Source organism: Meriones unguiculatus, chromosome 10 (assembly GCF_030254825.1).
Source record: "Meriones unguiculatus strain TT.TT164.6M chromosome 10, Bangor_MerUng_6.1, whole genome shotgun sequence".
NCBI lineage: Eukaryota > Metazoa > Chordata > Mammalia > Rodentia > Muridae > Meriones > Meriones unguiculatus.
Genome location: NC_083358.1, coordinates 4,949,250 through 5,009,503, shown reverse-complemented (window position 1 = coordinate 5,009,503; position 60,254 = coordinate 4,949,250). Strand labels below are relative to the sequence as shown.

Here is a 60,254-nt window from a genome sequence, read left to right as displayed (position 1 = left end):
GGTATAATGCGTAGGGAAATTTCCCGATATTTCTTTGTCTTCATTTGGGTGCGATGGACTGTTCACACATGCACACTTGGGGTTTAGGTTCCAGGAATTATTCCATGTGTCTCGCTGTTACACATATACTCGGCAGAGAATGCTCTGTAATGGGAGCTATGAACCAGCCAGCTGCAGGAAAAGTGCCATTGCTGCAGTCTGAGGCCGCTACCTCTGCCTTTGACTCGTGGTTTTCAATGTGCTGGCCTCCCTCGGAAGAGGTACAAGCACTCTTCCAGCAAGTCCCAGCATGGCGGGCCACCCCAGAAGTCCTAACACTTCAGAGGCAGGGAAGGGAATACTCGGAGTCAGAGGTCAGCTTGGGGCACATGGTGGGATAATGTCTTACGATCACCCCCCGAGACACCCTCAAACAATTCCAGTCGGAATAGGCGAATGTGCTGTCATTCTATGCTGGAGAGAAGCCAGACGCCCCACAACCTGGGGTTATTTCTCTCCTGTTGGCATACCCACAGCACAGAAGACTCGGGTGAGGTGCTCAGGCCTCCATTGTAGTTGGGGCGCCGCAGCTGCACTTTGGATGCCCTCCATCTAGGAATGTACTGCTTTTCTGTCAGGTTTCAAGTGTTTGTTTTGTTTCAATACCTGTATTTTAAAATAGGCAAAACTTCCTATTCGTCCATTTTCTGGATTCCCTAAATGTTAACATGTTGCCTGATTGTTTTTTTTTTAATTTATTCTTTATTTTTTTTTCTCTGAGTGTATGTGCATGCATGTATGTTATTAATTTTCTGACACTTCTCCTTCTAAATTCACATTTATATTCTTCTAGAATATTTCTTTCAGAGGCTGGAGAATTGACTCATCAGTTAAGAGCACTTGTTGCTCTTGCAGAGGACCTAGGTTCAATTCCCAGCGCCCAAATAGCAGCTCAAACCCATTTTTAATTCCAGTCCCATTGGATCTATGCCCTCTTCTGATTTCCATAAGCAGGCACAAATGTGGTGCACATTCATACTTGCAGGCAAAATATTCATACACCTAAAATAATAAAATACATGAATTTAAAAATATTTCTTTCAGCCAGGCATGATGGTGCACACCCTTAGTCCCAATACTCAGGCCTAGCACTTGTGAGGGAGAGGCTGGCTTGGTCTACAGAGCAAGTGCCAGGTCAGAGCTACACAGAGAAACTATGTTCTGGAAAAAAAAAAAAAAGATAAATAAATATTTCTTCAACTATCAAAGGAAGCTAACATTGACATTAAGATCTTATTCACCGGGCATGGTGGTGCAAGACTTTTATCCCAGCATTCAGGAGGCAGAGGCAGGAGGATCTCTGAGTATGAAGGCCAGCCTGGTCTGCATAGTGAGTTCCAGGACAGCCAGGGTGGTGTATAGACAAGGTGCATCAAAAAACCCAACCCAACCCAACCCAAACAGGTCTCTTCACTCTGCTAAAGAGCGAGCTTGTCTACTGTTCATGAGGCCTTGGGTTTGGTCTCTAGCACTGCCTTTTCCCAGGCATTTGTACCTTTGAAACATAGTCATAGTGCGGGGAACAAGCCGAAGAAACTTATTCGAAGTATTACCATTCCTTTTCAGACTCCATTTAATCATAGGGAGAAACTAAGTTCAAGGTCCCAGGTCCTAGGGGAGGGGCCGGGGACTTCCCTAAAGCGGAATCGGTTCTGTTGTAAGGACAATGCTGCAGCTTCTGCTCCGCCGCACTTATGGTTTCATCCTTTAACTATGCTGTACAATGTCCCTTCAGCGTCACAGTTCAGCTCTGATCGACTACTAGCAGCTGGATCACAATAAAATCTTGCCATCTGCATTGACCTGGTGTTTGAGGACCCCACAACATTAGCAGCCTCCGAGCTTTCAGAATGTTGTGGTTACACCGGGCTACCGTTGCAGAACTCGGGTACACGCAGATGCCCACGAAGGAGCACAACAGGTCTTGTGTAGCCCCACTGTCCAGAAACTGGTTCGTTCTGCACTCCCAGGCAGGCCTGATGCGCCTCTCTAGTGCCCAAATCTCTGGTCAGGACAGCCGCAGGCAAATCAAAACTGACGTAGACTCCATATATCAACCAGCTAACCAATAAACAATAAACAAAGGTCTACGAGGGGCAACAATGAGGTAAGACGTGTACCGAACAGTTTTGTTTTTGATTGTTTGTGTTTTGGCTCAAGAGAGCTGTCGGAGCACGTCTAGACTGGATGCGAAATACCGAGAACCCCTCTAACGGGTGGTCCACGCACTGAGGGGAGAAGTAGGGCTCTAGGGGTTGAGGTCCGAGAGCCGCTTCACGCCGAAGACCCACCCAAACCATTAGTGTCGTTGACAATGCCAAACTTAAAATACGTCTAAACGCCCTTATGGCCTAGGTCAAGTTGGCTGTGGGCCACTTGTCAACAGCCATCAGGCAGCTCAAGGCGACGCTCTTGGTCTGGATCGTAAACAGTGCGGCCACTAGGAGCGAGGGGGGGGAAAAGAGGGTCCCAGGCAATGCTGGGGCCTGCCGCGCATGCGCGCGCCCAGGGGCGTGGCGCACCTTGACCGGTCGGCTGCGCGTGCGCGCGCCCAGGAGGCGCGAGGTTAGGGCGGGGGAATGTTACTCCGGCTGGTGGGGGCAGCGGGCAGTCGGGCCCTGGCCTGGCCTTTCTCCAAACTGTGGCAATGTGGCGGGCGCGCAGGAGGCGGCGGGACGGTGTGGAGCAGCGCGAGGCCCCGTGGCACCGCTGGGCAGGTGAGCAGGGAGGCGCTGTGTCCAGGTTCCTTGCGCCGTGGTGGGGGCTGCGCTGGGCGTCTCCGTGACGTCATCAGTCTGCGGCTAGGTCGAGCCGCGCAGCCGCTTTCTGGTTTCCTCAGACTCCAGCAGGGTCTACCTACCGCTGGTCCTAATACTTTGGCGGGTGGAGAGTGCGATGTAGCCTTTATTTGGCTACTTGTATGTATGTGTATGGATAGACTTTATTCACTAAGGAGGCGTAGGTCTCCATCCTAAGCAGAGAAAGATGGCTACCAGGGGTTCCCGCCATTGATGCTTCCTTCTTAGGTAGTTTGGCCTTATTACATATTTTACCACCCCCCCACGGAGTGTGCGTCTGCCGTTACAGTAAGGAGGCTCACCATTGAGAAAGATAGGTATGCTGGAACTAACCGTGCTGAGTCTCCATCTTCAAATAGATCTGTGTTATTACTCATCACGGGGCCATAGAGCTGTTCAGACTCAGCTCGGTTTTGGTCCTGTTGTTCCCTATTAATATGATAATAGTGTTGTGTAACTTCCCGTGAGCAAATGTCTATTTACCCTAGACAGGACGCTCATTGATGAGTCAAAGAAATTATTAAATTCCTCCAGCTCTGTGAACCAGTGAGCTTATTGGAATTAACTCCGGGAGCACTGGGGGAAGGGTTATCTACAGGAGTGACTCAAAAGTAGTTTCATCATTAAAAGGCCCACGCGTAGGTGACAACCCAAGGAAAAACTGCATCCCTGGAGCTCCCTGATAAACCTGCTGTCGGTGCCACTGGAGAGCCAGTCACACCTACACACCAGCAGTTGTTTAGCTGCCTGTGTAGTTTTGGGATGGACCTTGTGGATTTTTTAAGTTCCTGAGCATAAGGTTTATGAGCTTCTTGAGTTTGAAGAGCCGCCCTCCTCTCTCCAGGAGGGAATCTTTGCATTCGGTTTTAGCACTGTCATTTGCAGAGTCGTGTCCAGTGTGGAAGATCCTGTTCTGGGAGTTGACCTAGTGACCTAGTGAAGATCAGCCGTATAGTGAACCTTACAGATTGTTTCAGCTCAGGCAGTTCGGAGTCAGTGAGCTGCTGTGGACTGATATCTTCGTGAAAGAAGTATGTTGAGTGGTCTCTGAGTTGGTCATGAGACTTTTCCTGGTGAGACATGACTCAGACAGGTCATCAGAGCTCACCCAAGCACGGGAGACAAGCAGCACACAAAACTGGAAACCGGAGCCACCCTTCACAGCTTCCCGGTTCAGCAGGCTGGAGAGTGACCTTTCCTGGTGGCTCATTTGGTCTGAGCCTCTTCTCCTCTTCTGCCAGGCAACAGGGCTTTTCTGAGAGTCTGCCTTCATTGTGGTCTGTTTTGTCTGAGAGCGACTCAGTCTTTTTGTATATATTTTTGAGAGGGAAAGACCTAATGAATCTGGTCAGTTTCAGGGGTTTTCTGGGCTGTGTGCTTATCTTTTGGAGTGTCCCTGCAGAAGTAAATGCTTCAATCCCAGAGGAAAGTGGTATATAACAAACATTTCCAACCAAATTTAGTTTAGTGAATCACTGAGTTTATTGGGGCTGCTTAAAGGAACATGGGGGATTCAAAGGCAGCTGTGTCACAAAAAAAAAAAAAAAACCCACCCTAGTGTGGCCTTCACTGGCGTCTCCTCTCTAAGCAGTTGGTACGGCTTTTAAAACTTTGCTAGTGTCATTGTGGATCTTGTAACTTTGAGCTTCCCGAGACTGTCACTAGGGAAATTCCATATATGACAGAATTCTCAGGCTGACTCATTTTACTTTCTCTATCAGAAAAAAAAAAAAAAAAACCACAAACGTATTGTTGATATTTTATTGGCGAGGGAATATGGTGTCAGGCAAAGACTGCTCTAGCATCAGCTCTCCTTTGAAGATGTTATGATTTGTGGGCTGAGGGGTTCCCTTAAAACCTGGAAGATAGTAGCACTCTGCTTTCTAGATTTTAAGCTAGATTTGAACACTGTTGTTAGTTCTTTCATGTGATTTTATTTTGAGACAGATCTTACTCCATGACCATGGCTGACCTGGAACAGGCTGTACAGACCATGTTGGCTAGGAATTCACAGATCTACCTGTCTTTTGTCAGTCGATTACTGGGGTTAAAGGCACATGCCTCATGCCCATCCTCCAAGTGATCATTTTTATCCTATAATCTGTCTATAACACAGTCTTTGTAGGGCTGGAGAGATGCCTCAGTGGTTAAGAGGTCCTGAGTTCAGTTCCCAGCACCCACATGGCGACTCACAACCATGATGTCCTCTTCTGGGATCTGATGTCCTCTTCTGGCGTGCAAGTAAACATGCAGATAGAGCACTCACACATTTTGAAAAAAGAGGCGAAAAGGAGATCTAGCACATTGTTTGCAGAAAAGGAGATCTAGCACATTGTTTGCAGAAAAGGAGATCTAGCACATTGTTTGCAGAAAAGGAGATCTAGAACATTGTTTGCAGAAAAGGAGATCTAGAACATTGTTTGCAGAGGGCACATTGGCATGTGTGTACGGGTGAAAGTGAGCAAGTGTATGGCGTGTGTGGAGGTGATATGACGTGAGGAGAAGAGGGCAAAATAGCAGTTAAGTGCTTTGTAACTGATCATCTGGACCCTGCAGGAATAGAGGTAGAGGCAGCCTTGCCCAGGCATGTAGAATAGCAACATTGCCTTGGGGTAGGTGCAGCTGGTATGTTCTGTGTTACAGGAATGAAGAAGGGCTTTCTGAAGAAGCCAGGCCAGAAGATGTTTTATAAGAGCTGCTTGTGTCAGCTGTATGTGTTGATGGGACACAGCTAGGGAGGGTTCTGCAGTGTGGTCTGAGAGAAAGAGCCATTGATGTGCCACATCCATAGCTTGGCTTTGTACCTAACAGAGCAGGGTAACAAAGCTTCTCTGCCAGGAAGGGAACACAGGTCTGTGTACAATGTTTCCATCTGCAGTGAGAGTGGTATCTGACTTGATGCTCTCAAGTAAGGAGAAAAGGACCAACCATCTGTCTCAGTTACTTTTCTGTTGCTGTGATAAACACTGTGACCAAAACAACTTACACCAGAAAGCTTAAGGTTTCAGAGGGTCCGGAGTTCCTGAGGGCAGGAAGGCATGGCAGCAGGTAGCTGGGAAAGCACTGAGAGCTCACATCTCACAGGCAGGTGGCAGATGTATTTATTACTTGCATATTTAGTAGGTAAAGTAATAGCTCACACCTCGGTGTGGTGTGAATCTGTCCCTTTCATCCCGTCCTGGCCAGTCTGAGAGGATGCAGTGTGTACCCTCATCTTTTCTTCTGTTTCAGTGTCCTCCAGGGAGATGCTCCAAGCAGCTGGCTCTGCAGGGAAGACTGACTTCATTTTCTCCAAGGCTGTATTCAAAACCTCCCAGAGGTACGGAACTCCTTCTTCCATCCACCTTCACCAGTGCTGCAGGGTTGGCAGGGCTGGTGCAACCTGCTCAGAGTCCGCCACAGTGACTGAGCAGGTGACAAGGGGCCATGACAGCTGGGATCTTCCTAGTCTTTCTCTGCTGGTTTTCCTGTTGAGCTTTTCCCTCTTGATAGTCATTGACGCTGGCAAAAGTGGAACTTCCAGATGGTGTGTCTGTGTGAACCTTTCGGGAGGTGTGGGAATGTGTTTGTGTTTTTGTGTAGTTGACTCTGCGGTCCCAGCCTCAGGTTTAGAAAGTAAACAGGTGTTAGTTATGTAGACTAGTTACCTAGAGCACAGCAGTCTCCTGGGAGCCCTTCAGAGCAAGCCATGGGCTGGGCTTAGTGTGCTGAGCAATGGGATCATGCACACAGGTCTCCAGAGAGTGGAAGAAAATATTCCCTTGCCCACATGTCTGTGCGAACCTGGGCTGCATGGTGCCTTGACCGTGTAAGAAATGAGGCAGGAAGGAGAGCTAACTTTCTTCTTGCTTTCTCAGCCGTTTCTCAGTATTGTTGCTTTTCTGAGTGTGTGTGTTTTTGTTTTGTTTTTTTCTTTTAAAAATGCTAGAACTTCTCCATTTTGTTCCTAAGGGTTTAAGAAATTTTTTTAAGAATAAAAACAGAAGAAACACAAACCCAATTCAGTAGCTTCAGAAAAAGGTAAAAAGGCCAGTTTGATAAGTCAGACAGTCGTGTTTTACAGTTCAGTGTTTTTAGTATTTTTTATTTTTATTTTATATGCATAAGTGTTTTGCCTGCATGTATGTTTGTGTACCATGTACATGCCTGGTGCCCAGAGAGGCCAGAAAAGGCCATCAGGCCCCATGGAACTGGAGCTACGAATAGCTGAAGTGTGTGTTGTGGTGGGTGGGAGAGGCTTGCAAGCTTCAGGCTAGCCTGGGCTACATAATGGAGCCCCATCTCAAAAAAACAAAACAAAACTGCTTATGTTTGAAGCTCACAAAGTAAAATTTAAGGGATTTTATATGTATCTAAAGCTGCTTTCCAACAATATCTCTCAGCTTGTTCCTTTTTTCTGTTAATTTGTTATTCATTTGTTTTGGTATGCCTATTTGTGCATGTATTCTGCATATATGTACATGTGTTTGTATGCTAGAGGTCAATACTGACTGTCTTAATCACCCTCCAATGTATTTTTAATTTTCTTAACTACGTTATTTATTTGTGTTCGTGTGAGAGAGAGAGAGAAGTGGAAGGCAGAGGTTGTGCCAGAGTTGGTTCTCTCCTTCTGTCACTTGTGTTCCAGGGCTAGAATAAGGTTGTCGTCCTTGGTGGCAAGTGATTTGATGAACCGTCTCACCATGCCTCCACCTTATTTTTTAGACCAAGGTCTGTTATTGAACCTGGAACTTGCTGGGAAGGCTGGACTGGCTTCACCAGTACGCCTTGGGGATGCTTTTTGTCTCTGCTGCTGTAGCACTGAGTCCCACAAGCCCCTTGCACCTGGTTCTTCACGCAGGTGCTGGGACCTGAACTCAGGTCCTTATGTTTGCAGAGCAGGCACAACACAGGCTGCCTCCCTAGGCCTTCCTCTTTTTCCTTTGAATTTTCTTCCTTGGGAAATTATATATACCTCTTTTCTGTTGTAATGCAAGACTTCTTCTCTCTGTCTTTCTTTTTTTAATCTTCCAAACTGTAGAACCAAATAATGCTGGATCTGGAGGAAATGGAGGCAAGAGAGGAGGGAAGCAAGATGACTTTGCCTGGTGGAAACGGATGCAAAAGGTTTGTGTATCTGAAGAGCAGGGCCAGACATTCACTTCCCTAGAGGGTGTGGGCCATGCAGAGCTCCTGCTTTAAGTGTCTTTGTCTTATTTTGTTCCTGCTGTTGGACAAAATTATTTCTTGTTTGTTTGGGTATTTTTGAGACATGGTCTCCTTATGTAACCCTGGCTGAACTAGAATCTACTGTGTTGCTTAGGCTCATGGAGAACCTCCTATCCCTGCCTCCGAGTACTGGAATTACAGATACACACCACCATGCCCTGCTTAGATTTCATACTTCGTAAATACTGTACATTTATTCAAAATTAAAGAGGCTAGAAAGTGCAAGCTAGGAAGGCTGATGTGTCGGAGGCTTTGCTCTGTTTTCAAGGCTCCATTCATGGCGTCTTATATGTTGTGTCATCTATAGAGGAGCAGTACTTTATCCTTATATAGCAAGAAGACACAAAATGTGTCCTTTAAGACCCTCTGCCTCTCTGAATCCTGGGATTACAGATTTGCGACACTGTGTCTGGCTAAGGTCCGGCTTCTTAATGCTTTCACCGTTGGTGCTGATTTCCAGTGTGGATGTTTGAGGGACATAAACAGTTCAAAGAATCTAATAAATGTATTAAAATGTGTCAAGACTTCTGTCTGAGTTAACAGAGTCCCGATAAGAGAAAACCTTCTGCAAGGCCTCGTGGCGCATGCCTTTAATTCTAACACTTGAGGGGCGGAGATAGACAGAGCTCTGTGAGCTTCAGGCTGCACAGTGAGTTCCATGCCCACCAGGGCTCCACACTGAAAACAGGAATTGTCACTTTCATAAAGTAACTGTCCTGAGGCTGGGAGTGTGGCTCAGTCGCAAAGCTCTCAGCCAGATTATGGGAGTCTCTGCATTCACTCTCCAGTGGATGAGCATGTGCTCAGTGGCGAGGAGCTCAGGCTCTGTGGGAGGACCCTGATCCTCACATCAGGCAGCCTATAACTGCCTGGAGCTCCGGTTCCGTGGAACCAAACTCCCTCTTCTGGCCTCCATGGGCACCCCCTTCCCAGGCACACACACATACATATAAGTAAAAAAAAATAAGCAAAAACTAATCCCCCTCACTTGTCATTTAACTAGACAGCGTGTTATCTTTTCTTCTTAGGGGGAGTTTCCTTGGGACGACAAGGATTTCCGGAGCCTGGCTGTCCTGGGGGCCAGTGTGGCCGTGGGCTTTTCCTACCTCTACTTCCGGGACCCCGGGAAGGAGATCACCTGGAAGCACTTCGTGCAGTATTACCTGGCCAGAGGTCTGGTGAGGAGATTTACCGACTGTGCTGGGCACAAGGGCTGTGCAGGAGGCCTGCGGTACTGGAGCTGCTCGGGAGGGGCTGAGAGTCCAGAGCAGCCACCTTGGGGCACACCCAGATGATCTTTCGCAAGAATGGTGCTGAGCAGTGCCAGGCCCGCTTCCTGGCTGGGTGGAAGCTGCCTTAACATCACATTCTGCTTTTTGTCTTCTTTGGCTGGTTTTCTGAATTTTGGCTCTAGCTGTTTGTCTTTGAGATTCAGTCTCGCATGATTCACAGCTTTTCTTTCCCTCCCTGTGCCTCTGGCCCCTGTCGGCCAGCCCTGGACCTGTGAGACCCTATCTTGTGAGAAGTGCTTGGTAGCTTCCCTAGTAGTAGTGAGGACACAGCTCTTCCCTGGCCACAACCTGCTGTCTGTGGGCGTCCTGTGAGGACAACGAGAGTGTGTTTGGGAGGCTCTTTACAAAAGATTGGGCTTGCCTTGTCATTCATTTATACCCTAGTGGTCTGAAGCTGTTTGATGAATGGTGGTGGTAGCACAACCTTTAATTCCAGAACTCAGGAGGCAGAGGCAGGTGGATCTCTGGGTTCAAGGCCACCCTGGTCTATAGAGTTTCAGGACAGCCAGGGCTACACAGAGAAACCCTGTCTTCAGACTGTCCCCTTGCCCCCTGAAAAAAAAATTGGCAATGGCTGAGAAGATGGAAGAGTTGCTCTTCAGAGAAGCTTAGCTCCCATGTCAGGCAGCTCAGCAGTCTGGAACCCTGAGCTCGGGTTATCGCGTGTCTTCTGGCCTGTATGGGCACCTGTACACAGGTGGTAGACACACAGACATGTAAACAAAACAAACCCTAAGCGAGAAGGACAGCACTGTGTCGTCACATTTACAAAATGGGTTGTATCCCGCTGTGGTTTTTTGCTTTGTTTTTTTGTGTTTTGTTTTTGTGGTTGTTGTTTTTGAGGTACGATTGTTCTCTGTATGTAGCTTAATCTGGCCTAGAACTTTGACTAATCCTCCTGCCTCCTGAGTACTATAATTACATATGTGCCTATTTTCTTTTCTCCTTTTCCGTTTCTCAAAGGTACATGTCAGTCTGTTGTACAGCTGCTAGCAGCTCATGAGCCTCTGGAACTGCTTATGACAGTGTGTGTGTGTGTGTGTCTGTGTGTGTGTGTTGGATAAAGTATTTCTGAATCAGGATCAGGTCTATACTCAGGATTTTACTGAACTGGATAGGGAAGATGGCTCAATGTAGAAGCTTGCTGTGCAGGCATGAGGATCTGAGTTAAAATCCCCAGAACCCACATAGAAGCTGGACTCACAGCAAAGTGGCCTGTGGTCCCTGTACCTATGGGGAGATCAGAATCCCAGGAGAATTCCTGGGAACTTTGGGCCAGGTAGTCTGGAAGATGCATTGGGAAAACAGAGATGTCTAGAATCTATGGAGGATTTCAACCTGTGGGTCTCCCCCCCTTGGGGGATGAATGAGCTTTAGACAGGGGTCACCAAGACACACAGATATTGGATTATGATTCATGACAGTTGCAGTTATGAAATAGCAGTGAAAATAATTCTGTGGTTGGGGTCACTACAACATGAGGAACTATTAAAGGGTCACAGTGTTCGGACGTTTGGGAACCATTGGTCTAGAACAAGGTAGGGGGTGAGGACCGGCCCCTGAAGTTCTCCTTTCATGCCCACATGTATGGTGGCGTGTGCACCCACGTTCATACATTGTATAAAGAGATTTTACTCTCTTGTCAGCAGAAGACCAACGTATTCTGCTTAGGGTTTTAAAGTTTGGAATGGAGCTCAGATGTACAAATCGGAGCGTCTTCTTGAATCCTTGTTTATTAATGTGACAAGAGATTTATGTCCCAAGCTTACAGATCCAAGAGAGCAAGAAACTAAAATGTAGACCGGGCTGCTAAGGGCATGGGATGATGCGCTGTCTTTAGGGGGCAGGTGTGCCCATGGCTACAGTGCTCCTGGTTGGCTTGAGCCCTGCTTCCTGCCTCGGCTGTTACAACTGCTTTTCTCTTTTCCAAGGTGGATCGGCTGGAGGTCGTGAACAAGCAGTTTGTGCGTGTAGTTCCTGTTCCTGGGACGATACCCGAGGTGAGAGGTGAATTTAAGGCCAGAGTCCCAGGTTGATTTGTTTGGTGAGACAGAATCTCACTGGGTATTGGGGGTTGGAACTGTGTTGACCAGGCTGGCATTACACTCATTATTTTTATTTTTGTTAGTTCTGTGTCTGCGGGCATATGCATGTGAGTCCAGGTGCTTGCCTTGCTAAGGACACAGGTGTTAGAGCTGGAGTGACAGATGGTTGTGAGCCTCCTGATTTGGGTGCTGGGAACCAAACTTTGGCCCTCTGCAAGAGCAGCGCACGCTCTGAGTTGCTGAGTCATCTCTCCAGCTCCTCGATACATTATTTTAAAAAAGTGTGAAGTAGACTTGTCCATTCAGTGAAATACCTTTTTAGTTGTCCAGCAGTCCAGGTTGTAGGTGGTTTGTGCCGGAGGGATGGCTCGGCTGTAACTATATGTCCAGCACCCAGGTGGCGCCTCACAAGGATTTGTCACTTCAGTTCCAGGGGATCTGTTGCCCTCTTCTGGCTTCCACAGGTACCAGGCATGTACATAGTGCACAGATATTTAGCATGAAAAATACCCATACACAAAAAATTTTAACAGAAAATTTAAAATTATTATGGTTTATCTTACTTTCTTAAATTGATAATGCTTAATAAGGAAGCCTTTAAGTCTACTATAATTAATTTTTGTCAAGTAATAAAACTACTTGCCAAAAAATATGACTAAAGAAAACAAAGACAAAGACCTTGGCTATTGTAGCATTTTATATTTTGTCCAGAACTTAAAGCCTTGAAGTTCTGTGTGCCCAGAGCTGGCGAGCTGCTGTTTGCGCTTGGCGCTGGAGCTGGCTTCAGGAAGGGATTAGTCTGTCTCTAATGGTCAGAGAGCGAGGAAAGAGGCTTTTCTAGCTGAGGAGTCAGGGATTTGAGAACACAAGTGTGGATGCACATGACGGAGCCATTCTGTGCAGGACACAGTGGCGTAGACTAAACTCTCTTTTGGTCTCTGCAGAAGTTCGTGTGGTTTAACATTGGTAGTGTCGACACCTTTGAGCGGAACCTGGAGTCTGCGCAGTGGGAGCTGGGGATTGAGCCCACCAACCAGGCTGCAGTGGTTTACACCACTGAGAGCGATGGGTAAGTCCTAGCCTCGAGGAGGCCAGGGAGGCTCCAGTGTGGGGCGTCTGTTGCTGAACACAAAACATCCAGCATTTAACCAGTTTTGCAGCATGTTTATTTTTTTTAACATGTTATAGCATCTGCTAATATCTACAGTATCAATGCTAAAAAAGTTTTTTGAGGCAGGGTTTCTCTGTGTAGCCTTGACTGTCCTGGACTCACTCTGCAGACCAGGCTGGCCTCGAACTCACAGAGATCTGCCTGCCTCTGCCTCCCAAGTGCTGGGATTACAAGTGTGCAATACCACTGCCCCACATTATGGTCTATTTTTATGTTTAAAAATTATTTTAAGATGTAGTCTCACTCTTTTAGCCATTCAAGTCTCAACTTGTGGGTTTAACGATTCTCCTGCCTCAGTCTCCCAAGTATACACCATGGCACTGGTGTATGTCTGTTTATTGCAAAGAGAATGCCAAACAGCCTTTAAAAAGTATTACACAGGAAAAATAAACATATTAGCTATTGTTATCTTTGCTGGGTCAGAGTCTCTTGAGAAAAGCATATGGTTAAGGCTCTGTCAGACCTACATGGTCAAAGGCTAAGGCTGTAGCCTCCTGCCCTACCAATCCTTTTGTTGGGTGGGTCAGGGCAGGGCAGTGCTTTTAGGACCAGACAGGCCAGATCTGCAGGCAGACCTGGGGACATTTTAGAAACTGTCCCTTTTGTGCACTGAAAGTTTTAGAGTTGCTTATTTTTCTGGAAAACAATGGAACTTCTAACATAGTGAGAATTTTGGTTTCTTTAAGAAACACAGAAATATTATAGGAACATGTTTTCGTTTTAATCCCAGGTATGGAGATAGGAAGTTGGTTTGTAGCAGCTGACTATGATTTGCTTCATACTCTAGCAAAGGTGTGATTTTGCCAGCTGCAGATAGTTTCTGCAAGAGTGTGACATTTGGAATTGTGGGAACTTTTGAGAGGGTATATAGAGCCCCAATAGGCTGGTGTTTGTCGGTTGCTGTTTGGTAAATAGTTGTGTGCAAAGAAACAAGAAGAAATTAGATACCCTGAGAGGAAAGGCCAAACTTTCCTCAAGGAACTTGACACCCTTATTCAGCAGGAAGCAGCCTAATGATAACACTGACCACATTACTTTTTTCTCCGATCTAGTGTTAGGAGGTTCAAAGGGCGGAGAAGGGTAGAAGGAAATGGAGGCCACAAAGTGCCAAACACCCTGCACTGACCTGTCTCCTAAATGAATGTAAACAGATGGTTTCCTGGATTTTGCAGCTCTTTTCTCAGAAGCCTGGTGCCCACCCTGGTCCTGGTTGGCATCCTCCTCTATGCTATGAAGAGGAGTCCAATGGGGACTGGTCGTGGTGGGCGAAGAGTCGGCCTGTTCAGTGTTGGTGAGACGACAGCCAAGATCTTAAAGAACAACATTGATGTGCGATTCGCAGATGTGGCTGGCTGTGAAGAAGCCAAATTGGAAATTATGGAATTTGTGAATTTCCTGAAGAACCCAAAGCAATATGAGGACTTAGGAGCTAAAATTCCAAAGGTATTGATTTTAGGAAACCATGATACAATCCAAGTTCAACTATAGATTGCTGCGATTTAGAATAGACAAATATTTAACAAGATTTTTTTTCCCTAAGTTTGTATTTCCGTCAATCACAATAGAAGGTGGAAATAGTGCCTTTATTATAAACATTAAAAGTTCTCATGTTTGATAAGATGGCCCATGCCTATAGTTCTAGTACTTGGGAGGTGAAGGCAGGAGGACTAGCAAGAGTTCAAGGCTAACTTAGGCTACATAGTGAGTCAGCCTGTGCTGTAGAACAGAAGATACTGTCTCAAAAAAACAAAACAAGAAACCTCACATTTGTTTGTTTGTTAATGTTACGCTCCCATCTATAATGGCCCAGTGGTAATCTGGCACTCTGAACTCTAGTTACAAGCCTTGCTGTGTTTTGGATAGGGTCTTGCTATGTAGACCATGTAGACCAGGCTGCTTCCTCACAGGGCTGCCTGCCTGTCTCCCGAGTGCTGGATTAAAAGCGTGTGCCACCATGTCCAAGAGAAACGGGATCTTAGATCTTTTTTAAAAAGGGCCCTTTTATTTCAAGGGGCACCTACCAGCAAGCCCAATGAACCAAGTTTGATACCTGGGTCCCATATGACAGATGGAAAGAGAACTACCTTCTCTGAGTTGACCTCTGACCTCCACATGTGTGTGGTGGTGTGTATGTGTCCACATTTGCATATTAACAGATAAATACATTAAGCTGGGTATGTGGCTTTGTGAAGGAAGTTTGTCACCAAAGTTGACAGTCTTGAGTTCTTTTTTCTTTCACTTTTTTTTTTTTCTTTTTCCTCAAGACAGGGTTTCTCTGTGTAGCTCTGGCTGTCCTTGAACTCACTTTATAGACTAGGCTGGCCTCAAACTCTCACAGAGATCTCCTGCCTTTGCCTCCATAGTGCTGGGATTGAAGGTGTGTGCCACCACTGCCCAGCTGGGGAGTGTCTTAGCAAGGGTTTCTGTTGCTGTAAAGAGACACCATGACCAAAGCATCTCTTATAATGGAAAACATTTAACTGGGGCTGGTTTATAGTTCAGAGGTTTAGTCCATTATCATCATGGTAGGCGGCGTGTAGGCAGACACAGTGCTGGAGATGGAGCTGAGAATTTACATCTAGATTGGCAAACAGTAGGAAAAGAGAGTGACGCTGAGCCTGGTTTGAACATGTGAAACCTCAAAGCCCATCCTGGGTGACTGACACATTTCCTCGAACAAGGCCACAGCTACTCGAATAAGGCCACAGCTCCTAATCAGCCTGTGGGGCCTATTGCCATTCAAACCACAGGAGAAAGGAGTCTGTTTCATCTTGTACTTCTGAGTTCATGAAGGATGTCAGTGCAGAGCTCAAGCAGGCAGGAACCTGAGGCGGAGGCCATGGAGGTGGGCTGCTTGCTGGCTTGCTCCCTGTGACTTACTCAGCTTGCTCTTTCATATAACCTAGGGCCACTTACAGATTGTACTACCCCCCGGTGGGTTAGGCCCTCCCGCACCAGTCATCACTCAGGAAAACACCCCACAAACTGTCAGCAGGCCAGGCTGATGGAAACGTTTTCTTAAACGAGGTTCCCTCCTTTTTGGTGACTCTGCTGTATGTAATATTGACAGAAAACCAGCTGGCACAGTACGCCTCAGCCCATGTGTGAAGGTCGGAGGACAACGCACTTTCCATCTTGTTTGAGACAGTCTCTTGTTGTTTGCTCCTGTGTGCCGGGCTACAGTTTCTGTGGATTTTCCTGTCTGCCTCCTATCTTATGTACCAGCACTGCTCTTGTGCCCAGCTTTATGTGGGTTCTGGGGGTTTACACTCAGATTCTCAGATGTCTGGCCTGAACAATGGATAGACCCCTGGAAATGAGGTGTGTCCACCCTTCAAGTCAGAAAGGCTATGGAGCTAGACAAGATTCCCAGGCTGGCTTTCAACAGGCAATTGTGTTTCACTCCTGGGTGGCAGTGCAAATTGGTCTGCTGTTTTAGAAGAGAGCAGTTAGGCTGTAATCACTAAGGAAAGCATTCTGGTTCTAAACCACTTCTAGGCCTATTCTTGCAAAAGCCATCTTCTCCGAGTGAGGAGCATTTTGATGCTGTGTCTGTATAAACTGTGCACTGATTATATGCCTGCATGTGCGTATTCATGTGTGCACATGTAGGTGTGTGTACTTTTACATGGGAAGGGGGTAGGCCAGAGGACACCTTTGGATGTCATTTCTCAGGAGCCTTCTGTTTTGGCCTGTAGCTTATGAGTTAGGCAAGGCTGGGCCTGTGGGAATCAACCTGTTTCTGCCTTCTAACGCTGTGATTACAAGTGTGATCATCTCTGTGCCTGCCTTCTTTACATTGGTTGTAGAAATTGAACTCAGATCTCTGTGCTTGTGGGTCCTTACCTCTCCTGAGCCATTTCTTCAATCATGTGCATTCATCTTTTAAAGGGAAAAGATTTTCTGAAAATCTTAGGCTCTAAAAGTGATGTGTTTGATGAGATTCTTGTTGGTTCTATAACTTGCCTGTGTGTGTTAGGAAACATTCCTTTTTAGATCTGAGTAGAAACTGGGACTGTTCCCAGCATGCTGTCTGTCCCTCTGCAGAACTATGTGTCCCTCTTCTCTTGCAGGGAGCAATGCTCACTGGTCCACCTGGTACTGGCAAAACTCTTCTTGCAAAAGCAACTGCTGGGGAGGCCAATGTGCCCTTTATCACTGTGAATGGCTCAGAGTTCCTGGAAATGTTTGTTGGTGTTGGGCCAGCGCGGGTAGGTGGTGAGCTATAGAACATGCCAGCACACTTCTTGCCCATGGTCAGTCATCTGGTATAGCGGTAGGCTTTAGTGGGACAAGCCCCGAGTGCACCCCATCCGGGAGGTCCTAATGCATCAAAAGGAGGACCAAGGGTGCGCTATTCTGTGTGATGGGAATGTAAATAACAAAAGTGGGTCTGGATTCCCTTTACAGGTCCGCGACATGTTTGCAATGGCCAGAAAAAATGCTCCTTGTATTCTATTCATTGATGAGATTGATGCAATCGGCCGGAAACGAGGCCGAGGCCACCTGGGAGGCCAGAGTGAGCAGGAGAACACTCTAAACCAGATGCTCGTGGAGATGGACGGTGAGTGGATCCTGCGGCAGGTTGGTAGGTGCTCACCCTCCACAGGGTGTGTGTTCACTCTTCTATCTAACTGTCTGGCCTGACTTGGAGCTCTGATTCTTCCTGCCTCCATCTCCTGGGTGCCAGGATTACAGGCATGTGCCACTGCGTCTGAATGACACATTCTGATTTTAAGGAAGAATGCTCTCAAGCAAATGTGTGAGAAATCAGTGTTTGGGCCTCACTGCACAGTGAGAAATCTGTGCTCCTCACTACACAGTGGGAATTCCTTCACGGGGGCAGGAAATTAGCCGGGATGAGGGCCCCTGCTTCCCTGGGGAGGTAGTCCAGGCATGTGAGTGTGAATGTCCCTTTTGGTGCACACAGGACAGCCATACTCCTTTCATGGGCCTTGTTCTGCTGATCTCAGAGTTGTTCTAGCCAGGGCATACCTCCATGGGATCTGTATACCTCCATGGGATCTCTCTGCATTTGAGTTTGGAAAGGTCTCACTGGATCTTTGGCACGTTCTGTCTTCATCCTAGCTTTAGGGTCATGTGAGGTCCCTAAGCCCTCCTGGGTTCAGTGTTTTGCCAGCGAGTCATAGACGCAGTTGTATTTAGGTGTGATCCAGCACAAAGAAAGGACACAACAAAAGTAGCCGAAGGGGGCCAGAGGGAATGGCTTCTGGGATCAGATGCACCCTCTCCAGTCTTGACCAGGAGCAAGCTGTGATGACATGTGGGGGTTGCCTTGATCAGGAGGCTTGGGGGGCCTTAGTTCCTGATGTTTTCTCTGGGCATTGGTCAGGTGCCCTCTGCTTGCTAGGTAACAAGATTCTAGACTTTTGGGAAGAAGGTAGGTATTGTATAAATATCCCATTATCTGCACTGGTAGTTTGGTCCCAGGGAGCCGTTGTCAGAGAAAGGTAGGCGAGGGCAATGACCCCTGTGGTCCTGAAGACAGCCAGAGCACTTGTGTGCACTTCTGTGCATAGCAGCTTGTTTTTATTCTCCACGATTAAATCTTCAGTACCTAAGCCAAGTGAAGTATGTCGTTACTGTGCGCCCCTCTGAGGGGGCCAAGTGGAGATAGGACAGGACAGGAGACGCATTTGCACATCCTGACGCCATCTTCACGGGCTTTCCTTGGATGGGTGTTCCTTGCTTGCCATTACTTGGCTGCGCTCCATGAATCCTCCACAAGGACTTGGTTAGCAAGAACTGACAAGACAGTATCAGACTGGCAGGAGCCAGGGTACAGAGGCGCCTCCCCGCGCTGAGCTTTATCTCTCAGCCTATCTCAACTCATAGGTTCCCTGTTCACCGAGAAAAGGTCTGCTTTCCACCAGTAGATGTGTACCTCACTCAGCAGGAGGTGATGGTCTGAGTCCCTAGGGCGACTGAACAGGGTACCCACAGGAGGGTGGGGCAAGCAGAAGGGGAGGGAGCTGCCTGAGGGGGCTTGGAACGGCCCTTTCCTCACATTAACCAGCCTTGCTTATGTTTAGGGTTCAACTCTACCACTAATGTGGTAGTGTTAGCTGGCACCAATCGCCCCGATATCCTTGACCCAGCCCTGACACGGCCTGGCCGGTTTGACCGCCAGATCTACATTGGTGAGTGAGTGCAGGTCATGTTTTGGGTTTGGATCTCAGCCCCTTAGTGCGTGAGGTTAGAGGCATGGGGATCTCCTTTTCTCCTTTTCTCCTTTGGAGGTGTTCATGCTGGGACTCATCTGGCATTTGGGGAATAAGAGGTGTGGTTTGGGCTGTCCAGATGTCCTTGTGAATGGCTAGAGCAGTGTAACAGATTTCTGTTCTCCAGACTTGATTTTCATACAGTTTTATAAAACCTTGATACTTTAGAAAACAAGAGTTTATCCCTTGTCCTTCCGCTGATGGTCACCGATGTCAGCCTGCCCCTCACATTTCCCAAGTGGAACACATTACCTGTGTTCAGGACAGTTCAGGGCCGTGTGGCCTTGGGGAGTGGATTTAATATTTAGAAGGTAGAGGGGTTTCTGTGTGTGTGTGAGTGCCTGTGTGTGTGACAGTGCCTATGTATGTGAATGTGTATGTGTTTGTGTGTGAGAATATGAGTGTGTATATCTGAGTTTGTGGTGTGGTGTGTGTGAAAGACTGTATGAGAGAGAGAGAGAGAGAGAGAGAGAGAGAGAGAGAGAGAGAGAGAGTTGTGTGTTTTACTGGTGATTGACCCCAGGGGCTTGTTCATGGTACATCTGCCAATGAGCTACATACCTAGGTCAAGAAGGTGTTTTGATTGTGGCTTTGCCCAGTTCAAGTACACTTGGGATTTTTGACCATTCCAACCTTGCTGCAGTCAGGTGATGGTGGAGGGAGCTCTCTGTCTGTACTTGAAGTTCTTTGGCGTAGCCGTGGGGAGACCCATCCCAAAAACTCTGAGAACATGCTTTTGTGTGTCTCACGTTCTTCTTTAGGTCCCCCTGATATCAAAGGCAGGTCGTCCATCTTCAAGGTCCACCTGCGTCCACTCAAGCTGGACGGAAGCCTCACCAGAGACACCCTTTCAAGGAAGCTGGCAGCTCTCACTCCAGGCTTCACTGGTGAGTGTGACTGGCAGCTCCTGCGCGTCTTTGCAGGGGTCGTTATGTGCTTCTCAGTGCTCTGTAGCCACAGGCGCACACCGTATTTGGTCCTGGTCACTGCTCACCCTGTGGACCACTGAGCCTCCTGAGACCTTTCAAAGGCTTCAGCTCTTCAGCCTTCTTCCTGAAGGCTGTAGGTGCCCGTTTGAGTTGGTGAGTTTCTGTGTAGACTGGAGTCTCTACTGCAGAGGTGACAGTGTCGGAGGGCCGTTCCCTGAGGAGAGAGTCACAACACACTTTGCTGCTCTTGGCTTGACTCTTATCTGCAGTGATTGTTTGGCTTCTCAAAACCTAGTCACAGGTGCTAGGATTCTTGTGTCTCTACCAGAGTGCTTTGAACCCCAGAAATGGGTGGGAGCCTATCAAAGGGGTTTTCTGTCCTGTTTGCCTCTCCAGAGCAACCCTCTGAAGACCACCGTGGCCCCGTGGTCATTGTAGAAGCTCTGACCCACAGCTCTCTCCTTCTGTTTCATTTGGCGGTAGAACATCCTCCCTCTAGTTCCCTCTAGTGTCCTGCTCAGCACTGGACCAGGCATGCGCACACACATTGTGCGCTTGTTTGTGCTGTAGTGGTGAGAAGCTCTTGCCAGGCTAACATGGAAAGGGCCTCCTTGGTATTCTGTGTCAGTGTCCTTCTGGCCCCATTTTCTGGCCCCTTGCAGAGTTCAGGTGTCTACTTCATGTGCAGCTGAGGAATAGAGTGAGTTACCCAGACGTTAGGTTTCCCGGCTGGGCCCCTGGCGGTTTTCAGCTTGGGGGTGCCACTACATTAGAGGGCCCAGCAGCTGAGATTGTTTGCTGCTCCTCCAAAGGACTACGCCAGGTACCCACACCTGTGGTGGGTGGGTCACAGCTGCCAGCACCTCTTGCTCCAGGAGCTTGATGCTCTCTTATGTGGTGAGAATTATGAAAATTTGGTTTCTTAAAAAAAAAAAAACCTCAAAATATTGTGACTATGTTTCCATTTTAATCCCAGGTGTGGGATATGGGGTTGCTTCACAGCAGCTAACTATGATTTGCCTCCTGCTCTAGCAGAGGGCGTGGTTTTGCCAGCTGCAGATAATTTCTGCAAGTGTGTGATATTTGTATTTCTCAGGATTTATAAATGCTAGCACCCTAGAGGCAGGGTTGGTGGTTGTTGGTCATTTGGGGTGGGTGGGTGGGGTGGGTTGTGGTTTATTAGTCGTGCTGAAAGGAGAAACAAGAAGAAACTAGATTGAAGGATTTCTATCTCTCTTTCTCTCCTCTATCCTTCTTTCTCTCCTATCTAGTGATAGGGGGTGAAACCGGGTGGATAAAGGGTGAAAAAGAAGAACCCACAAAGTAGCAAAATCCAGCTACACTTCTGGCCACCAAGGTCACCTACACACATACACATAAGTAAGTAATAAAATAAATTTAAAAAAAAAACAAAAATTACCTTTCCTCCTCAAGACCCCTTGTCCCTAATGGGAGCAGCATGTAGTCTCTGTGATTATAAAGACACTGAGGACAGAGCTCTGTCATTGTTTCTGACAGCATGGGCCATGTCGAATCCCATGTTAAAAGAACTGTTGGCATGGTTACAGAGTCATGGAAATCGCAGCTTACTGTGGCACTCCATTGGCTCTTCCTGTTGAAGGCTGCTGCTTCCTCTGTGTAATTTTGGATTGACCCCTGCGTAGGAGGCACAACTGTTTCAATCCTGGATATTTCCCCAGAAAGCGGGTAGCTTACATGTCTCTTTCATGTTTTTTGTTGTTGTTGTTTTCTGGTTTTGAGACAGTGTTTTTCTGTGTAGCCTTGACTGTCCTGAACTCCCTTGAACTCACAGAGATCCACCTGCCTCTGCCTCCCTGGGTGCTGGGATTATAGCTGTGTGCCACTGTGACAGGCCTCTACATAGTTTTTGCACTGCAAAACTATGTATCAAGAAAAATAAAAGCAAGTACTGAAATTTTTTGGTTGAGGATTTAACAGAAAACTGTAAAGTCTTCAAACTGGCAGGTGTTGTGTGCTCACAGAGGAAGGAAAAGTTAAAATCTTTCCCCAAGGAAATACAACATTAAGCATAATAAGGACTTTGTTTTGAGACAGGGTTTCTCTATGTAGTCCTGGCTGTCCTAGAACTCTCTCTAGACCAGGATGGCCTCAAACTCACAGAGATCCCCCTACTTCCACGCACACACACACACACACACACACACACACACCGTGTCACCTTTGCCTGGCTTCCGGTTTTTAGACTGGGCAAGTGAGAGTGTTCAAGGGATCCCCGTGAACCAAAGAGTGGAAAGCTTCCACAGTTTGTCCTTTGGTGACCACACTGCTCTCACACATATACATATAAACAAATGAAATTTTAAAAGTTCTTCCAATTAAGTGTCTTCAATATTCTCAAAGATCTAAAAGAAAACATGGACAAAGGACTAAAATAAATCAGCGAAACTGTCCGGTAAGCAGAGTGGTAGTGAAGAGATGGAAATATAAAAGGATCCAAGTGTAAATCTGGAGCTGAGCCAGGTGTGGTGGTGCACGCCTTTAATCCCAGCACTCGGGAGGCACAGGCAGGCACATCTCTCTGAGTTTGAGGCCAGCCTGGTCTACAAAGCGATTTCCAGAACAGCCAGGGCTACAGAGAGAAACCCTGTCTCAAAAATCCAAATAAACAGTTAAATACACCGGGAACTGAAAAGTACTGGAGGTAGAATGTAGAGGGACAGAGCAGGTGTAAGCAGGCAGAAGAGAACCAGAATACGTGGGATGGGTCACAGCAAATGTCGTGTCTGTGGGTGAGAGAGAGGAGAAGATGGAGGAAAGGAAGAGGCAGAGGGGCCTGCGGCAGTCCAGCACCACCTATTGGATTGGGGGAAGGACAGGACAGAATAAATGCAGAAGGGATATTTGAAGATATCATGACACGAAACTTCTCAAACTGGATAAAAGGGGTGAATGCATACACATATCCAAGAAACTCAGTGACTCAAAAGTAAAAATAAACTCAGGCCCATGGTAAGACTTACATATCAAGTGTGAAAACCCAAAGGTATGAGAGGCTGTTGAAAGTGTCAGAGCAGCCCAGTCCTCAATGATGGACACCCAGCTTTTTTTAAAGTCCAGAAGCCACGGATGGGGTGCTGAGGAAACTCAGCTGAGCATTGCGACTGCCAGCACTATCCTTAGAGAGTGAAGGGAAAACTGCAGATTGTGAAAAGGCAGAAGGAGCTTTTCTGTAGATCTGCCTTGCAGGAAAGGAAGGAACTCTTCAGGCTGAAGCAAAAGGGAGATAGATAGGAACTTGAGGCCATAAGGAAAGACACATTTTCAGAGGCGACTGTGTAGGTAAATATTTTGTTTGGGTTTATAACTTTTTTCTGTAAAAACAAGTACTTAACACCAATTATAGATCTGTGTTAAAGAGCATATGTTTTCATGTCTACAGATTCCTACTAGGAGGAGAAAGGAGGTAAAAAAAGAGCAGAATGTATTTATTATTATTATTATTATTATTATTATAGGGTTTCTCTGTTCGGCCTTGGCTATCCTGGACTTGCTTTGTAGACCAGGCTGGCCTTGAACTTGCAGAGATCCACTTGCTTCTGCCTCCTTTAGTGCTGAGATTATAGGCATGTGTCATCAGAGTGTATTCTTATGAAAGCTAGAAATGGAAATACTGACACTGATTTTTAAAATTAAAAGTGGATGTGGTCTACACCTTTAATCCCAGCACTTAGGAGGTAAAGGCAGGTGGATCTGAGTTTGAAGCCAGTCTGGTCTACAGAGCGAGTTACAGGACAGCCAGGGCTATACAGAGAAACCCTGTATCGAAAAACCAAAATTTAAAAAAAAGTATTTCAGATTTGAACATACATATTCATAGCCCCATTGTTTGTAATAATGTGGAACTGTCAGATTTATAACCGTGGATGAGTAGATCAATATATGGTACATACTCTATAGAACAATTTTCAGCTGTAAAAAGGAAGGAAGTACTGGGGGCTAGAAAGGGGCTCCGAGATCGAGTGCTTGGACTTGCAGAAGACCCTGGTTTGGTTCCCAGAACTCACACGCTCACTCAGAGCCACTACTCCAGTCTGCTGCCCCTGGGCACCAAGTACACATGTGATGCCTAGACACATATGGAGCCACAGACTCATGATATTAAAGTAAAAGAAGTTTAATAGAAAGGAATGAGGTGCTCATACACACCATAACATAGATAAGTCTAAAAAATAATGCTCAAAGAAAGAAACCAGACATAACAAGCCTTGTCTTATGAGAATCCCTTTCATGTAAGGGTTTGGGTTTCAGTAGAGATCCAGAAAACCCAAGTGCAGTAATTGATTGGAGTGGGGATAGGAATTAAGTGTCTTAGAGCAGGATCGAGGCTTTAGTTGAAAGCTCTGCTGTCAGTTCTTCCTGTCGCTGTGATAAAACACTCTGATAGAAGTAACTCAAGGGAGAAAGGGCTCCATGGCTCAGCATTCCAGGTTATAGCCCATCGTGGTGGGGGATCAAGGTGGCAGGGGCCTGAGGGAGCTGTCCCTGTCCTGTCTAGTCACAGAGCAATCAGCACTTGACTCGTCTCCACACACACAGCCCAAATCCTTCCCACAGTTAAGATGGAAAGTTGGGGGCTGGAGAGATGGCTCAGAGGTTGAGAGCACTGTCTGCTCTTCCAGAGGTCCTGAGTTCAATTCCCAGCAACCACATGGTGGCTCACAACCATCTATAATGTGAAAGCATACATGCAGATATTGTACACATAATAAATAAATAATTTTAAAAAAACAAAAGATGGAAAGTTGATGTCATCAAGACAGTCTCACTTCCAGCTGCTGTGATAGAACACCATGACCAGGGCAACTTCCAAAACGAAGCATCTCAGTGGGCTGAAGGTTCGAGAGGGTTTGAGTCTGCAGGTGGAGCAGCTGCGTGACAGCAGGAGAGAGCTAAGAGCTCACATTTGAAACCTCAAGTAGGAAGCAGGAAGAATTAACTGGGGGTGCTGTGGGCTCCACTGAAACCTCAAATCCAAATCCCCCATGACACACCTACTCCAGGAAAGCCACACCCCCTAGTCCTTCCCAAACAGTTCTACCAACTGGGGACCACGTATTCAAATAGACAAGCCTGTGGCGGCCATTCCATAAAATTGTGTAGCTAGCCAGAAGCCTTGGCAAAAGTAACAGTGACTGGTGAAGCAATTTCTACTACCTTCACTTTCTGGGGAAGTTTAGCCTGGTTTCTCCTTGAGATTTTGTTTTAATAAAGTTGATCTTGGTGGAACACCAACAGCCAGAAACACTGACTTTGCTTTCTTTTTCTGATTAAGGTGCTGATATTTCAAATGTGTGCAACGAAGCAGCTCTGATTGCTGCCCGCTATCTTAGCCCTTCTGTCCAGGAGCGGCACTTTGAGCAAGCCATCGAGAGGGTCATTGGAGGTGAGTCCATATCCTCTGGGAAGGGATTTTTTTGGATAGCCCAGCCTCACTTCAGCATATAGAAAACAGTTCAGTTTTCTGAACCAACAAAGAAGGAAGGAAAGAAGGTAGGAAGAGAGGAAGGGAGGAAGGAGAAAGAAAGAAGGAAGGAAGGAAGAAAAGAAAAGAAAGAAAGAAAGAAAGAAAGAAAGAAAGAAAGAAAGAAAGAAAAAGAAGAAAGAGAAAAAGAAAAGAAAGTAAAAGAACTAGGGCTCTCCCAGCGGCTTTCACTCCCCTCTGAATTGTATGCAGGCCACATGCAGGCCCTGGGAAACCAGAGCTAGAATTGGTTGTAGAAGGCAGGGAACATTGACTTGGAGGGAGAGCGGAGCTTGGATGAATGATAGGAAAAGTGTGCTAGGCAGGGTCCATCCCAGGGTTCCTACTGCCTGAGCTCTCTTGGGACAGCACTGTTGAAAGCATGAATGTTAGTGTGTTTCTTCATCTTGGTCTGTCTCCACCCAGCACACTGGAAACCAGGAGCAGGCCCCCATCTGTGCTGGCCAGGCAGGCTCTGGAGTCAGGTGGATTAAGGGTCTCTCAGGACTCGGAGACTGAGAGGTGCAAATGCTGCTCTTGGCTGGTCTGGTGTGGTTCCTGGAGAGGGGACCTGGCAGGTGGCAGTGCAGATGAAGCCTGCCGGCTGGCAGTCACCCTTGAGCTTCATCCCCGAGGTCCTGCTCTGCTTGAAAGCCTAATAGTATGGAGGAGTGCAGACACTAGTGAGGGCTATTCCAGCGGCTCTAGGAGCTAGTTACCCAGTCCGTGTAGTGTCGGTCTCAGCAGCTAAGCGCATGGCATTACCTGCTTCTCTCTGTCCTGCACCTGCTCGAAGCGGGCTGACTGCACACTCAGAACATTCCCCTCTATATCGCTGTGTGTGGATGTTGCTTTTGACATCCAGAAAGTGATGTCTTTTGACATAACAGAAAGTGATCTGTACTTTTGACTGCTGACAGTGGCTTGCTTCAAAAAAAATTTTTTTACATTTATTTTTATTTTTTATGTGTAAATCTGTGTACTACATGTGTGCAATGCCCACCGAGTCAGTAGAGGGCGTCAGCTCCCTTTGGAACTGGAGTCTTACATGTTTGTGAGCTGCCATGTGGGTTCTGCTTCCAGAAGCGCTAAGCCATTGCTCCAGCCCTGAGAATGGCCTTCTAAAGCAGGATGACTCGGGCTGGTCAGAGCGGACGAGTGAGTGCTCTCCAGTGCTGGGAGATGGACTTCACCCCAGAGTAGAGGAGCTGGTGCTCAGGGAACACTGTGATCTAGAGGGGGCCGTTCCTCACTAGGCCTTGGGACGGGGATATGGCTGTCAGTCCAGACTGTTGGGTGCCTTTGGGGGCTTGGGGCTGGACATTCTTCCCGTTTCTCACTCCTTGGAATGTGGTTTGTAGGCCTTGAGAAGAAGACCCAGGTCCTACAACCCAATGAAAAGACAACTGTGGCCTACCACGAGGCTGGGCACGCAGTGGTGGGCTGGTTCTTGGAGCATGCAGACCCTCTGCTGAAGGTCAGTTGCTCAAGCTGTGTTTATCAGCTGATGGCCTGGGCGGCCTCTGGGCCCACGTGCCCTCTCTGGCTTCCTAGGTGTCAGCCCACCTGGGTGACGCACACTCACAGGTGTGGCTCTTTTACTCCCCTTTCTCTGTTTTTAAGTATGCATGCATATGTGTGTGTCCGTCTGTGTGCACGTATGGTCAGGTGAGAGCCAGTTTTCTCCTACCATAAAGGTTCTGGTCATAAAGCTTGGTGTTAACAGCCTTTACCATCTGAGCTATGTCACCAGCCCCCTTTCAGTTTTCACGGAATATGTTGGTCTATGATTTGTCAGATTCCTTTTGGGGTAGGGAATCAGAACAGGAGGTTTTGGCTTGGGGTGGGGCCTGGCTTAAGTCTTCAGCTTTGGATCTATTGTCCACATAATTGTGCATTCAGTTCCTGCAGAGCCTCTGTAGTCAGACCTGAGGCTGTGCAGGCGGGCGCTCCCCTCAGGCCACTTCCACTGGTCTCTAGGGGGTCCAGCTCAGGGCAGTTATCCCTCCATCCTTAGTCATGAAGGGCCAGTGCAGTGCCTGATGGAACAGTGTTTGAGGCCCACACACATTAGCCGTGGAATTTTTTTAAGATTAGTGTGAATTTTTTAAGATTTTATGTGTATGAGTATGTTGCCTGCATGTTTGTATGTACACCTCAGCAAAAGAATGTCAGATTCCCTGGAACTCAGGATTTGTTAGTTGGTTGTGAGCATTAGGTGGGTAGTGGGAACTGAACCTGGGTCCTTTGGCTACAAGAGCAGCAAATGCTCTTACTTGTTGAGCCATCTCTCCAGCCTCCTTATTGAGTGCGTGTGTTTGTAGGTGGGTGTAGGTTTGTACACGAGTGCAGCCCTCACAGAGTCCTGACAGGGCCATCTGTTGTGGGGGTACTGGAGTTACAGATGTTTGTAAGCCATCCGATGTGAGTACTGGGAACTCAACTTGGGTTTTCCCCAAGAGCACAAAAACAATGATTCAGCTCCAAGCTCTTATTTTTCAGGTGTCCATCATACCTCGGGGCAAGGGCCTTGGCTATGCCCAGTACCTTCCCCGGGAGCAGTACCTGTACACGCGGGAGCAGCTCTTCGACCGCATGTGCATGATGCTGGGGGGTAGGGTGGCCGAGCAGCTCTTCTTTGGTCGGATCACCACAGGGGCCCAGGATGACCTCAAGAGGGTCACCCAGAGTGCCTATGCCCAGGTGAGCAGCCCTGTCCCACCGTGTGGCCCTGGTAGTTGCCCTGGGCATGACCTACCCTGAGCTCTTCCTGTTCTTCAGATTGTGCAGTTTGGAATGAGTGAGAAGCTGGGCCAGGTATCCTTTGACCTCCCCAGACAAGGTGAAACCATGGTGGAGAAGCCGTACAGCGAGGCTACGGCCCAGCTCATTGATGAGGAGGTCCGGTGCCTTGTGAGGTCTGCCTATGACCGGACCCTCCAGCTGCTCACACAGTGCCGGGAGCAGGTTGAGAAGGTGAGTGGCCCGCTCAGACAGAGCCAGGTCGTGGGGCCCAGGTCGGGCTGTGATCCATCTTCAGGGGCCTGCTTGGGATAGGTTCTGTTCTGTATCAGGACCAATAATATGCTCGTGACCCAGCATCCTGATGGGTGTCCATCCTTTTCAGGTGAGCAGGCGACTCCTGGAGAAAGAAGTGCTGGAGAAGGCCGACATGGTGGAACTCTTGGGCCCTCGGCCCTTTGCAGAGAAGTCCACCTATGAGGAGTTTGTAGAGGGCACCGGCAGCCTAGAGGAGGACACATCCCTTCCTGAGGGGCTGAAAGACTGGAATCAGGGCCGGGAGGAAGGAAGCACTGAGCAGTGCTTGCAGGAGAGCCCTGCGTAACCCGTGGCCTGTGCTGGGAGGCAGCTGTCAGTAACCGGGAAACAGATTAAAACAACTGCAAACAGACGTGTTAGAATCCATTCCATTTAGAATCCACAGAAAAGGGAGCTAGGACTTGGTGCCATCTAGCCAAGGAGATAGGTGAGGCCTGAGACCCTGGGCCTGACCTAGAGGTGGTCAGTTCAGATGGGAGAGAAAGTTGGGCTCTGGCTTCCTTGAAGCCATGAGTGTTGTCTCCTGTGGGATCCCAGGTGTAGGGCCAGCGGGAGCAACATCATGCTTTCAGTAGACAGCTGACCAGTTTCCAGGCATGCCTTTTACAGCTTGCCTGACCCAACACAGTTTGAGTTCAGTGAAGTAGTCAGGAAAATGTAAGCCAGTTAACAAACGAAGCCGACCAGTCAGTCCTGAGGAAAGGAAGCCAGCACACCAGTCAGTCTGTGCCTAAGGGCAGAAGCACGGCCTTCCCTGACCTGTGGCAGCATCAGAAATTTTATTTTCTCAGTCAGCCCTGGCATCTAGCCTGGGCATTTGTCTGTTTCACTGATGGAGTGTCACATTTAATTCCATTTTACAGCAGTCCTTTCCCCAGAGCCCCTGCCTTTTTTTTTTTTTTTTTTTTCTGGAATCACAAAAAGGCTTGTTTTGGGTGGAGCTCTCCAGCTCTGGTGCAGATCTGTCAGCCCTCTTGTTGCAGTAAAGGAAGGGCTTTGTGAACTCCAAGCCTCCACGGGCTGAAAGAGGCATATTCTTCTGCTGATCCTGGGGTGTGGTAAGGCCTGCTCTGTGAGACCTTTTAATGCTTGGAGTCCTGGGAGAGTGTTCTTGTGTACTTCCTCCAGAACACCCTGGGATCACAGAGCTCAGGGTTGCACCTCGGCTGCCTCAGCCATCCCCTCAGGCCTGCTCATGGCCCTGGGGAGGATCCCTTTGCTCCCTCGACTTTTTAAAAGCTTTTTGTCTGTCTACAGGTGTTCATGTGTGCATACGATCATGCAGAGGCCAAAGGTTAACATAGTACATCTTCCTCAATTGCTGTCTTACTTAGTTGATTTTTTCCGTTTATTTATTTGTCTTGTCTGCGTGTGCATGTCCACACACACATGCACCATGGTGCACATGTGTAGGACAGAGGACGACTTTTGAGAGTGAGTTCTCTACTATGTGGGTTCTAAGATCATCGGGTGTGGCAGAACCTGCCTTTTCCTACAGAACCATCTTGCCAGCCAATCTACCTTGCTTTTTGAGGGGGAGTGTGTCTCTTCTTTAATCTGGCTAGATTTGTGGGCCAGCCGCTCCGGGGATCCTCCTGTTCCTGCCTTCCCAGGGCTGGGATTACAGGCGTGACTTTATGCCCGGCGTTATGTGGATGGTGGGGAACTGTATGTTCATGCTTAAGCAGCAAGTACCTTGCAGACCGCGCTCCCTCCAGCCCTTGAATTGATGCTGATGAGCTTCCTGGTGCCTAGCCAGGAGGTAGAGATCTGTCCTCTGCCCCTTGAACCTTTGTCCTTCTCTTTGGGACCTGGCTAAGGACCAGAGTGGCTGTAAGACTATACTGGTGTATATGGTATTGTACATTTTTTAGGTTGTTACTTAGAGCCTCAGAAGCAGACATTTCATCAGGGGACAGAGACTTTCAGCTTTCACTGTTTGTAAAATGTACATTGTGGAATTAAAAAAATTTTTCATTTCTAATTTATGTGTTTGGGGTTTTGCCTGTATGTATGTATACATGCATATATGCATGTATGCATGCATGCATTCAGTAGCTATAGAGGCTAGAAGAGGGTGTCACATCCACTGGAGCTGGAGTTACAGTTGTGAGCCGCCGTGTGGGCACTAGGAATTGACCCTGGGTCCTCAGGAAGAGCAGCCAGTGCTCTTAACTGCTGAGCCATCTCTCCAGCCTCACATTATTGAATTTTTTTAAATCTCCAGGGCTCAACCTTTACCGTTATTCACTGATGTACTTAGGGTCCTGGGCGCCTTGTTTTTCCTCTGATGAGGTGGGGGGATCCCTTGGCCCTGAAAGTCCTGTGATACTGTAGACTCTGTGGTAGGGGCTTTAGGGCCAGCCTTGTCTCGGTGTCTCGGGGTTATTTGAAGTTGCTACTTTGGCACATCTGTGGGATCTCCTCTTCTATGATAACCAAGCAGTGTGTGGGTGGATAGGTGACTGGGTCGGCCCTGCCTCCTCTGGGCTGCTCCTGAGGCAGGTCAAATGTCAGAGCCTCCGTGTGGGGATGATGGGCCGAGCAGTGCAGTGTGGAGGTCGGGAGCAGTGCAGGCCTCTGGCAGACTGGAGCTCCCGCTGACCCGTCACTGCTCTTCACATCAGCTGCGGCTGCCCTGGAGAGACACCTGGAGCAGCCTCCTGCACACCCCAGCATACTGCTGACCTCCCATCCTGTGTCTTCCTCGAGGTTTGCCACGCTGCACCTTGACCTTTGACCCAGGTGTTCCCTCCGCACTCCCTGTCTTTCACAGGTTTCTGGGTAAAGGGCTGGAACATCCTCTGTCCGGTGGTGCCTTCCCAGAGAGGCCCTCCATTCTAGACAGAGCAGGTCACGCCATGTCGGTGCTGCCCCACCCGCTGTGGAAACCTGCAGGTGTGCCAGCAGTAAGGACCGCAGGAGGCTCGAGCCAGCCAACATTCCCTGCTCAGAACCAAGCAGCTTCCGTCAACTTCTTCCCGCCTGCTTTCCTCCCAGGAAAGGGGACACAGATGCTTAGAATTTGCCAGAAACCATACCATTCCCGGAAAATTTAGAGTAGATCTGGCTGCCAGCAAGAAGACCTGGAGGTGACTGCCTGTGTGTAGAAGGCTGTGATCACCTGGGCCTGCAGGAAGGTAGTCATTCCTGGCTGCCCTCCATAGTGACCTCTTTTCTCTGGTTAATTTAAGCAGCAAGGGTTGGTCTGCCCTGTGGCTTCTGGGCAGAGTGCTCCCTCAGCCCAGGCCACCTTTGTTGGCTGGAAGGGTTGGCAGGGTTTGATTTCTTAGTTCCTTTTGTTCTATTAACTTAGGGACTAGAAATCCAGGGCACTTGTCCCTAAAATGCAGCTCAAATAAGCACAGCCCAGAACAGCACAGCAGAGCCGCCGTGGCACTTTGATATCAGCTAGAAGGACCATCGGGCCAAGGATGGTGGTACTTTAATCGCACTCTGTCACTGCGCCCCCGTGGAAGCTGCAGCAGGAGGGGGTAAGACCCTGGCAGGTTGGAGTGTGGCCAAAGGTCCACAGCTACCTTGAGATTAAAAGGACAGCTGCTGGGCTGTATCCTTTGGAAACAAGGGTTGGTTTTCATTTCAGGAGACAGGCAGAAATAACCCACATTCCAGGGTCAACAGTGCAGAGTCAGGCTGGCTCCGCAGTGGGAGCCTCCTGGGTGCTGCTCCCACCCCTCCCCAGAAGAAGGCCAGGGCCTTCTCCCCCACCCCCTACCACCCCAGCTCCCCACTGCAAATGAAAACCAAAGGCCTTGTCTTCCTCAGAAGACAGTGGGCAGCAGGCGGGGCAGCCTGGGGACTGCAAGTAAACCTTTATTTCAAAACCAGTCTTTGATTCATGGCCAGAGCAGCCGTCTGGTTTGCCTTTGAGCCCATGAAGTAGTGTCACGAGTGTCTAAACCAAGTGCCCATCATGTCTCAGCACAGCGGGTGGCTAGGCTGGCCCTGCCTCCCCTGTGCTGCTCCTGAGACAGACCCACAGCATCACAGCCTCACAACTGCATGCTCCACCGGTGATGTGGGTGAGCTAGGCAACAGGATTCGGAGGAGACTACAGCAGACGCCCCTGTGACAGAGAGGACTCCGCCCCTCCGAGCAGTCTGGGAGTCGTCACCGAGGGTGGACGTTCTGAACTAAGGAAGGCACAGGGCCAATTTCTCAACTTTTGAGCTGTCACACCCACAGACCAAAGAGGCAGGCCTGCCTGGGGTTGGGGGGATGGAGACAGCAATGCCTGCCCAGGGCAGAGGAAGGGTTGAAATGTAAGTCAAGGTGGAAATTTCTGGAAGTAACACCAACCCCACCACTTGCCTGGACAGCAGAGCCAGCCCATGGCCTACCACCAAATCTGCTTTGGGCTTAGGAGCGGAGGCTGAAGATAAACCCTACGTGTTTCTGAGCAGCTGTCATGGGCTTGGATCCCTTACCTTGAGCCTACTTAGAATCTCACAACAGACAAAAAGTCTTGTGCTAGGGACCGGGCCACCATTTTCCACTCCATTCCTTCTCATCCCAAAGCAGACTCCACACTGCGTCGTCCCTGATTTCAGGAACCAGCTGGACCTAAGGCCCCTGGGCTGTGCTTGTGCTGGGGGCACCCAGAGACCTGTGCCCGGCACCCGGATTTGACATGTTGTCAGGGGTTGATGGCTGGAGCCTGGGGAGTTGGTAGAGTCCGTCTCTTGTGCGAGTACTGTCCTGATCTGCCATCACAGTGGATGGTCTGGCCCAGCCCTTCGGCGACTCCGGAACAGATGGACATGGGCTAATCCTCCTTGGGCGCCTCCACAGTGAGGAATGTGTCCACAACTGCCCCTTGCCGCTCTGCGTCACTGGGGGGCTGTTTCTCTCGATTCTGCTCCGCCCTTGTTTTTGTCCAGGAAGGGGAGCGCAGGCAGCCAGCCCGAGACAGCGGGTGCAGACCTGCTGAGAACAGAGAGTCGAGTCTAGAATTCAGCAAGTGGGGCACTGAGCCTCCACAGTGCGACTCTGCCAGGCTCATTAATGTACCTTCTGGGTGCACATAACGTCTCCAGGTGTCTGCCACTGCACTGAAGATTTTATGTGATGGGCAGGGGCCTTTCTGTGTCCCTAGGAGTCATTGGAGTCAAGGCTAAGGCTTTGTTCTCCCATTTTGTTTTCTTGAGACAGGATCTCACTATATAACTTTGGCTGGCCTCAAAGTCAGAGATGCCCCTGCCTCTGCTTCCCAAGGGCTGGGACCAAAGCCAAACACAACTATGCCCAGCTCAAGTTAAGTCTTGAGACTGTCTGCCCTATTCCTGGTAGGACACTGCCAAAGCCCTGACTTCCTAAGTGGAGTAGTGCATCTTGAGGGCCTGCAAGCCTGATGGTCTCTGCCCCGTCATGAGACTTCAGCTCCTCTGTGGGGTGCAGGCTGTATGGCGCTAGGGGCACCGATAGGTTGGAGTTGAGTTCCCCACTCCCTGTCGGGCCACAGCTGCCCCAGGCCATCCCTGGCTCATCACACGCACGCAGGCTTGAGGGGAAGGGAGAGCTGAGAGGGGGCGCCCCCAGACCTCCATTTTGCAGGAGAGCTGGGACAAGGACACCCATGAGGTGGACCAGGGCTCCACCTTCCGGTTGCTGTCCTCTCGGAGCCCACAGCTCCCTGGATGTGTGCCGGGCACTCCACCACCGCTCTGCCAGTGGAGTCCTCCCTGGGCTGGTGGTCCCTTTAATAAGGATGGTGATTTTCCCAGCACTTGAAGGCAGACAAAGGTGGATCTCCATAAGTGTAAAGCCAGCCTGGTCTACACAGTGAGTTCCAGGCTACATGGTGTGACCTTGTCTTGAGGGAAGAAAAGGGACTTGCGTCCACGAGGCCCTTGGCCTACAGAGTAGGTCACGTGTGCATGTTTTGAGTTGGGGGTGGGAGAAGCTGAGGCTGGTGGGAGTGGGGCTCAGCTCCTTTGCTTTGCCTACCCCATAGCACAAAGTGGATAGCAGGTTACATTGTTTTTTTGGGGGGGAAGGCAGGGAAGGGAGATTAGTTTTTGTTTTTCGAGACAGGGTTTCTCTGTGCAGCCCTGACCTGGAACTCACTCTGTAGACCAGGCTGGCTTTAAACTTAGAGAGATCCACCTTTGTCTGCTTCCTGAGTGCTGGGACTAAAGGCACACACCACCACCTAGCTGAGACCATGTATTTTAAAAACAAAGAACTAACAAAAAAAAAAAAAAAAAAACTGGAGCCAGGTGTGGTAGTGCAAGCCTTTATTCCCAGCACCCAGGAAGCAGAGGCAGGTAGATTTCTGAGTTCAAAGCTAACCTGGTCTACACAGTGAGTTCTAGGATAGCCAGGACTACACAGAAAAGCCCTATCTTGGGGGAAAATATTTTTTTTTTAAACTGGAGACTGCAGTATTTGTCCCCAGGAAGGATTTGTGGCAAACGCTATGTTGTGGCTGCAGGGATTAGAGCACAGCCTGCTGGGGTTCGGGAGAGGGCAGAAGAATGGTGAGGCTGGGGTCTTACCCACAGACCCTGCTCCAGATGATAGCACTTCTTCCTTTGCAGAGAAGTCATTCAAGTGAGGAGGATGCTGAAGGCTGCTCCCCCTCACGTGCTGGGCTTAACTTAAAACCACATTCAGTAGGTTAGATTTTCAAGGAACATTAGCACAAGCCTCCTGTGGTTCGTTTGGAGAGTCAAGGAGAGGTAAATAGGGAGATTCTTTCATATGTGGTGATGCAAAATGTAAATAAGGGATGAGATATGAGAACAACAACTAAATCCACAGCTGGGTGGAAAGGTGTTTTTTCCTACGTAGGGATCTGAGGGGCCCAGGAGTCCAGGACTCCCCCAGACCACCTCCTGCAGCCTCACCTGCTGGGGACTCAGTGGCAAGGTTCTCGTCGTCGGAGTCCGCAAAGACCTCGGCCAGCTCCTGGTCAGACATGTCGGTCAGCTCAGTGAGGTCCAGGAGATCAAAGTGGACCTCCAGGGAGGAGACGCTGCTCAGAGGCTCTGCGGGTTGCAGGGACATGGCACCTAGATGAGGTTCTGAAGAGCCCCCGGGGTGACCTGGTACTGTTTGTGTGTGTTTAGCTAGTGTGTGTGCTTGCATTCATATGCGTGTGCATCAGGCCAGAGGCTGACAATCTTAACTCAGTTGTTCCCTGCTTTACTTTTGGGGCCGGGGACTCTCACCTACCAGTTTGGCTAACTCACAGGGATCCGTTTCCGCCTCCCCAGTGTGGGGTTATAAGGCTCTCCTATAGGAGTGCTGGGGATCTGAAACTAGGTTCTTAAGCTTCCCCGGCAGGCAGTTCCCAGAGCTGGCACTTTCTGGAAAGCCAGTACTAGACAAGACCCAGGCAAACCCAGAGCCCAGATAGCTCTGTGTGCTCCAGACTGGAAAGCTTTCTCAGCTCCTCCACCCTGCTCACACAGTTCTCCAGAACTGGGCAGTGTTGCTGCCTTAAAACAAAACAAAACATTTATTTACTTATTTTTATGTATATAAATGGTCTATCTGCATGTATACCTGCATGCCAGAAGAGGGCACCAGAACTCATTATAGATGGTTGTGAGCCACCATGCGGTTGCTGGGAATTGAACTTAGGCCCTCTGGAAGAGCAGCCAGCACTCTTAACTGCTGAGCCATCTCTTTAGTCCAAAAGCATGGCTATCCTGGAACTCGCTTTTTTGACCAGGCTGGCCTTGAACTCACAGAAAACTGCCTGTCTCTGCCTCCCAAGTGTTGGGATTACAGGCGTGCACCCACCACCCCCCAGTGTTGCTGCCTTTCATACCCAGGCTGCTCTGTTGATGATCGGCGTTCCTCTATGCTGCTGGGGTGGTTGGTGATACTTACGCCTCCTCTCTGTGACCTGCAGGAACCCTGGCGCTGGTATTGGGATGCCAACCTCCTCCTCTTCTGCCACGGGTGTGTGACAAGTGTCCCCTGTGTCCTGAACTGGAACACTCAGGGCGGCCTGGGGCACCTTGACTTCCTTAATCTCTGCAACCAAGACACAGCGTCACCTCTACACTCACAGCCCCCACATCCCCGTGGATGCCGAGGGGGGAGGAACGTGAGGGGCTGATGGGTCAGGGCCTTTGTGGCCAGTGGTTTGTTTTCATGGCTAGACAAGGAGGCATGGATGTTGCTCCCTCCCCAGGCCTTGTCCTCCCTGGGTAAAGGGTATGGACAGGCGGACGGACAGACAGACTGCTCAGCACTGCAGAGTGCTCTTGGTATGGGAATTCCACCTCAGGTTTGCCAGCATAGGTGCCATTGTGCCTGCACTGCTGCTTGTCTAGTTTTTGGCCTGCCTAAGGTTTAGTGGTCACTTGTGGGTTCCTGTCTTTCTGCTGGCAGCTCACTGACTTAGGAATGCCCTGCGAAGTCTCTGAATTCAAATGGAAAAGAAGCAATCAGGAAGTGGCATCCTTGCTCTCCCAGCATCCCTCGCTACCATCCCAACTGCAGTGTAGTGAATGTTCTTTTAAAAGCATGTGCACCTGCACACCAGAAGGGGGCGCCAGATCACATTATAGATAGTTGTGAACCACCATGAGGTTGCTGGGAATTGAACTCAGGACCTCTGGAAGAGCAGCCAGTGCACTGCTGAGCCATCTCTCTCCAGCCCCCGCTTGTTTTTCTTATTTAACAGTTTTCTGTTGGGCAAGAATCCTCAGGGCTCTGCCAGGGTGAAGCCTGTGCTCAGTCCCACACTAGGACTCGTGGTTTCCTTCTGGTGCTTGGAGCCTCACTGAGCGAGGTTCTGGACCCTTGTGCATCTCACACACAATCCTGGCAGCTTCTCCCACGGGGTGGTTTAGAGCTCTTAGCAGGTACCTTTCCTCTCCCTTCCCAGGAGCCTCCTGGCCACTCCCCAGACCCTGCCAGAGGTTCCCAGTAGTTAGGTATGTCCCCCTGTGTCCATCCCTTGAGTTAGCTTCTTCCCAGAGGAGAGTGCCCCCGTCTTCCTACCTCCCTGCCCCTTCTCCACCAGTACTTCCCAGGGCCTTCAGCTTCCCTCTCTGGTTTCTGGGTCCTTTGTGGTGTGTCTGACTTCCTGTGTAACCTGTGCATCCGTGCTGGGGTGCTCAACTGTCCCGTGGATTATTTTTGGCAGCCCTGGGTGACAAGCAGTGAACACACTGGGAAGAGCAGCTGCTGCTGTGAACAGGATTTGAACTGAGGAGGCCACAGCCACGGACAGCTGCATGTCAGGCTAGCCTGCCTTTCCCGATGAGACGTGTTGGCAGCAGATGTGGGGCTGGGGTATCCACGAACACGTCAATCTGATGCAGAGGCCCCAGGGACTGTGGGTCTCAGGTGGGGCCAGGAGAGGGGGGATGGGTGGAAAGTCCTGAAGGGCCCTAACCTGAGTAAAGTCTGAAGGAGAATGAAAGGTTGGTGAGGACATAGTCCAGGTGGAAGGGAAGAGATGCTGCTACTGATCACACTTTCTTTTCTGGGGTCTTCTGTGTTGAGATGGGGACCCCAGCTAGGACCTTAGCTAAATAGCAAGTATGGCCCCTATCCTGTACCCCTTACTAGAGGTCTGGGGTCACACAGTCTCCAGACCCTGGGCCAAGACAATGGTGACCTTACATCTTCTCATATTTTGTCCATGAGGTTTTCGAGTCCATGAGCTGCAGTACCTCCTTGTTTTGGGTACTGGAGATCAAACCAAGAACATGGCACACTCTAGGCAGGTGTTATCTCTAAAGTTTGCACAGCATCATAATGTATCTAATTCCAGTTCTTTTCCATTTTACTTTGGCCTTGGTCCTGTCTTTATTCTGTAAATCCTGGTGCTTTGTCCTAAACCAAATCTGTTGGGGAAGAGAATGAAGAAGATGGAATTGTCACCATCAAGAACATTCCTGTGGTACACGCTCACATGAGCATGAGGGAGATGGAGGCAGGGCTCTGTGATGCAGTCTACAAACTAGGAGCAACCTTGAGGCAGGTGTAGTGCTTACACCGACAGTCCCAGCAGTTGGGAAGTGGCAAGAAGATCATGAGTTTTGAAGCCAGAAGTAAAAATATTCCAAGACCCCCATAACTCTTTCCACCCATCTCTGTGTTCATACAAATGACCTCCATCTTTTGTGTGTGTGTGAATGAATGATCCCCATCTCTGTGTCTGTGGAAGGATGACCATGGCCACACAACTGAATGGCTGAGCTAACGATCACGCAGGCCAACTTGTCCCCTTTTGGCAAGCTGCTGTAGGAAGGAGGAACAAGTTCTCCCCAGCAAGATCTGTTACCCTTCCCAGTTCGGAAGCAGAGGCACCACGGCGGGCAGCTTAGGACAGAACAGATACTGACAGACTGCCTGAGCCAATAGCTGAATGGGCTCAGATCAGCATGGACAGGGTAGAGGCAGGTGGGCATCTGATGCCCTGGGCAGGACTCCACAGTGATCCTTGGCTCTGGTCCCATGCAGACTCTATAAAGGGGCTGCTGCTGCCCTAACCTGTGGATGAAGATTTGAGATGGGTTTCCTGCCTACCAGTTCTCCTAAGGACTATCACGTCACATTTGCTTTGCTGTTGCCCTATTTCCAGCACATTTGTGACTTGGAAACTAGGCCTAAATCTCATGTTCCTTGCTGTGCTCCCAAGGCCCAGCCAGTCTTTACACCACTGACCAAGAGAACAAAGGAATTGATGGCATGAAGGAGGGAGGGTCACAGAGGCAGGGGCCTTTCCCTACCTTTCCCTACCTGAGTGCCTTTCCCCAGCATCTCTGCCTGAATCTGCCGTCGTGGAATGTTTTAAGGAGGCTGAGATGTACTCAGTGTTCTGGGTGCAGGGTCACAGTCTCCTGTTTCCCTACAGGGTCTGGGGAACCCTTAGAGATGAGGAAGGGACAGAGACCTGGTGGCTGGAGGACCCAGGAGGGCCTCTCAGAGAGGGCAGTTTCACACTTCCAGGCACGAGCCTCAGCTGCATGACCTGTGCATTCTAAAGAAATAATCACCTGGCCATGGCAGGGCACACCTTTAATCCCAGCACTCAAGAGCTAGAGGCAGGCAGAGCTCTATGAACTCCAGGCCAGCCAGGGCTACATAATGAGACCTTGTCATTCCCCTATTTCCCAACTTAGGTACAAAAATTATATATTAGGCTTGGATGATAGTACACACCTTCAATCCCAGCACTCAGGAGGTGGAGGAAGGCAGATCTCTGAGTTCGAGGCAAGCCTGGTCTGTCTCAAGATCAAGGGTAGCCAGGGCTACATAGTCAGACCCTGGCTTAATGATACTTTATTAAAAAATTACCTTTGGAAGATAGTTTCTTCAGTGGCTGTTGATGAATAAAAAGTCTAGATTTAATACAAAATACTGAAGGGAGGCTGAGAAGGTCTGATGAGCTCGCCTGGCTGCCGGCATGGGAGGCAGTACACAGAACTCCACCGTACTGGCTCTGCTTTTGTGTGTGTTTCACACTCTCCAAAACAAAGCGTAACTCAGATTTGAGTCACACTCACCCTCAGGAAGTACAGCTCACTAGTGGGCGGGCACAGTACCTGCACAGTACCTATTCAACGGTATTTGTCATTGAATTGCAATTCTGGGGACCCCAGAAAGTCATTTGTACAGCAGATACAACTCACTCTATCTCTGTTTAAACTTTTGGGAAAGTTCTTTCTCCAGAGAAAGAAAGGAAAACCTCTAGACAAGGGGCCGCCTGTGCGGGCAGCCATGCTCACAGAGGCTCGGGGGCAGGGGCAGGTTTCCAACGTCACACAGCTCAAAAGTCGTCCTGAACTGTGCAAGCAAGTCCTTGCTCCCCAAACCACCTACCCACAGAGCTGGCGGGGGGAGGGGGGGAGACTCTGCGCCTTGGGACCTTCAATAGCCAGACCGCCGCCGATCTCCCACAAAAACAAAACAACAAAGCACAATCGACCCCACAGGCTGCAGGGCGCCTGGCGCTTAGGAGGAACACGGTTCTCGAACAGGGCAGGACATCGTCCCCCCTCCCCCGCCTGCAGCCACAGGAGACAGCCTGGGGACGGCTCCCAGGGGGCAGCCCTTTGGGAACAAGCCATCGTGAGGCTGGGCGGGCTGCAGAGCGACAAGCTGGCCAAACCCTCAGACTCCTGATGGCTCCTTGGGATGGGACCTTCAGGAAATCCTAGAGGTGTTGGGCACGCTAGGCAAGCGAAGTTTCCACAGCGATGGATCCCTGAAAAGCTTTCTGGAAAGCTGAGCCGGGGGGTGGGGTGGTGGTGGACGGTTTTAAGAGTTTTCCCCCGATTATCCCGCCTGTGGGCAGACTCCAAGGAGCGCAGAGCCGGCGGAATCTCAGCCTCCATCAAGGGTCTCCGCTGCTGGGACAGGCTGAGAAGGGGCTTACCGTCCACACCTTCCCTTCCGAATGTGGTAGCTGGACAGCACGGACGCCGCTGCCCTGCAGCAGCAGGAGCCCGGGTGCATGCGCCATGACCTCACCAAAACCCCAGCTCAGCCCGGAGCCCCACACCCCCTCCAGTCTCTTGTCATTCCTCCCGGCATCGCGGCTGGGGCGAACAAAGCCCACGCGAGAATAAGCGGGTTGCATCGGCCCCAGGAATCGCCTCTCCAGACCCCGAACTGCGGTCCCCGCACGCCCCTCCCCCACCCCCAGCCTGGGCTGGTAGGGGGGCTCAGGCGGCATCCGCCGGCCTCCAGGCCCTGGGAACAGCGGGCCAGTGGGCAGAGGGAGGGGCTGCGGTTTGTCGCTGGGGTTCAACGGGGGACCTCGGTCGGACTCACCTCCCTGACCAGCGGCCTCCGGAGACTCCATGCGGCCAACGGGGTCCGCGAGGGGTGTGGGCAGCGGCGGCGGCGGCCGGCCCGGGTGCCCCGACTGCTCTGGCGACTGCTGGGTCCGTGCTCCGGGCGCAGCGCATCGGGGCAGCAGCCAAGGGGCCGCGGCGGCGGGGAGGAGCCCGCGGGGCGGGGCGCGCAGCTGCTTCGGGCGCCGGTCCCCTCCCCATCTCCAGCAGCCAGCAGCACAGGTGCGGCCCCGCCCTGTTCCGCGCGCGCCCCCTGCCGACCCGGCCAGCAACAACCCTCACCCCCACCCCCCTAACCATCCTGCAGGGTCGGACCCCGGGCTCCTGCGCACTGAGCTGCGCAGACTTCCGTCCATCCGTCCGTACACCCCTACACCCACGCCAGGCTTTTGTGGGGCGACAGCTATGCGAGGCGCCTGGCGGAGCTAGGGGAGGAGGTGGCCCAAGCAGGGCCAAAGCAGCACCAGACCGCTCAGGTGAGGAGCCTGGAATTGTGGATCTGATTGATACTACCGAATCCATATTGGCAGTACCAGGCGGGAGTCGGGGTGTGGGGAGGTGTGGGGGTACTGGGAAGAGGAGGCCTTGGATGTATTCAGAGTCCACAATTGGAGTCCACTCTAAACGCCAGTCCTGCACCAGACCTGCTTGCATTGCGGTGTGCTGGATAGTTTTGTGTCTACTTGACACAAATGAAGTCATCTGAGAGGCGGGAACCTCAATCGAGAAAATGCCTCAATGAGGTCCAGCTGTGGGGCATTGTCTTAATTTATTATTGATGTGGGAGGGCCAGGCCGCTGTGGATGGTACTATCCCTGGGCAGGTGGTCCTGAGTTCTGTAAGAAAGCAGGCTGAGGCCAGGCAGTGGTGGCGCACACCTTTAGTCCCATCGCTCGGGTGGCAGGTGCAGGCGGATCTCTGAAAATAGGCCGAGCAAGTCTGGAGGAGCAAGCCAGTAAGCAGCACCCTCCATGGCCTCTGCATCAGCTCCTGCCTCTGGGTTCCTACCCTGCTTGAGTTCCTGTCCTGTCTTCCTTTGATGATGAACAGTGTAAGCTGAATAAATCTTTTTCCTCCCCAAGTTGTTTTGCTTGTGGTGTTTCATTACAGCAATAGTGACCTTAACTAAGATACACAGTATCTCTTTATTCCTTACAGAGAACCAAAGGAGATGCTGAGCACAGAAACAGCTAGTAACTTTCCTCCGGTTGCACAATCAAGGTCCAACCTAAAATCCTTTTACAATTTTACAAAAACAAAATAAAAAATAAAATAGAAAGAAAGAAAGAAAGAAAGAAAGAAAGAAAGAAAGAAAGAAAGAAAGAAAGAAAGAAAGAAAGAAAAGAAAAAGAAACAAAGCAAACTATCAAGAGAGGATGACAGGCTACAGAGATGGCTCAGTGCTGGCTGCTCTTCTAGAGGTCCTGAGTTCAATTCCCAGCACCCACGTGGTGGCTCATCTATAACCATAGTTCCATGAGATCCAATGCCTTTTTCTAGTGTGCAAATGTACATACAGACAAAACACTCATATACATAAATAAATAAAAAAAAAGAGCCTGGTGCAGCAGCACTCAGGGAGGCAGAGGCAGGTGGATCGATGTGAGTTGGAGGCCAGCCTGGTCTACAACATGAGTCCAGGACAGCCAAGGCTACAGAGAAACCCTTAAAAATGTTTGTAGGCCCATTTCAGAAAGTTAACAGCTCTCCTCTATTTTACAAAACAAGGAAACAAAGCCACATGCTGGTTAAATCCCTCTGAACCCCACCAGGCCTGGCTGATTCGACGGTCATTCCTTCCCTTCCTGGGACAGAACTAGGGTACAGGGTTAGCTTGGGTGAATACTGACCATCTGTAGAGACAGTGATTGGACATAGGTCCCTACTAGGCCACGAGCGGCAGATTGTGTTTTCCAAAATGACTATGGCAGTTAAAATGTCATGGAGCCAGTCATGGTGCTACACACCCATAATCCCAACACTTCACGGGTGGAGGCTGGAGGATCCAGAGTTCAAGATCACCCTCTGTTGCACAGCAGCTTGGAGGTCAACCTTGGCTGCTTGAGACCCTGCTCCAACAAAGATGCCGAAAACACCGGAAGTGTTTCCTCCGGAACTACTCCCATCCAGCCTCTTCTGCTTCGGCGTTGCTGGAGCCTGTGACCTCACTGGCCAGCACAGCGTGGTAGATGTAACGCCGCGTGACTCCCAAGGCTAGGTCAGTAAAATAAATAAATAGCAAATGAATAAAAAAGTCGATCGAGCTTCCTTGGGAGGCTCCTGTAGAAGGTCACCGTGTGGTGAGAGAACCAGGCTGCCCACTTGTGTGTGTCCCAGCTGGCACGCTCTCTCTGAGAGCCCTGCCAACGGCTGGCCGGACTAGGCTCAGGTGCTTCTAGGTGCTCCTTTCGAGGCTTCTGGGGAACGAGTGGTGAGGGCCTGGGTGGGCAGCCTACCGAGTCACTGCCAAGGTTCAGGCTCGTGAGCAAAATAAAGGAGGTCATTGTGCTGCCGCTTTGCTTTAGGGCTTCTTCTGCCCCAGCCCCTGTCTGCAGGCTGTTTAAGTAGTGATTCCCATTTGAAAGAAGGCTAAGTGCTGGAGACAGGCTCTCCTCAAAGCTTTCCCAGCCAGCAACCGGCAGGCCCAGTGATTTCTGAGGCTGGTGTTTTATGTTCCAGTTTCCCTTAAGGACCTTCCCAAGCGCACAGTGGGCAGAACGGCACCGGATGATCCCCTAGAACCGCAACCCAACAAGGAAGGCTAGACATCTTCTCTGCTCAGCCACCTCCTTCTGCACTGTTGTTCTGAAGCAGATTTCTACACTCACCTCTCCTTCATCTCGTTTGCAAATACTTCTAAAAGAAAGACCAATTTTGTTGCACTGCTATCTTAGCCTTCAGCCCGTTGATGCAGTGGGCCGAGGTGAATGTCTGGTCAGTTGGTGTGTGGGTGTCAGTGTTTTTTCTGGGGCTTCGCAGGGAACTGATGCCCTTTGTCTGGGCTTCTGAGCTGCAGTGCTTGATGCTGACTAAGACTTTCTTAAGCTGTAGCTGTAAAGAAAAGGCTCTTTTCTGAACATCATAACTTAAACTCTGCAGGAAAAGCTCAGATCAGCGTTGGTCTCTTTGGGGATCCAGCAAGTCTTCAGCCCATGCTCTTTAAGCTGCTCAGTCTCTGTAACCCCACATTGGAAAACCAAGCTGCTCTGTTGATCTGTGCCAAACAAAAATCCTCCCTATGTTATCCTGAACAAATCTTCCTCTTCTTGCCCTTTTAAATGAATGGAGTTGTATTTTGTTTGTTTGTTTTTGATATTTGAGACAGGGGTTCTCTCTTTGTAGCCCTGACTATCCTGGGACTCGCTCTGTAGACCAGACTGGACTCCAGCTCAGTGATCGATCCACTTGCTTCTGCCTCCTGGGTGCTGGGATTAGAGGCTTGCGTTGTTACTACATTTATTGAATTCAGAATTCTCTAGTAGATTAATGAAGCAAAGGCAAAACAGAAAGCATCTAGCATGTTGTGGTTAAGTGCCAAGTAATCACTTGCTCTACTGTGCTGTTGCAATGTCTCCTGCCAAATCTCCTCGGGAGACTCCTGACCCCTGTCCCTCTATGCTTACCTCAGAGTTCACTGCAGTCTGCAGCTATGGTAGCTTTTTTTTAAGGTTTACTATAAGCAAGCCACTGTTAGAATGTTCAGAGGATTCAAGGCTGTTCTTCCAGCTGGCCATTCTTCTGGAAGAATCTGTGTGTGTGCGTGTGCGTGTGCGTGTGTGTGTGTGTGTGTGTGTGTGTGAGGGGGAACAGGTGGTGGGTAAGCAAACGAGGAACTCATTGCTCTGACTCTCAGAGCCCACTACTGAGCTAGCCTTGCTCTCCTTGGATGGCGAGACCTGCATCCACTTACAGTTGTAGAATCTCCATGCCAAAGCTGGCAGGGCAGCATGAGCACTGCCTTTTTTTTTTTTTTTTTAATCTCTCTCTTCTCTTTCTTTTCTCCTCTTCTCTTCTCCTCTCCTTCCTTCCTTCCTTCCTTCCTTCCTTCCTTCCTTCCTTCCTCCCTCCCTCCCTCCCTCCCTCCCTCCCTTCCTTGCTTCCTTCCTTCCTTCTTTCTCTTTATTTTTATTTTTTGAGAGAGGGTATTGGTATGTAGCCCAGGCTAGTTTCCAACCCGTGCAGTTTTCCCCTCCGCGTCCCCAGTGTTGTGATTGCAGGCATAAGGTAACACTCCCAGCCTTTTTTCTTTCCTGATTTCCGGGATGCCCAGCTTTGCGTTTTCGATCTCATCAGGGCAGAACGTGGAAGGAATTTTCACCAGCGGGGCAAGGTTGGATGAACCAGAGGAGCCGGCTCTGAGTTCACGTTTGAATGCAGTTTGGGAACTAAGCTTGGGTGGCGGGTTAATCATTCAGACATGCTCTTCTTTATCTGTTCCTCCCTGAGCGCCCACCACGTAGATTCTGCAGAACCGCAGGATGCACAGAGGGAGGGAGAGTAGCAGCGCCTGGGAGCGGCCCCAGCTCGGCCGTGCGTCGTTAGGGACGCGCTCCCGGTTGCCCAGGTCCCTCGGGGAGGACAGGGGGCGGTGCAGGGGCGGGGAGCATAGTCTCGCGAGGGTTTGAAAACCGGCGCGGGATCTCGTCCGGGTTGCCAGGAGACCGCGCAGCCTGCGCTGATCAGCGCCTGTTCCCGGGTAGTGGCGGTGCTGGACCGGCGGCAGCATGGTGAGTTGGGCCGGCGCTCTGGGGCGGACAAGCTCGGATCTCCGGTCCCGGGGGAGCCCGCGGGAGCCGGGAGCTGAGCGGCCTGCAGTTGTGGATGACTAGTGCTGAGAACTGGGCGCGTCCGTGAGGTCGGCCGGGAGGCCGGGGCCTGTGTACGCTCGTAAGGTTGGGCTCTTGGGTTCTCTGGGAGAGTCGTCGGGCTGAGAGCCTGGTGTGCAAGGCGTCCAGAAGTCAGAAGCTCAGTCCGCGAGTTCCCAAGGGTCCTCAGGGAGCAGAGTCCCACAGATCTGTCTGAGAAACTGTCGCAGATCTGTCTCTGAGGTGCGGAGCCTGACCAGGGGTCCCGCCGTGGTTGACAGGGAAGACCTGGGAAGACCAAGGCAGAAGGCCCTGCCCTAGATGGTCTCATACAGTGACCCCCCACCAGCTTTCCGAGGTCGGTGTTGTCATTAACGCAGCTTCTTGGCAGGCGTGCCAGGGGATGGGTGGAGCCTCCCCGTGGGAGCTCCTGTCTGGAAACATGGAGACAGTATTAGCAGCTGGAGAATCCTCCTTCAAAGCCTTTGTGTCCTCGTCAAAGCTGCTAACATAAAGCAGGACGTGGGGCTGGAGAGATGGCTCAGTGGTTAAGAGCACTGTCTGCCCTTCCATAGGACCCCAATTCAATTCCCAGCACCCACATGGCAGCTCGCCACTGTCTGTAACCTCAATGCCAAGGAGTCTGACACTTCACACTAATGCAGAAATGCTCACTCCACTGTGAGCAGAAACAGGGGAGTGTGCTGTGGGCTCACTCCTGACCAGAGTTCTCTGAAGCAGCTTTATATTTGGAAGAAGCGAGGCCTCAAAGCGGAAGTGGATAGGAACAGGGCCTTAGCTAAAAGGATAAGTTTTGTTATGTGTCTCTGGGGTGTGATAGCCAACATGCCATAGGGTGGTGGTGGGGGATTGCTCCTAATTTTTAAAGCCCAGATAAGTTTTTCGTTTAGGTTTCTGCACTACCCCTCAAATGCACCTTAATTTTAGCTTTCTTGCTCACCCTCCTCTGCCTTCCCCAAATAAGTTTTTCATTAAAAAAAAAAAATTTTTTTTTAACAGCACCAAAGAAATCCTTGCCCTTTATTCAGGAATAAATGAATCTGGGGTGAAATTCTTTCTTTTTTTGTGTGAAGAGAAAGCTTTCTCCTTTGTGCTTCTCCAAATGTGTTAATGATCTGTCTGTCTGTCTGTCTGTCTCTCTCTCTCTGTGGTTACTGGGGGAGGGGGTTAGTGTAGTGATGCCCTGAGTGGCCCAGTCAATAGTGCGTCACTGGTAGAGGTCAGATTCTAATCGCCTGTGTGAGCAGACAGAGCCAGCCGAGGAGGGAGGCTGTTCCACAGAGGTGGCCTTTACTCACTCGGCCATCTCTTCTTCACACAAAGGCGCCCAAAAAGAAAGGGAAGAAAGGCAAAGCCAAAGCCACCACGATTGTTGACGGCGTCCCCCCGGAGGAGATGACCAAGGATCAGGTGAGCACAGCCCATGCTGGCGGGTCCCCGAGTTGGGTGGGCCCTGCTGCAGATGTGTTGGTTGTGGGGCCTCAGTCTGTCCAAATGTAATGCTCCTGTCCTCTGTCGCTATTTCCATCACCTCCACGTGACCTGCTCTTAAAAATGCAATACAGCCATGTGAAGAAGCTATAATCAGAACGTGGAAGGACTCCCCCCAACCCTTGAACACAAGTTATTTTTAACTTTCTGTATTTTCTTTCATTCTTATCGTTTTATCACCTGATGGTGCTGTGTACTGCTGGCCAGTAAAGGAAAACAATTTGTGCTATAAATTTGCTGCATACAGGACAGTGAGATACATCCCAACCCCATTTGCCCAGATCTGGATCCCTCACAAATAGCTCATGAGATAAGACCAAGGAACCTTCCCCTCCACCACCGTGAAGACTTCTGCCTGCTCTCAGCGTGTGCACCCTCTCAGGGAGCTTGCACGCTGCTCACGCGCAGCGAGTTTCAGTAGATTTCCTCAGTTTATCTCTGTGTTCTGGGTAATCTCCTTCATTGCCTTTGCACTGGCCTTCCACATGACACTTTACAAAGGCTATATATATATATATATTTTTTTTTTTTTACAGCTATACTTTTATTTAAAATATGTTTTTAGGAGCCGGAGAATTGGCTTGTCGGTTAAGAGCATGGCTGCTCTGGCAGAGGACTCAGGCTTGATAGCCATCTGTAACTCCAGTTCTAGAGGATCTGATCCTCCTCTGACCTCCAAGGGCTCCAAGCACGCACATGATACACAGGCATTCATGCAAAGTACATGCTTTTAAAGACTTGATTTTATCTGTGTATCTGTGTGTGTGTGTGTGTGTGTGTGAGTGTGTGTGTTATCTGTATGTATGCATTTTTGATTTTTTAAGAGAAGTTAGAAATTTGAATATTTATAAGAAATCAGAAAAAACAAATAAATCAGTTGATGACAAACTCTAAAAGCGTACGAGCCAAACAGGACAGGGTGTCTGTTCGTAACTATTTGAGTGACACTGAAGGCACACAGTGTGAAGACACTTGTCGGACTCTCGGTGAGCATGTCACCCTGCGAGACGCTAGTCAGGTCCTGGGGTGCCATGCTCCCTCGTAGGTCCCTAGCCCCTGCCCAGCACCCTTCCTCAGAGCTCCTTGGCTGCTTGTTGTCTTGTTTATTGAAGTGAGAAATATGGTCCCTGTGTCTTTTTTTGTTTTTCTGTGCAGATTTCTCTATGTAGAACAGGCTGGCCTCAAACTCACAGCAATCCACCTACCTCTGCCTCCTGAGTGATGGCAGCCATGCCGCATTGCCCAGTGGAATGTAGCATTGAGAGAGAAAAATACAGTAACTATCCCGGGGCTGTGCCTAAAGATAACTAATTCTCAAGGGAAGCCAGGGCCCACGAAAGCTGGAAACCTGTCCTACTTTTCCCTCTAACCTATTTGCAGATTTATAATTGGCTCTGGACCTCAGGCTATTGAGTGCAAAGAGCCTGCTAGTTTTGTTAAATTTTTGCAGAGACATTTATGTGCTTCTGTGTGATCTTTATATCTCTCACAGTCCAAATATTCCAATTTCCAACAATTTTCCTGTTTAAAATAGTTTTAGATCGTTTCCTTTTAAAGATTTTGGGTTTTTTGTTTGTTTGCTTTTTGCAGTGAATAACAATGGTAGTCTAATATGTTGGAACAAAAATAATACTTGTGTTTCTTCTGAGAATCCAGGAGTTTCTTAAAGGAATCCAGGAGTTGCTGAAGAGATATAATTGTTTTGTAATAATTGGCCAAATTTGGGGACTCTTGCTGTTCGCTGTCCCGGAAGCCTTCCTGCCTTGTATTTTAAGTTTAGTAAAAATGGCCTCTCCCTGTCTCTCCCTGCTGCCCTTGGCACACACACGCTGATGGAGGGCGGGCGCATGCGGGATCTCTTGACAACCTTGCCTGGCCAGGTGGAGGAGCACATCGCCCGAATCCGGGAGGAGCTGGACCGGGAGCGGGAGGAGCGCAACTACTTCCAGCTGGAGCGAGACAAGATCCACACCTTCTGGGAGATCACGCGCAGGCAGCTGGAGGAGAAGAAGGCCGAGCTGCGGAACAAAGACCGAGAGATGGAGGAAGCTGAGGAGAGGCACCAGGTGGAGATCAAGGTGAGCAGAGGCAGCCAGTCTGTGCCCGCTGGCATGGTGCAGCGGCACAGAGGCGGGCGGAGGGGTGCGGGGGTGCAGGGGGAAGGGTTTCCCGGTTCTCTCTGGGAACACACTCCTTTGCACTGTGAACCAGAGCCGATTTTTCTAAGAGTCAAAGGAAGGGTTCAAAGGTGATTTGGCCATGTCATCTGTCATCCTGTCGATCACCACCTTCAATTCTGTTTATTAATTTGGTGGCCATCCGCATCTTCCTGCACGTGTCCTCCTGAGGCCGTGTGCTCTCTTACTGAGGGCCGCTGGCGCTGAGGAGAGGGCTGCCGTGAGGGCTAGGTGCAGGTGCACCAAGGATGGCTATACATTCAATCAAATGGAATTGTAAAACACTTGGCGCATGCCTGTTATCCCAGCGCTTGGGAGGCGGACACAGAGGACCAGGAGTTCAAGGCCAGCTTGAGTTATGTAAATAGTTTTAGACCAGCGTGGGCTACAGGAGACCCTGTCTCAAAACAAACAAAAAACATGACGTTTTCATTTTTATTTTTATTTTTCCCCCAAGACAGGGTTTCTCTGTGTAGCCTTGGCTGTCCTGGACTCACTTTGTAGACCAGGCTGGCCTTGAACTCACAGAGCTCTGCCTCCCTCTGCCTCCCTCTGCCTCCCTGAGTGCCGGGATCACAGTGACACCGTGCGTGCTCCGGCCCATTTATTCTTTATGAGTGACCTGTCACAGTGTCAGCTGTGCGCCCTGTTAGAACCACTTGACAATCTCTGAGGAGGACAAGGGGTGCAGTTTCATCCTTGGAGTAGCTGGAGAGGCCGGCAGGTGGCGCGCGGCCGTGAGCAGGCTAACCCTTCCGGCTCTTCTGCAGCCTCGGCGCGGCCCCTGTGAGCTGGGCACGCGCGGTGCTCCAGATGCGCCTGTGCCCCGTAGGTGTACAAGCAGAAAGTGAAGCACCTGCTGTATGAGCACCAGAACAACTTGGCGGAGGTGAAGGCAGAGGGCACCGTGGTGATGAAGCTTGCTCAGAAGGAGCACCGCGCGCAGGAGGGCGTGCTGCGCAAGGACATGCGGCTCCTGAAGGTGGAGCTCAAGGAGCAGGAGCTGGCCAGCGAGGTGGTCATCAAGAACCTGCGGCTGGTAGGTGCACGCGGGAAAGCTGTCAGAGGTTTAAACAGATAAATTAGCAAACTTTTATTCAGACTTGCAGTCTGTAGGGGCAGGAGAGCTGGCCCAGCAGTTAAGAGCAATGGCTCCTCTTCTGGAGGACCTATTGATTCCCAGCACCCACATGGCAGCTCACAGCCATCGTGATTCCAGTTTCAGGGAATCCAGCAGCTTCCTCTGGCCTCTGAGCACCGGGCACACATGTAGCGTACAGACACACATGCTAGCAAAACACCCGTAATATCAAACCCACATCATGTAAGAGTCTGAGTTGGAGCGATGGCTCAGTGGCCAGGTGCCTCAGGTGGGCTCGGTACTCAGTGAAGAGTACTGGTTGCTCTTAGAGAAGACCCAAGTTCAACATCCATCACCCCATCTGGTGGTTTGCAACGGTCTGGAGCTCCAGTTCAAAGAGATCCAAGGCCACCTTCTGGCCTTCATATGCACCAGGCATGCAGATGGTTCACAAACATATATGCAGATATAATACACATATAAAATCAAATAATAATTAAAAATAAATGTTACAAAAATTATAATGTGATTGCTTATTAAAATAATCTCTGAGCTGAGTATGGTGGTGCATGCCTTTAGTCCCAGCACTCAGGAGGCAGAGGCAGGCAGATCTCTTGGGTTCAAAGCTAGCCCAGTCTATGGAGTGAGTTTCAGGACAGCCAGAGCTATGCCTCAAATACAGAATAACCGTCATTGTGTCTGAGCCCTGCTGTGAGCTGGGGCAGGCTGGCAGGAGCTCGTGAGGCTCCTGAGGGAGCCTGACGCCCCAGGTAGATGTGGCTGCTGATCTCCGGCTTTGGGATGATGGGATGAGGAGACAGCCATGTACAGTGCTCATGTCTGCCACTGCCTGTCAGGGGCAGAGGTGGCTTCACCCAGGGAAGTGAGGAGGGTATCAGAGCATGCTGTTCTGGGCATGCTCTGTGGCACAGAGGTGAGCGCAGGTCTCGCCGAGCTGGATTTTCCCGTGGGTGAGGAGTAGGCTCACCCTCGGGCTGGTAGTAGGCCTCCTGCCTGTCTGTCTGCCTAGTAACACCCCCTTCTCACTTTGCAGAAACATGCTGAGGAGATCTCCAAAATGAGAAATGACTTTGAAAGGCAAGTTCGAGGTCAGTTTCGCAGACATAGACCGGGTAGGATGGTGTCAGGGAACCCCTCCCATCACTGCTTGGTAGGTAACTTGAAACACATAAGTCTATTAAAGCAGCTTGCGCACACTCACACACACACACACACACACACACACACACACAGAGAGAGAGAGAGAGAGAGAGAGAGAGAGAGAGAGAGAGAGAGAGAGAGAGAAACAGATGGACAGACAGCAGGGAGGAGGAGATAGACACAGAGAGAGCCTATTTCTCAAGCCAACAGATTCATTTAGAGCCACAGAAAAACTCGTCGCCATGTGAATTTGGGGAGCTGCCGTTAACACCGGCGTCTCCGTTTCTGTCTGGAAGCAGCAGTTAGCAGCATGTGGTTCTCTGTAGCTCCTGGACTGAAAAGCCATACGTGTCAGGAGTCCATCTTGCTTATTTCTGTGCCCTCTAGCACGTGGCTGGATGGCATGGTTAGCGTGGCGAGGAGCGGTGGTAGTGAGCCTGAAGATGTCACCCACAGGAAAGGCTCTAGCCGTCCGGCTCTCTGGCACAGTCACCTGTGCAGCCTCTGTGTGACCCCAACCGCTGTTCCCAGCACCGCTGAGAGGCTCCGTCTTTTCCTGTGGCTTCAGGTCACCTGTTCTAAGCTGCCGTGTGTGCTACTGCTTTTCAGAAATCGAGGCCAAGTATGACAAGAAGATGAGGATGCTGAGGGACGAGCTGGACCTGCGGAGGAAGACGGAGATCCATGAGGTGGAGGAGAGGAAGAACGGTCAGATCAGCGTTCTGATGCAGCGCCATGAGGAGGCCTTTACCGACATCAAGAACTACTACAACGACATCACGCTCAACAACCTGGCCCTAATCAATTCCCTCAAGGTACCGCTGTGCCCTGGGAGGTGTGCTCAGGGCCCACGGGGCAGACCCCGCAGTCCTGCCGGGCCTCGCACTCCTTCTGTGATGATGCTGGACAGGGTCCCTCTGTCACTCAGAGGAAATTCATGAGTAGTGTAAGCAAGCCACGGTGTAACCGGAAGTCAAGTCGTCTGGACATCTCCCTGACTGGTGTAGGGGAAGGGGCAACTTAAAGGCGTCCTGACAAGTCAGTGTGGGTGGGAGAAGAGGCCGTTCAGACTGACATGTTGCCGGCCGGCGGGGTGCCTGGGGGTCGGCAAGATAGAGTCAGGAGTTCCTCCATCAGCCACTGCTTGGTAGCTTAGGACACATAACCCTGACCCCCGCAGGACTGCCACAGTGGAGAACTGCCTGCCCTTGGTCTAAACAAATGTGACCCTCAGTCTGCATGGGAGTTATATTCTTACGTAATTCAGAATAGAGCAAGACTGCAAAAGTATCACTTATATGTAAAATAAGACTAGATCCTCAGCATGCACGTGACTGCTTGGCTTTTTGACACAGGGCGCCTCACTGAGTAGTCCTGATTGTCCTAGAACTCACTATGTAGTCCAGGCTGGCCTTGAACTCACTGAGGTCCACCTGCCTCCCGAGGGCTGAGATCGATGCTGTGTGCACCACCACGCTGGCTCGGACCTCTTTTTAACTGAGGGCATCCGTGGCTGGAGATGGTGGTGCAAACCTGTAATCCCAGTGCTGAAGTTCAAAGCCAGCCAATGGTTAGGGAGCCATTGTCTTAAACAAACCAACAGTGCCGGTGTGACAGTTCAGTGGGTAAAGTGCTTGCCATGTGAGCCTGACCACCTGAGTGGGGGCCCTAGAACCCGCAGTGGGAGGAGAGGGCTGACCCCAGAAAGTTGTCCCCTGACCTCTGCATGTGTGCTGTGTCGTGCACACCCCCACTCACATCTCACACAAAACTGAGAGCACTGGGCCTGTGCTCCCTCACATCCCCGTGCACACTGTGCTAACAGGAGCAGATGGAGGACATGCGGAAGAAAGAGGAGCATCTGGAGCGGGAGATGGCAGAGGTGTCACTGCAGAACAAGCGGCTGATGGAGCCTCTGCAGAAAGCCAGGGAGGAGATGAACGAGATGCAGAAGAGACTTGCCAACTTCCAGAGGGACAAGCAGATCCTAATTGTGAGGCTCCTGCCTTCCCTCCCTGCTGGGCCCAGGAGGGGGGCAGGCTTACCTCCTCACAAGGAAGTGCTGGTGCTCGACCACCCACCCACGTCTCCTGCTCTCTCTCTCTCTTCCCCCACCTCTCCCCCTCCCTTTCTCTCTCTCTCTCTCTCTCTCTCTCCCTCTTGCTCTTTCTCTGCCTGGCTCTTCTAGGCTTCTGTAGACTAGACCCCAGTTTTCCACACATTCCACACATAGCTCGGCCACCAGCTGCTGGAGTCTCCAGCCAGTTGGTCCCCATGATTTTTTTCTGCCTTCCTGTCTCCAGGAGTCTGCTTTGTGAGTGTCTGTGAATCCTAAGTATTTCACGTCTCCTGTTCCCCGACCCCTCTGCAGTGCACGAAGGCTCGTTTAAAGGTCACCGAGAAAGAGCTGAAGGACCTGCAGTGGGAGCATGAGGTGCTGGAGCAGCGGTTTGCTAAGGTGAGCAGGCGCGCAGGCGCGCAGGCCGCGGCTGGTTCCTCCTCGGCACACACAAGGTCTGTTGGCTTGGACATAGTGTCGCACTGCCTCACTCAGCCTGCTCTTAAGTTCCTGGGATCTAGCATTCCCCTGAATAGCTGGAATTACCTGTGTGTGTGTGTGTGTGTGTGTGTGTGTGTGTGTGTGTGTGTGTGTGGTTTCTCTGTGTGTATCCCTGACTGTCATAGAACTCACTCTGAAGACCAGGCTGTGAACTCACAGAAACCCGCCTGCCTCTGCCTCCTGGTTGCTGGGATTAAAGGTGTGTGGTGCCACCACCGCCTTCATGTACACAATGTTTATGAGGCAATGCCCTGTGCTATGCTGTGTAGAAGGCAGAGTCTCACGAGGACCAGGGGCCCTGGGAGGGGCCCTTTGTCTTTTTGGAGGCTGGACTATCAGCTTGTGAGGGATGCTTGGTCCCTGTGACTTCATTCCTTCCTGTTAGCTCTTCATTGTAAACCTACATCCATAGTTCAGGGCCAGCCTGGACCACAAGGAAAGACTGTGCCTCTAAATAAGTAAGTAAAGAAATGCCATACTTTGATAAAGAAAAACAAATCCACTTTTAACATGAATTCTCAGAGGCCACTAATGTAGACATTTGGTGTGACTCTCCTCTTGTACACGTGTGAAAGCAGTCTGACTGTTGGGAATGAAATAGGACGTTGCTTACACTGCAGCTTTTCAGGCAATGGTGTGCCCTTGAAAGTAAATCTGGATCTGACACAGAGACTGCTCCAAAGGACTGCTCTGCTGAAGACGAGCACAAGCCGTCATGGTCTGTACTCATGAGTTCTCCAAAGACTGACACAGTTCACAGAGCAAATTCTCACATCTCGGATGGTACAGAGTTGGCCTTGGCAGGGAGGGGCATCAGCAAGGATAGAGGAGGAGGAGGAATCTCTACCGCCCGCAGGAATTGTCATAAATGCATGTTAAGTGACCCCGCCTAAGCCTGGTCATCTGCAGTGCATGGGAGTAGACACAAGTGGAGGAGAAGGCAGGGATGGATCTGTGCGGGGTGGGCAGAGCCTCTGTGGTCCTGCCTGACTCTCATATTGGGTGATTGAATATAAGGGCTCACCTTGAGCTTGCGGTCCTGCCTGTTGCATGGTTTCCAAGTACAGTGACTCTGTCCAGCTCTTCTTTCCGAGAAGGGCAGTCAGTGTGCTGGACAATTTAAGGTCAACTTGACAGAGGCTAGAGGATGGAACCTCAGCTGAGGAATTGCCTTTATGAGTTCCAGCAGTAGGGTGTTTTCTTAACGAGTGATGGATGGGGAGGGCCAGACCACTGTGAGTGGGGACCCCCCTGGGCTGGTGGTCCTGGGCTCTATAAGAAAGCAGTTGAGCAAGCCATGGGGAGCAAGGCAGTGAGCAGCACCTCCCCACAGCCTCTGCATCAGCTCCTGCCTCCAGGTTCCTGCCCTGTGTGCGTTCCTGTCCTGGCTTCCTTCAGTGATGACTAACAATGTGGGGGTGCAAGCCAAACCAACCCTCTCCCCCCCAGCTTCTGGTCATGGTGCTTCACAGCAATAGTAGCCCTAACTAGAATAATGCTAATTGTAACAGCCCGAGCTGGGATGACACTGACTTCCCCCTGTTGTGCTATGTGCTGAGCTATCCCCTGTCATTGTGTGCACGTAGGGTCTAGTGCAGGCAGTGTGGACAGCATGTGCCGGGGGGGGGGGGGTGGGCAGTAGTCCAAGTAACCCTTCTGCAGAAGCAGTGTGTGTGGGGCTGGTGGGAAACAGAAGCAGTGTGTGTGGGGCTGGTGGGAAACAAGCAGTGTGTATGGGGCTGGTGGGAAGTGGTTTCTCCCTGAGGAGGTGGCTCCAGGTAGGGTTCTTGTTGGTCACCACAGTCTTGTGGCCCCCAGGTCCAGCAGGAGAGGGACGAGCTGTACCGGAAGTTCACTGCGGCCATCCAGGAGGTGCAGCAGAAGACAGGCTTCAAGAACCTGCTGCTGGAGCGTAAGCTGCAGGCACTGAACACAGCGGTGGAGAAGAGAGAGGTGCAGTTCAACGAGGTTCTGGCAGCCTCCAACCTGGACCCGACAGCACTGACGCTTGTGTCCCGTAAACTTGAGGTAGGTACTGGTGGCCTCCGGAGCCATGGTGTTGTTTTCCATGGTGGGCCCCCAGCACTGTGCTCTGCCTTCTCAGTGGGCACAGAGACCCCTCGGGTAAGCCAGGGGCTGCCATGGTTCATGAGGTGAGAACAGGGTGGACTAGAGGCCCTAGTGCATTGGGACTACCCTCCACCCTCATCTCTCTCCCTGTTTGAGACAGGGATTCACTCTGCAGACCAGGGTGGCCTCACATTCGCAGAGCTCCGCCTCCTGAGTGCTGGGATTAAGGGGCTGTACTAAGCCCGGCTCTGCAGTCTCTCTTGGGCTGTCCCAGTCCCTCACTGACCCTATCCCTAACCTGAGTCTGCTCTTCCTGTTTAGCTGTGGCTCACAGTGTGCCAAGCCTTAGTCAGTGAATGGAACCTAGGTAACCTAGGAAGAAATCTGGGGATTTGTAGGTCCAGGTTCCTCTGTTACTTGAGACGCAATGGCTCTGCCTCTGTGAAGACCCTAGGGCCCTGATGTAGCACTTGGACAGTGACAATGAGGAGAGTTGGGCCATAGGGGCTGTGGAGCCTAACTTAGCCCTTGCTGCTTTCTTGGGCTCTGAGGAGTAATGTCTGAACAGAGCTAAGAATGTCACTCACTCATGTGTGTGTCAAATGGGACAATCTAGGAGGGACAGGGATAGATGAAACAAGTGAAGCTTCATCCGCTGGAAGGGCTGGGAACAGAAGATTCTCTGTTCCCTGAAGAGTCAGGAGGCCGACCCTCTGACAGAACCTCCCTGTTGCCTCTGTTTAAGCTTCTGGCAATGGCCAGGTCTCTCTGCTTCCTCTATCTTGCTTGGAAGAGGAAGGACATAGAAGGCATGTGGCACAGGTTGAGGGAGTCTGGCTGACAGGAATGCCAGCCTGCTGATAGGACTGATGGCTTCCAGACGCTGACAGGAGTGCCAGCCTGCTGATATGACTGATGGCCTCCAGACTCTGCTTGGTTCCAATAGCTCTGTGCATCTGTCCTGGGGTCCCTTGGAGAAGGCTGTGGTGGTTTACCACCGGACAAATGGATGCTCCTAGGAGGAGAACGGCTATATCTGAAGCCCCAATAGACCCAGGAAGGGCCAGCCAGTTCATTCCCAAGTAGATCCCTTAGGGCAGGAGAGCACACAGCTTCTCTGTGGCTTGTGCTGTGCTCGCAGCAGAAAGGCAGCCATGCAATGGCAAGTGCTGTGACATCAGCATACAGGTTAGTGGAGCCTGAATGCCAGTGCTCACTAGACCTCAGGCTCAGAGGACTAGCTTGGTGTGAGGTCAGTGTAAAGTTCCAGTTCCGTTTACCTCATGGCCTTTGTGATCTGAGCCATGCAATGAGGCATCGCAGGTAGCCCAATGCTGAGCCACACCAGGGAGTACCCGTGCATTGGGGGATGCAGACTTTGGGTGTTCTAGAGACCCAACTACTGTACTGAGCAGTTTAGTGACAATGGGAACTGTGGGATTTTCTGGGCAGAGGCTGGTCAGCAAGAGCCCACCTTACCTCACGTGGGAAGTGTAGGTGGAGAACAGTAGGAGAGGCAGAAACTCCAAGAGCCGTTAGGAGGCCGACCCAAGAGGGTTTGTGCATGATTGAGGAGGACCCAGGGTAACATCCAGATCCTTCAGCCGTGAGGCCAGTGTTTGCTCACAGTAGTTTGTGGGCTGTCTACCAGAGGAGACTCCCCAGACGTGGATCTAAGCCGATAAAAAGTCTTGACTAGCTGGCTGGTGACAGCAATAGGTATTTGGGATCCCAGTGTAGCACTGAGCCTTTCTCAGGGTGAGCCAAAGCACATACCCACAAAAACAAAACAAAACAACCCCTAACATATTTTAGTCTGATATAGTTCAGTTAGCGTGAATAGTTAGCCAGAAGCAGAACTACAGAAGCCAAAAGCAGCACTAGTATATGAGAGACTTTCCCAGAACTGTGGTCTTTGTTTTCATTTGATCTACGTGTTGAGTTTTACAGCCTGAATAGCACTTCCATCATGGAGTCAGTTGTGCTAAGGCCTGGGCCTGTTACAGTAGTAGGTTCTGGTCCGGTAGTGGCATGGGTGACGTGGGTTACTTGGTAGGTCAATTTTCAGGTGGTACCATTACCCAGGAGAGACCCTGTTGGACTTGGCAGCAGTGGAGTCCTGAAGCTGGTCTCTGCTCATTGCTGTGCCCTGGTCAGACATGTGGGGAACAAGCTCCTGCTGCTGAGTGCAGAGGAAGGAACAATCTATCCCTTGTAGAGTGACTGAGGCAAGGGTGTTCCCAGTTGTAGCCATCCAGATCATGGTGTGTTTGGCTCTAACTGTGAGAGCTCTTCCTCTCCTGGTCACTACTATTGCAGTTTATGCCAAGGGAGAGAACCTTTCATGGAAGTGACAAAGTGACAGTGAGATTTTTATTAGTGGTTATTTTAAAGTTGCATTGCAGTTTTTCTTTTAACCAGCTAGCATCTAAATAATTGAGAATGGACTACCATTTTTTTTTTAAGACCTCTGGAAGGGCAGCCAGTGTGCTCTTAACCTCTGAGCCATCTCTCCAGCCCTTATTTAGCAAGCTTTAAGGCACAACAACTGAGCAGTATTAATCTGTTTTAACCCTCTAAGATAATTTCACTATTTCACAGCACAAATCCCTCAGATACTTGTGGCTCTCTGCTCCAGCTGCTCAGTCATATCTCCTGGACCTCTCCTGCCTGAATCCCCATTTCTCTCTCCTCCTCCTCCCCTGGCTGGCAGGAAGTCCAGCCCTACCTATCCCCTCCACCCCCACCCAGTCATTGGCTGTTAAGCTTCTTTATTGACATATCAGGGAACAGCTGGAGCAGTGCACACAGCATTGAGATAGCACATTCTCACAAGAACTGCAACCAGATATGGGGGCACAAAAATCAGCATTTGAATCTTTACACAATACACAATAACATTAAGCTACAGTTTCTGCTTTTTATTTTTGAGCCAAGGTCTCACTATGTAGATCAGGCTGGCCTCAGACTGACAGAGAACCATCTGCTTCTGCCCCCAGAGTGCTGGGATTAAAGGTGTGCACCACTGTTCCCAGCTCTTAGAACAACTTTTAAAACTCTACAATCGCCAGGCAGTAGTGGCACATGCTCTTAATCCCAGCACTCTGGAGGCAGAGGCAGGTAGATCTCTGAGTTCAAGGCCAGCCTGGTCTACAGAGCAAGTTCCAGGGTGGCCTGGTCTATACAATGAAACCCTGTCTCAAAAAACAAAAACAAATAACAAAACAGTAAGATTGAGAGCAATACTGGAGGATAACGCTGTCCTGGCACATATCAACCACTGCCATCTTGGGATGTAGGCAATACAAGACACTACTGCTGACCCCGCCTTCTTCCTCTGTGTTTTGGAGAGAAGGTTTCTCTGTGTAGCCTTGGCTGTCCTAGAATGTACTCTGTAAACCAGGCTTGCCTTGAACTCACACAGATCTGCCCCCCAAGTCCTGAAATTAAAGGCATTACCACCACCACCCAATTTACTGTCCTTTTTTTTCTTGGTTCTTGCTTATCCCATGTTATTTAGCAAGCTTTAAGGCACAACTGAGCAGTATTAATAGATTAATCTGTAGGCACTGCAGACAGGCCTGCCTGGTCCACACTTAGGACTCATCTCTTACCGTCTTCAAGTCTGTCTCTCCCTCACCCTTTGTTCACCTGGCATCCTAGGCTGGTCTCCAGATTAATGTCCACTCCCTTCAGCAGGCCCAGTCAGGCTCTCGCCCTTGTTGATGCCTTTGTGAGTCTAAACAGCTCCATACCTCCCGTGCTGGACAGGAGTGTCAGTTGGCTCCTTCTGATACTCTCCTGATACCT

At 50.2% G+C, this 60,254-nt stretch overlaps 3 protein-coding genes across 5 annotated transcripts in view; 2 read left to right on the top strand and 1 right to left on the bottom strand.

Moving 5' to 3' along the window:
• Positions 1-2,571: 2,571 nt before the first annotated feature.
• LOC110545245 (AFG3-like protein 1) lies at positions 2,572-30,271 on the top strand. Its single transcript, XM_021631226.2, has 16 exons — positions 2,572-2,756; positions 6,069-6,156; positions 7,858-7,943; positions 9,074-9,223; positions 11,269-11,337; positions 12,327-12,451; positions 13,726-13,996; positions 16,627-16,764; positions 16,964-17,117; positions 18,607-18,714; positions 19,557-19,682; positions 25,039-25,149; positions 26,589-26,704; positions 27,730-27,930; positions 28,009-28,203; positions 28,355-30,271. The coding sequence occupies exons 1-16, from the start codon at positions 2,619-2,621 to the stop codon at positions 28,571-28,573; spliced, it is 2,295 nt and encodes a 764-aa protein (XP_021486901.1). The 5' UTR covers positions 2,572-2,618; the 3' UTR covers positions 28,574-30,271.
• Positions 30,272-32,998: 2,727 nt separating this feature from the next.
• Dbndd1 (dysbindin domain containing 1) lies at positions 32,999-41,545 on the bottom strand. Its single transcript, XM_021631144.2, is given in 5 exon segments — positions 32,999-33,231; positions 35,157-35,297; positions 36,148-36,294; positions 41,056-41,137; positions 41,139-41,545. Coding segments are annotated over 5 exon segments (768 nt in total). The 5' UTR covers positions 41,379-41,545; the 3' UTR covers positions 32,999-33,073.
• A 4,142-nt stretch (positions 41,546-45,687) lies between these two features.
• Positions 45,688-60,254, top strand: part of Gas8 (growth arrest specific 8) — a 17,751-nt gene continuing 3,184 nt past the window's right edge. Inside the window, exons 1-9 of one of the 3 annotated variants that reach the window (XM_021631229.2) lie at positions 45,688-45,805; positions 47,228-47,314; positions 49,276-49,473; positions 50,405-50,611; positions 51,708-51,762; positions 52,424-52,629; positions 53,640-53,807; positions 54,186-54,272; positions 56,193-56,402. In XM_021631229.2, the coding sequence (XP_021486904.1) occupies positions 45,803-45,805; positions 47,228-47,314; positions 49,276-49,473; positions 50,405-50,611; positions 51,708-51,762; positions 52,424-52,629; positions 53,640-53,807; positions 54,186-54,272; positions 56,193-56,402 (1,221 nt within the window). In that variant the 5' untranslated portion in view covers positions 45,688-45,802. Of the gene's footprint in view, positions 45,806-47,227; positions 47,315-49,275; positions 49,474-50,404; positions 50,612-51,707; positions 51,763-52,423; positions 52,630-53,639; positions 53,808-54,185; positions 54,273-56,192; positions 56,403-60,254 lie in introns of those variants that run through there. The other 2 variants (XM_060391808.1, XM_060391809.1) reach the window with 2 other exon arrangements.

Coding starts and splice junctions, on each gene's coding strand:
- LOC110545245 (XM_021631226.2), top strand. CDS start 2,619: ATGTTACTCCGGCTGGTGGGGGCAGCGGGCAGTCGGGCCCTGGCCTGG. Junction 7,944..9,073: donor GGTGGAAACGGATGCAAAAG/GTTTGTGTATCT, acceptor TTTTCTTCTTAG/GGGGAGTTTCCTTGGGACGA. Junction 12,452..13,725: donor TACACCACTGAGAGCGATGG/GTAAGTCCTAGC, acceptor TGGATTTTGCAG/CTCTTTTCTCAGAAGCCTGG.